The sequence below is a fragment of the Oncorhynchus masou genome, chromosome 11, assembly GCF_036934945.1.
Source record: "Oncorhynchus masou masou isolate Uvic2021 chromosome 11, UVic_Omas_1.1, whole genome shotgun sequence".
In the NCBI taxonomy this organism is placed as follows: Eukaryota; Metazoa; Chordata; class Actinopteri; order Salmoniformes; family Salmonidae; genus Oncorhynchus; species Oncorhynchus masou.
Genome location: NC_088222.1, coordinates 29,720,521 through 29,781,468, shown reverse-complemented (window position 1 = coordinate 29,781,468; position 60,948 = coordinate 29,720,521). Strand labels below are relative to the sequence as shown.

The window sequence follows — 60,948 nt, the reverse complement described above, 5'->3', positions numbered from 1 at the left end:
ATTCATCACTTTTATAACACATAATATGATCCTTTCCACAACTTGGACATCCTAGCTTCTCACTTCTGCAAACACTTGCTACATTACCAAAAGCTTTACAATGATCACACTGTATTGGTCTTAGGATAAATGTTCTGAATATATAGTTAATATACAGGTACCTTAACTGTACTTGAGTAGGGTGAGACTCCGTATCAAGAAACAAAAGAACAGATAGACTCTTCTCTTGTTCACCATTCACCACAGGATTCATCCGACCTGCTTCAATCACTCCAGGAATATCTTTTAATCTCTTCAAAATCGACTTCCCACCAGGTGCCAGATATAACCCCTTTGATGAGTGCCCTGTTCCGAAGAGCCACACACGACACTTCAAACTTATCAAATCCGTTAAGACATAATGCACGTTCCTTCTGATCTGCAGAAGCACAAGAAATCAAAACAAGCCTGCCTCTCGTGATCCTCACAGCCTTCACTTTACCCAGCACTCTCTCCACCAGTTTGGATAACTCATATGGTTTCTTCAAGATTGGTACTCTGCTCAGCTGCTCCTCATTAACAAACCGTACTCCTACTAGATACAAAAGGTCATTCTCATCACTGTACACTACTTTGCTCCGGACAATACTCCAATTCTCCTTGATTCTACCGCCATTGTATTCAGAATCCACTTCATCATCCGCTTCCGCCATCTTTCGTTCTCCTCAAGACCGCACTCAACAAGCTGTGTAGCGCCATAAGCAAAGAATTATGCTCATCCAGAAGCAGCGCTCCTAGTGGCTGCTTATTTTTAATGCAATCTGTTTTACCTTATTTATACCAGCGTGTCACCCCAGTTTTGAAAGTGCAGTAAATGCAGTTGACTGTGGTATTTTGGACACAGTAATTGCAGAATAACTGCAGTGTACTGTAGTTGAACTGCAGTTATACTGCATGGTAACTGCAGTCACACTGCAAAATTACTGCAGAAAAAAACACATTTTGGATGCAGTATTTGCAGCATACTGCAGTTATACTGCACTCCAACTACATTTATAATACAGTGTACTGCAGTTATACTGCACTCTGACTACATTTATAATACAGTGTACTGCAGTTATACTGCACTCTGACTACATTTATAATACAGTGTTATTTACTGCACTCCAACTACATTTATAATACAGTGTACTGCAGTTATACTGCACTCTGACTACATTTATAATACAGTGTACTGCAGTTATACTGCACTCCAACTACATTTATAATACAGTGTACTGCAGTTATACTGCACTCTGACTACATTTATAATACAGTGTACTGCAGTTATACTGCACTCCAACTACATTTATAATACAGTGTACTGCAGTTATACTGCACTCCAACTACATTTATAATACAGTGTACTGCAGTTATACTGGACTCTGACTACATTTATAATACAGTGTACTGCAGTTATACTGCACTCCAACTACATTTATAATACAGTGTACTGTGTACAGTTATACTGCACTCTGACTACATTTATAATACAGTGTATACTGCAGTTATTTATAATACTGCACTCCAACTACATTTATAATACAGTGTACTGCAGTTATACTGCACTCTGACTACATTTATAATACAGTGTACTGCAGTTATACTGCACTCCAACTACATTTATAATACAGTGTACTGCAGTTATACTGCACTCTGACTACATTTATAATACAGTGTACTGCAGTTATACTGCACTCCAACTACATTTATAATACAGTGTACTGCAGTTATACTGCACTCCAACTACTTTTATAGTACAGTGTACTGCAGTTATACTGCACTCTGACTGCAATCTTTTTTCGCAAGGGACCAGTGCAACAAGAGGTGAAAAAAGCTCTAGATCACGTTTACTCCACACACAGAGACGCATACAAAGCTCTCCCCCTACTAAATAAAATGTGGTGGCACACTGACACACCTATTGATGAAGATGAGGCCTTAAACTACTCATGGTTATGGCCGATGAGCTGGTCGTGGCAATAGCCTATTTCAAGATGATCTGCTTTGAAAAATAGTGCTGCTGTTAGCTACAAATTGGGAGTTGTTGATTTAAAAAAAGAAAATAATTGATTCTTCTATTTCCAGCAGTAGGCATTTGCTTTCCAATCTCTAAGTTTTCCCCGCAATTGTATTTTGAAATCTGCAATAGGCAAACCGACAGCCGCAACCAACCATATAAATATAATCCATTGATGGTAGCTCCCATCCGAATCGGGACTGGCATCCATTGGTAGCGTACCCTATGAGTTTAACAGTCAAATTGCCAGAGTAAAAGGTTACAAACCTTTCTATAGATTATATATCTATGGACACAATGTGAGGCTGTTTACATTTTAGAAGCAAGCCATTGGCTGCCTTCATCCCTAGGGATATGTAAGGGAGCTCTGAGTGGTTCCAAGTTCAGCAAGTTCATAAATTTGCCTCAGCAGACAGTGTTGAAATATTATTATTTTTTTCTGACAAAATGCACAAGAATTGAAGGTGTCAACTCATTTTACAGTACTCATAATAATATTTAATTGTCATATACAACAAAGTCAGCTCCTCCCTTGACGTAAATTGATCAACTTCACTTTTTTCGGCGTCAGCCCACCACCTATCACTCATACACCTTTGAATCACGTGCGAATACAAATTTAAAAAGGAAGAAGATGATTATGAATCACGCCGCCCTAATGAAAGTTTTGTTTCATACATGACAAGGCAGGAAACGAAACCATTTTGTTATTCCTATGCTGGCAGGGCAGACCAAGATAAAATAGGCGTTTCATTTCCCCGGAGGGGGAAATGTTGGCCAACTGAAGAGTCAGTAGAGGACATAAAACCATTAGTCTACTCAGAATATTTATTCTGATGACATAGGTGGCTTCAGATCACGAAGAAATGATTGAGGTAAATTGATCAATTTATGTATCTTAAATACAACAAAATCTTCTTATCATGATTATTATTATACGTTATTATTAAGACTAGGCTAGGCCTACTTGATCCTTGAGTAGTACATTTCTAAACTAGGGACATTTTTGTTTGCAGTCTGATTAGTACAGTTAAATTTACTATCAAGCCATATAACAATAATTATAACTAATTCATTGGTTCTTGTAGAATCCTACCAATGTGGAAGGATGAGTGAGAGGAAAACACGGTGAGGAGATCATTTTAATCAGTTGGACATTCTAACCAGTAGAACATTTTAACCAGTTGATTGGAACTGTATGTGTGTTCTCCTATAGCTGCACGATGTTTTACCTTGCTAACACTATACATACTGTAGCTTTACCTTGTTAACACTATACATCGTGGGATTAACTGGAGATAATGTCCCTTTTTCTATATAAAGCTATAAAATCTATAAAAATTGAACCAAATGTCAGTTTTATGTTTAGCAAATGTATAGAATGTAAACATTATTTCTTCCTGCGTTTAGTAGATAGAAGGTATAGATTGAGAAGAATGTGGTTTAATTTCCAACCATACTGTGAAAACTAAACCACAGTTTTTAAACCCAAAGGCGCAACATTGCAAGACTTCCCGGAATGCTTGCGAAACAGACCAAACAGACCAGGCCAGCGTTTGAGAAGTGAACAATTCTTCCTTAGTTGTTAATTTTCTTGAAATCTAAAGGCACAGCCTAGATTTGAGCCAATGTCTTAAAAGTTGAAGATGTTATTACTCCAACCTCGTGAAAGTGTCAAACTGACCCATTTTTATTTTAGTCAAAAAACAACTTTATATTGTAATGGAGCAGGTCTCGGACCATCGAGCCCGAGGTCCGGCGCGCTATCAACTGTGCCGCAAAAGCATGCTCGATTTCCGCGCTTATAAACCCAGGGTCGTTACACTACTCTCTCCTTTCAAAGAGCGCGTCCTCGCGCTAGCCTGCGACTCTACGTCTTACAAGAACGCGCTCACCGGCCAAGCACACACACTGTCGTGGATGAAAGGTCCGATCAATGTAATGAAACAGCAGAGAGCAGGTCTCGAACCTTCGAGCCCGAAGTCCTGCGCGCTATCGCCTGTGCCGCAAAAGCATGCTCGTGCGGCAGGGTCGATTACCGCGTTAATAACCCAGGGTCGTTACACTATTGAAGGAATGCCTTTGATTGCCTGCACATGCGCAGTTCTGCGTGAGACGACAAATGTTAGACCCAAGACGTGTTTCTACGCATGAGTTTAGCGAGCCAACGTCGCCATGACATCGCCTACAGGTGTGATCAGGGATTTCTATTGGAGAAACAGTTTTAGCCTATCTTCATACTGTAATGTCTTTGACTAAACTATCCAACTTCTTCACTTCTTATGGTTTAGAAATTCATTTGCTGCAACAGTTCCCCCTTTCATTGATTACCTGAAGGACATCCTGCGGAGGTACCCTGATGGAGGACAGATATTAAAGGTGACTTTGATAATCAATCAATCAATCATGTAGTCATCTGTTCATTCTGTACACTTACGGTAAATGCCATTAAAGCCACTAGATTAAAAAAAAGTAGTGTGAACATCTTGTATTGTATAAGTTTGCTATAGCCCAATGTACTATCCAAGTTAAAGGAACCTATGTAAACGTCCCGACCCCTATCTGTGCTGTGACCAGGAGCTTATCCAGAATGCTGATGATGCCGGGGCGTCGAAGGTGGTGTTCCTCCATGATGAGAGATGCTACGGCAGCCAGAGCCTCAAGACTGAAGGTCTGGGAAAGTACCAAGGTAAGATTGAAGAGGGTCATTACATATCTGCACCCATTTTGATTTGAACAAAACCTTTCATACATGTTTGCGCATGGTGGAAGTGGTCAGAAAGTGACATTTTGGATCTGAATGCCAAAACAAAGTTGACCTGTTTTGCCTACCAAGAGACCTCCATGTCTTCATCACTGAAAAAGATGAAGGTTTGAGTTTGATGTCATTTGAAAGTTTACAAACAGAGTTGTCAAACTATTCTACGATTTCTTGCAAAAGAGTTTTATATTTAAAAAAATGTCATTTAAAAAAAATCCTTAATGTCAATAATCTACAAACACGTAAACTAAGATTTTTTACATCTTCACAAATGTTGTAGCTTGGACTCTATTTAACATAATTTGAAAATGTTTGTATTGTGCCTGTCTTCGGTTGAGACAGAGCATACTAATGAATACAGGGTGGGTGTTATTTCAATCATAGAATTAATAGAAATACCTATCCATTCAGATTCCTGTAATTCAGCTAGTACACCATTTGACATTTAAATTGAATTAAAACTTTAACTTCCAATTACTATCAGAAAGATGGCAACCGGTCCACCCACTGTCGAATGTCAACTTGAATGGGAATGTCTATTATTTTACATTTTAGTAATTTAGCAGACACCCTTATCCAGAGCGCATTCATCTTAAGATAGCTAGGTGGGAGAACCACATAACACAGTCATAGTAAGTACATTTTTCCTCAAAGTAGCTATCAGCAAAGCCAGAGCTAGTAAGGAGAAAAGAGTCAAGAGCCAGTGTTAGTTCTTTTCAAATTATAACTTTTTTTGGGGGGGGGGGGGGGGAACTGACAAATTATTTAAGATACTCTTTGAAGAGGTAGGGTTTCCGATGTATTCGGAAGATGGGCAGGGACTCTGCTGTCCTAGGTTCAGGGGGAAGCTGGTTCCAACATTGGGGTGCCAGGACAGAGAACAGCTTTTGTATTTATTTATTTATTTTATTTTACCTTTATTTAACAAGGTGGGCAAGTTGAGAACAAATTCTCATTTACAATTGCGACCTAGCCAAGATAAAGCAAAGCAGTTCGACACATACAACAACACAGAGTTACACATGGAGTAAAACAAACATACAGTCAATAATACAGTAGAAAAATAAGTCTATATACAATGTGAGCAAATGAGGTGAGATAAGGGAGATAAAGGCAACAAAAAAAAGGCCATGGTGGCGAAGTAAATACAATATAGCAAGTAAAACACTGGAATGGTAGATTTGCAGTGGAAGAATGTGCAAAGTAGAGATATAAATAATGGGGTGCAAAGGAGCTAAATAAATAAATACAATAGGGGGAGAGGTAGTTGTTTGGGCTAAATTATAGATGGGCTATGTACAGGTGCAGTAATCTATGAGCTGCTCTGACAGCTGGTGCTTAAAGCTAGTGAGGGAGATAAGTGTTTCCAGTTTCAGAGATTTTTGTAGTTTGTTCGAGTCATTGGCAGCAGAGAACTGGAAGGAGAGGAGGCCAAAGGAAAAATTGGTTTTGGGGGTGACCAGATAGATATATACAGTGCCTTGCGAAAGTATTCGGCCCCCTTGAACTTTGCGACCTTTTGCCACATTTCAGGCTTCAAACATAAAGATATAAAACTGTATTTTTTTTGTGAAGAATCAACAACAAGTGGGACACAATCATGAAGTGGAACGACATTTATTGGATATTTCAAACTTTTTTAACAAATCAAAAACTGAAAAATTGGGCGTGCAAAATTATTCAGCCCCCTTAAGTTAATACTTTGTAGCGCCACCTTTTCCTGCGATTACAGCTGTAAATCGCTTGGGGTATGTCTATCAGTTTTGCACATCGAGAGACTGAATTTTTTTTCCCATTCCTCCTTGCAAAACAGCTCGAGCTCAGTGAGGTTGGATGGAGAGCATTTGTGAACAGCAGTTTTCAGTTCTTTCCACAGATTCTCGATTGGATTCAGGTCTGGACTTTGACTTGGCCATTCTAACACCTGGATATGTTTATTTTTGAACCATTCCATTGTAGATTTTGCTTTATGTTTTGGATCATTGTCTTGTTGGAAGACAAATCTCCGTCCCAGTCTCAGGTCTTTTGCAGACTCCATCAGGTTTTCTTCCAGAATGGTCCTGTATTTGGCTCCATCCATCTTCCCATCAATTTTAACCATCTTCCCTGTCCCTGCTGAAGAAAAGCAGGCCCAAACCATGATGCTGCCACCACCATGTTTGACAGTGGGTATGTTGTGTTCAGGGTGATGAGCTGTGTTGATTTTACGCCAAACATAACGTTTTGCATTGTTGCCAAAAAGTTCAATTTTGGTTTCATCTGACCAGAAACCAACATTCTTCCACATGTTTGGTGTGTCTCCCAGGTGGCTTGTGGCAAACTTTAAACAACACTTTTTTTGGATATCTTTAAGAAATGGCTTTCTTCTTGCCACTCTTCCATAAAGGCCAGATTTGTGCAATATACGACTGATTGTTGTCCTATGGACAGAGTCTCCCACCTCAGCTGTAGATCTCTGCAGTTCATCCAGAGTGATCATGAGCCTCTTGGCTGCATCTCTGATCAGTCTTCTCCTTGTATGAGCTGAAAGTTTAGAGGGACGGCCAGGTCTTGGTAGATTTGCAGTGGTCTGATACTCCTTCCATTTCAATATTATCGCTTGCACAGTGCTCCTTGGGATGTTTAAAGCTTGGGAAATCTTTTTGTATCCAAATGCGGCTTTAAACTTCTTCACAACAGTATCTCGGACCTGCCTGGTGTGTTCCTTGTTCTTCATGATGCTCTCCGCGCTTTTAACGGACCTCTGAGACTATCACAGTGCAGGTGCATTTATACGGAGACTTGATTACACACAGGTGGATTGTATTTATCCTCATTAGTCATTTAGGTCAACATTGGATCATTCAGAGATCCTCACTGAACTTCTGGAGAGAGTTTGCTGCACTGAAAGTAAAGGGACTGAATAATTTTGCACGCCCAATGTTTCAGTTTTTGATTTGTTAAAAAAGTTTGAAATATCCAATAAATGTCGTTCCACTTCATGATTGTGTCCCACTTGTTGTTGATTCTTCACAAAAAAATACAGTTTTATATCTTTATGTTTGAAGCCTGAAATGTGGCAAAAGGTCGCAAAGTTTAAGGGGCCCGAATACTTTCGCAAGGCACTGTAACTTCTGGAGTGCGTGCTACAGGTGGGTGCTGCTATGGTGACCAGTGAGCTGAGATAAGGGGGACTTTACCTAGCAGGGTCTTGTAGATGACCTGGAGCCAGTGGGTTTGCTGACGAGTATGAAGCGAGGGCCAGCCAACGAGAGCGTACAGGTCGCAGTGATGGGTAGTATATGGGGCTTTGGTGACAAAACGGATGGCACTGTGATAGACTGCATCCAATTTGTTGAGTAGGGTATTGGAGGCTATTTTGTAAATGACATTGCCGAAGTCGAGGATCGGTAGGATGGTCAGTTTTACAAGGGTATGTTTGGCAGCATGAGTGAAGGATGCTTTGTTGCGAAATAGGAAGCCAAATCTAGATTTAACTTTGGATTGGAGATTTTCGACGTGAGTCTGGAAGGAGAGTTTACAGTCTAACCAGACACATAGTTATTTGTAGTTGTCCACATATTCTAAGTCAGAACCGTCCAGGGTAGTGATGTTGGACGGGCGGGCAGGTGTTAGGCAGCGATTGGTTGAAGAGCATGCATTTAGTTTAACTTGTATTAAAGAGCAATTGAAGGCCACGGAAGGAGAGTTGTACGGCATTGAAGCTCGTCTGGAGGATTGTTAACACAGTGTCCAAAGAAGGGCCAGAAGTATACAGAATGGTGTCGTCTGCATAGAGGGAGATCAGAGACTCACCAGCAGCAAGAGCAACATCATTGATGTATACAGAGAAGAGAGTCGGTCCAAGAATTGAACCCTGTGGCACCCCCATAGAGACTTCCAGAGGCCCGGACAACAGGCCCTCCGATTTGACACACTGAACTCTATCAAACAAGTAGTTGGTGAACCAGGCGAGGCAATCATTTGAGAAACCAAGGCTATCGAGTCTACCGATGAGGATGTGGTGATTGACAGAGTCGAAAGCCTTGGCCAGGTCAATGAATACGGTTGCAGGCCTCCCGGGTGGTGCAGTGGTTAAGGGTGCTGTACTGCAGCGCCAGCTGTGCCACCAGAGACTCTGGGTTCGTGCCCAGGCTCTGTCGTAACCGGCCGCGACCGGGAGGTCCATGCGGCAACGCACAATTGGCCCAGCGTCGTCCGGGTTAGGGAGGGTTTGGCCGGTAGGGAAATCCTTGTCTCATCGCGCACCAGCGATTCCCGTGGCAGGCCGGGTGCAGTGCGCGCTAACCAAGGTTGCCAGGTGCACAGTGTTTCCTCCGACACATTGGTGCAGCTGGCTTCCGGGTTGGATGGCGCTGTGTTAAGAAGCAGGGTGGCTTGGTTGGGTTGTGTATCGGAGGACTTTCAACCTTCGTCTCTCCCGAGCCCGTACGGGAGTTGTAGCGATGAGACAAGATACTAAACAATTGGATACCACGAAATTGGGGAGAAAAAGGGGCAAAAAAATAAAAAAATATAAAAAAATAAATAAAAATTAATACGGCTGCACAGTATTGTTTCTTATCGATGGCGGTTAAGATATCATGCTTGAACTGGGATGAACGGGACCTGCCCTTCCATAGGGGGGAGGGCCAAGAGACCAGCGGTGGCATAACGAATTACTCTTTTTGGGGTGTGGGGTTTGGAGAGGAGGATCTGATGGTTCACGGTGTCGGAGAAAGTGGATAGATCTAGGAGAATGAGAACAGAGGAGAGAGAGTCAGAGAGCCTCCGTTACACAGAGAAGAGCTATCTCAGTTGCGTGACCCATCTTGAAGCTTGACTGGTTAGGGAGAGTTAAGAAGGGATCAGGTCTGTAGTTTTTGACGTCAGGGGGGTTGAGTTTCGGTTTCTTGAGGAGGGGATAGGGCTGTGGTGGTCATGAAATTTTGTCAGAAGGTAATTGTCATGCAAATGAGTGCTGGTCTCACGGTAATTCACTGTTAATTAACCAACATGTTTAGCATGCCTTTGGAACATCTACATTTTAAAAAGTCATTCATTTTATATAGCCATCACAATAAAATCCATTATTTATTTAGTTGTGATAGGCCTATAAATCTGGGAATGTCTTTGAAATCAAAACATGAGGGCTGCATGATGCAACTCTATATTGATGATTTGGAAAAAGATGCACAAAAAAAAGCATGCGCTCTGATCCAAGTGCTTCCAGTGAGAGAGCGAGAGAGATGATTGCATTGCTGCTATGCTTGTGTAGCAAGAAAGTTAGGGTATATCTAATCAATATAAGATGGAATTAAAATGACAGAATGAAAAGAAAGGCTACAACAACCAAAAGCCAACAGGTAGGCTGCTATTTAGGCTATAATCCAGAGTTATTTGTAGGCTAACTGTAGGATGGTGAGAAGCGCAGTAACATTATGGCTAGCCTCAATTAGCCTAGTTAGCTAGCTTCTCAGTTTAATGCTGTCAAGACAGGTACTATGTAATCGGATGGGATGATAAATAATAGGCAAGAAGTTAGTCTAGCGCGAGATAACAGTGGTTGTGGTAGCTCTCTCTGGGAGACTCACGGTGCTCTGAGCATCTGGCTTCCGGCCAGCCGAACTGATTGAGTGTGCTCACATGCTCCCTAAAAAGACATTAGCTTGACTAATGAAGAAAAAAAACTGGAAAGTGGCGGTATTACCCCGGGACAGAAGAGGGCAATGAGTTAGTTATAGCCATCTATGACCAAACAAGGAAGTGACGACACACCCAGACAAGGAACAGACGGGCGGGAGAATACAATTGTGTACACAGAGAGAAACTTGACTGGGAGGGGAAGATGGCGGAAGTGGATGCTGAGTTCGAATTTATCAGCGCGTTGTGTAAATTAAGTGAAGACGAATGTTTGAATGGACAACAGTAATATTGAAAACTGTAACAAAAAGGAAATTGTCAAATTGGAGTAAACGAAACGTGTGTAAATGATAAAGAATTGCTTCTTGTTGAGATGCGTTTGAGTAAGGATGCATATGAGAAACCTGTTTGAGGTGTGGAAAATGGTGAAGTGTGTGCTTGGAAAAGTGGAGTCTGTCAGAGTGACCAGGAGTGGTCTTATTTTGATTAATTGTATTTCTGAAGAGTAGAGGAAGATTGCTCCAAAGAACTAGAGGGGAGCGGAAACCCCGCCCAGAGGAAATAACTTCGATTTGGAAACAATGGTGGAGTAAAGCCGAGGGGATATGGTTATTAGCATAATGTGGAGGGAGTATGAAACTTGTATACGCATGAAACTGTATAAAAGGAGTGGACTGAGAATGAGTCAGGCAGTTTGTCCATGGGCCAGCTCGGCTTGTTACTTTGTAATGAAGCCTATTTCAATTCACAAGTTCCGGTATCTGAGAAATAGGATTGAGCGAATATTTCCAAGACAATACCTACGGATGTGAAGCTTGGTTATGTAAGATACGCCATAAGAACTTTCGTCCCCAAACCCCTGCACTGTAAGAATTGTAAAGGATTTGGCCATGTTTCAAGTGTGTGCAGACGAAAAGAGTATACTGAAGAAAGGTGTGTAGAATGACGACTGTGTTGCAATTGTGGTGGGGATAATGAGTTCCTAGAGTGCCCTGAAAGGATGAAGGAAATTGAGGTGGCAAGTTAGAGTAGTCAATCGAATCTCCTATGTGGAGGCGATTAAAATAATTGAGAAAACATGTGATGCTAGTGAAGAGATGGTAGTGTATACACCACAGCCTGTAGTAAATGTTTGCTGTCAGAAAAAAGATACCCAGTGTATTAAAAATATGGATTTTGTTGCATTCATTGCCACAGTTATAAACTGTACAGCACAAGTCTCAAAGAAGTCAAAGAAACTAGACGTTATTGTGGCTGCAACAGAAAAGTTTTTGGCACTCATGGATTTTACATCGGCTCCAGAAGACCAGCCCTCCCAGGTCCCCCTTGAGCCTGTGTAGGGATCAGATCTGTTTTATTTATTTATTTATTCATTTATTCATTTATCACAGGTGTCCATCTCAATGAACCTGGGCATACCTACAACTACTGCCACTCTTGTTGTCGCAGAGTCATAGAGAATGCATTCAGTATCATGGCTGCGAGGATGAGGAGTCTTGGTCGTCCAATTGAGTGTACACCTGAAAAGACTAAGGACATTGTGAAGGCATGTGTGGCTCACAACTTCTTGTCCTCCACAGATGAAGCTCATGAGCTAAACACAAGATACTTGCCTCCCGCTTTTGCTGACACGCCCCTCCCTTATGGCAACTACCAACCTGGAGAGTTGAGAAGTGTTGTCGCCTGCCACAACCATCACCAAGAGGCAAGGAGACTCTCTCGTTCCAGGGCAACACGGCTTGCAAGTGAAACAAGCTTAGGGACTACTTCCTCTCCCCCCTGGACGTGTGCCATGGCAGGAAGACATAGTTAGGCGAGGACAACTCAACCCAACGCCAGCAAATCATGTAGAATAGGCCTTTATTTGGAATGCTCATGCACGCCTTGATGGATGCATATAGACTCAGTTATTTGTGTGCACTGTCAACCAAAGTACTAAAATGTACCGTTTTCATCTTAATAAAATTAAACCTGATTCTATGATGTCTTTGTACATTAATTTAGATTGAACTATACCGCACAGGTAGAAGAAAGCCACAAAGCTACATTGCCAGCACATGAAACACCTTGTATTGAGATGAAGAAATGACAACAGCTTTTTCAGCACACAAACATTTGTCTTGCTTCTGAAAGTAAATCACAATGCAATGTGTCTATGAACAGACATGTAAATAACAAGTGTCAGGAATAAAATGAGTCAGTGTAGATACAAATATTTATTAATAGAAAAAATATTACAAGTGTCTGCAACTTTGCTCCTTTCGTCTTTTCCTCAATCCTGACTATTCTCCCAGTCCCTGCTGCTGAGTCCTTTAGATGCTTTTTGGCAAACTCCAAGCGGGCTGTCATGTGCCATTTACTGAGGATTGGCTTTTGTCTGTCCACTCTACCATAAAGGCCTGATTGGTTGAGTGCTGTAAAGATGGGAGAACCTTCCAGAATGACAACCATCTCCACAGAGGTGGAGCTGTGTCAGAGTGAACATCGGGTTCTTGGTCGACTCCCTGACCAAGGCCGTTCTGCCCCGATTGCTCAGTTTGGGCGGGAGTCCAGCTCTAGGAAGAGTCTTGGTAGTTCAAAACTTCTTCTATCTAAGAATGATGGAGGCCACTGTATTCTTGGGGACCTTCAAAGCTGCAAAAATGTTTTAGTTCCCTTACCCAGGTCTGTGCCTCGACACAATCCTGTCTTGGAGCTCTATGGACAATTCCTTCGACCTCATTGCTTGGTTTTTGCTCTGACAAGGACTGTCAACTTATATAGACAGGTGTGTGCCTTTCCAAATCATGTCCAATCAATTGAATTTACCACAAGTGGAATCAAGTTGTAGAAACATGGATGATCAATGGAAACTGGATGCACCTGAGCTCAATTTCGAGTGTCATAGCAAAGGGTCTGAATACTTATGTAAATAAGGTATTTCTGTTTTTTATTTTTTATACATTTGCAAAAATGTCTAAACCTGTTTTGTCTTTGTCGGGTATTGTGTGTAGATTGAGGAATATTTATTTTGTTCATCCATTTTAGAATAAAGGTTGTAATGTAACAATACTTTCCAAATGCATTGTACGTATGAAAGGTTTCTTTAAAATCACAAGGGATGCAGTCAAAGTGATTGAAATCATATGGAACGACCCAAAATAAAAAACTTGAAATTGAACCTTACATTACAAGGGCTCACTGTTGATTAGACGGCCAACATGCTGAATTTTCTCTTTAACAGTGTTTTATGAAATGTCCATTTTACTTCAACATTACACTACAACACTAATGAATACATCAGAAATTAATAAAATACAGGTCAATCTATATGTCTGAGGCTGACTTGGTCTCATTGCATGCTGACTGCTAGGCAGCAAATGTCGTAAGGGTTTTCCACATCATCAGATCAACAGCAGGGCAACATGCCCAGATTCATGTGTATACTACTATGCAAGCTAGATCTACTCAGGTATTTTAAAGCTAGCCAGCTTCTGTTTGCTTCACATTCCAGCTCAGGCTTCATCCATGTTATGAAGGTGGATATTGATTGTGTACCTGCCGCTTACTCAAGCCTGGGCAGTAACTGCTCGTTCATGTCGCACGTGGCTAGTCGAATGCCAAACTCTAAATTGAAACGTCAATTCATGGGTAAGTCAGTGCCACTTTTTAATTTGTACTGAAATCAAAATGAAAAAAAAGTCATCTTGAAGATTCAGCAGGCTATGGTGTGAAATAGATTTTATTTATATATTTAACTTTGAAGAGCTTCGGATTAGTTTTTCAAAAAATATTATTTGTGTAGGACAAATTTTTATTTATAACATGTTTTTATTCATTCATACAAAAGTAATACTGTGCTGAAGTTTCAAATGCATTTTGTCATTAATAATGTGTAATGTGATAGGTATTTTAACATGACTATTTTTTTAACTTATTACGTATTGTTAATGCTGTCTTTTTTGTTAGCTTTGGTGCATTGATAAGTACACGAGCACCTTTTTTCACACTCCTATCGATAAAATAATTGTATTCATTCATACAAAAGTAATACTGTGCTGAAGTTTCAAATGCATTTTGTCATTACTAAATGTGTAATGTGATAGGTATTTTAACATGACTATTTTTTTAACACAAAAAAAACATTACAATATTTTGTCAGTCGTCTTCCTCAAATGAAGGGGATGATGAAATATCTTGTTTAAAACAATTTTTCATCCAAAAATTTGCGCCCCTAGAGGGAGGTCAGTCGTCTTCCTCAAATGGAATTTCAATGGTCCTTCATTCAGGATAAATGGAGTTAGCCCTTAGCCTACCCTGGAGCAGGTTAGTTCTGAAGGATTTGTTGCCATAGAAATGTACCTGGCTAAAAGTTGAGCCACTGGTCTAGAGTTGAACACCGAGTGGACCAAAGTTATCTCGCTAACTCGTCAAATCTCATTTATAGTATACCGCTCTGATTTAGAATTTTAATCATCATGCTGGAATGCAGAAATATTAGTGGTCACTTGCCCTGAGCATCAGGAAACATTCTCTCTCTGGCTCACACAGGGCCGCCAGCAAATGTGTGGCAAGCTGGCATTAGGGGGAAAAAGTACCACACTTTATATGCTCCCAACAATGTAATGCGTAAACCTGGCACTTGCCCCAGTACTTTTCAATCTGGTGTAGCGGTGCCCCATCACTTGATTTGGTTGAATAAAAAATATTGGTATATTGGACTGTTGTCATGTCTGTCAGCAGGTCCTAATGTATATGTAATGAATACTTAGGGAGAAAAAGGTGTAGATTCACGTGCAGAGTGCGGCAGGTGTTTATTTCACCTACGCAGAAGGTAGGAATTGTGGTCATAGGCAGGCAATGGTCATACACAGGTAGGCAAACAGGCAGGTGAATCAAAGCAAGGACTGAAGGCTAACTGGTTCTCACAAATGAGCTAGGAAAAGGAGTCAAAATGAGTCAAAACGAACAATACCTCACAAAGGCACGAACGGAATGAATTGAACTAAGTAAGGAGTTGATGAGACCAGGTGAGTAACTAACACAGGTGAAATCAATGAACAAAAATGAGAGACAGGGCTACGTTCAAGAACACAAAGAAACAGAACACAAGGTTGACTAAGAAAATAAATACAGAACATTACAGTATATGAATATCTGACTGTTGTCTTTTCTGTCAGCAGATCCTAATGTGTATGAATAACTGACTGTAGTTCTGTCTGTGACCAGGTCCTGCACTGTATGCCTTCAACAATGCAGAGTTCACAGCAGAGGACTGGGAGGGAATCACGACCACAGGCCGGAGCATCAAACGCAAAGACCCAAACAAAGTTGGCAGGTTTGGGATCGGATTCAACTCTGTCTACCACATGACAGGTGACCCCCAAAGTATTTTTATCACAATAAAGAATCAAACAATGAGCATGCAATAGCTACTGTATTTCACAAGGTGTGGTTGATATGCTAAAATCCATAACACAGCGCATGGATCTACAGTGACAAGAACAAGTATGTGAACCCTTTGGAATTACCTGGAATTCTGCATACATTTTACATACAATTTGACCTGATCATCATCTAAGTCACAACAATAGACCAACACAGTGTGCTTAAACTAATAACACACAAATTATTGTATTTTTCTTGTCTATATTGAATACATTCTTTTTCCAACCTACACTGTGAATGTTTAAGTTATGTTAACCACTAGGCTAATGACTTCTCCAAAAGCTAATTGGAGTCATGAGTCAACTAACCTGGAGTCGAATCAATGAGACGAGATTGGAGATTTTGGTTTGAGCTGCCCTGCCCCATTAAAAAAAACTCACTACATTTGAGTTTGTTATTCACCAGAAGCATTGCCTGACGTGAACCGTGCCTCGAACAAAAGAGATGTCAGAAGAACCTAAGATTAAGAATTGCTGCCATGAATAAAGCTGGAAAGGGTTACAAAAGTATTTCCAAGAGTCAGTCCACAGTAAGACAAATTGTCTACAAATGGAGAAATTTCAACACTGTTGCTACTCTCCCTAAGAGTGGCCTTCCTGCAAAGATGACTGCAAGAGCACAGCGCAGAATGCTCAATGAGCTTAAGAAAAATCCTAGAGTGTCAGCTAAAGACTTACAGAAATCTTTGGAACATTTTAAAATCTCTGCTGACGAGTCTGCAATACGTAAAACATCAAACAAGAATGGTGTTCATGGGAGGACACCATGGAAGAAGCCACTGCTGTCCAAAAAGAACATTGCTCAACATCTGAAGTTCGCAAAAGAGCACCTGGATGTTCCAAAATATTCAGATTAAACTAAAGTTGGGTTGTTTGGAAAGAACTCACAACACTGTGTGTGCAGAAAAAAGGCACAGCACACCAACATCAAAACCTCATCCCAACTGTAAACTATGGTGAAGGGAGCATCATGGTTTGGGGCTGTTTTGCTGCCTCAGGAAATTATTTCAGCTTGCTATCATTGACGGGAAAATGTATTCCCAAGTTTATCAAGACATTTTGCAGGAGAATGTACGGCTATCTGTCCGCCAATTGAAGCTCAACAAAAATTAGGTGATGCAACAGGACAACAAAAGTAAACAGAACAGTAAACAGAAAAGTAGACAGAAGTAAATCAACAACAGAATGGCTTGAACAGAAGAAAATACGCCTTCTGGAGTGGCCCAGTCATTCCTGGCCTCAACCTGATTTGAGATGCTGTGGCATGACCTTGAGCAGTTCACACAAGACATCCCAAGAATATTGTGGAACTGAAACAGTTTTGGAAAGAGGAAAAATTCCTCCTGACCTTTTTGCAGGTCTGATCTGCAACTACAGAAAACGTTTGGTTGAGGTTATTGCTGCCAAAGGAGGGTCAACCTGTTCAAATCAAATTGTATTAGTAATGTACACATGGTAAGCAGATGTTAATGCGATTGTAGCGAAATGCTTGTGCTTCTAGTTCCAACAGTGCAGTAATATCTAACAAGTAAGTTTTACGGGCAGTTTTACGACCTTACAACCACGTCATAAATACCACAGAGAGACTCCCTGACCATGCAATTGAGAGAGTGTTTCACAGTAAGACAAAGGGATTCTCCCGCCCAATTTTACTACGTCCCAGAATTTGAGAATTGAACAACTACTCCTATTTTGGAGAATGTGTAAACGGTCGGTGGAGAAGCCAGCTACGACCCAGTCCATTTTGTTTCATGTTTGTGACCTCATGATAGGCAATACAGCTACATTACCCAAACTCTGTTCATACAGGTCCCTCAGTTATGAGGTTTGCATCTAATTATTGTATAAAATAAATGAGTAAAGATGAAACTATTTGCGAAATGATAACTTTTAAAATTAGAAAATCGTCTTCCCTGTAAAGTTTAACTAAGTCAGTAGCCACACCCAAGTGAATTGGCATTGGTTGGAAATTATTTCTACATTTCTATAAGAGCCCCAGTGACCCAATTCATGTTGAACTAAACAAACCCCAGCGTGAGCTGTGGTGGAGAACAGTTTAATATCCCCTCTACATAACAAAAAGTCACTCAAGTTCCGAATACCGCAAGGATTTGTCCTCACGTTTAAAAGGGCTAATTCTAATGTCAACAATACAGGCCAGGAAACGTGGGAGCTTACTATACACGTGAAATGGTATGAACTCTGAACTAATGATCGCTCAAGAAGTGAGTCCTAGATGACAGCCTAACAGACTGTAGCTGGAAAGGTAGCAAATCTAATACGAGAACACTGACTGACGTAGACGAATCTCCAGAGTGAGATGAACCTCTCAGACAACGTGAACCTCTCACACGATGACCCGGAAGATTCCACAAAGAACATGGCGACATAGACTGGGCAAACTAGAGCCTCACATCACCAACTCAACAATCGAAACCAGCTTCACATAAATACAATGCATTGCTTTTCCGAATGAGCTATTGTTAGTGGCATATGTAAGAATAGCTTCCCAGGTCCAATAGAGACCCATGTTCCTTAGCCTTCCTTCCAAAACCCCTTCTCTTCACTGAATCTAGTGTCTTATAACCAAACTGTTTTTGTTTAGTCCACTAGGGATGGTATAATGTTATTATGTATTGTATATTCTGTAATTATTTAATTAGTTAGTAATTAAATAAATGAGCCAATTGGTGTAAGGACGATTTATAGTAAAGGCTGGGTTTCGTGCAGATAACCAACAATTTATGATGTTCAGATGAGACTGACAAAGGTAATAATAATAATTAATTAATAGAAGACTAATTAAAATATATTAAAATATCTGAAGAGTTATATTCTGAAAATTATAACTTTAATCTGAACATTTTCCGTGGTGCCCTGACTTCCTAGTTACTTAAATTTACATGATTAGTGTAATTAGGTAATGATAATTAGAGAATTGATTTGATAAAATAAGTCTTCACCTTTAATGATACTAAAGACACATGGGTGAATGAGAATAAGTACATATAAATATATGGATGAGCAATGGCCGAGCAGCATAGGCAAGGTGCAATAGATGGTATAAAATACAGTATATACATATGATATGAGTAATGTAAGATATGTCAAATCAAATTTTAGTCACATGTGCCAAATACAACAGTAGTAACTTACAAGCCCCTAACCAACAATGCAGTAAAAAATAAAAGAATAAGAAATAAAAGTAACAAGAAATTAAAGAGTAGCAGTAAAATAACAATAGTGAGACTATATACAGGAGGGTACCGGTATCGAGTCAATGTGCAAGGGCACCAGTTAATTGATGTATTACAGTGGGGCAAAAAAGTATTTAGTCAGCCACCAATTGTGCAAGTTCTCCCACTTAAAAAGATGAGAGGCCTGCAATTTTCATCATAGGTACACTTCAACTATGACAGACAAAATGAGAAAAACAAAAATCCAGAAAATCACATTGTAGGATTTTTTAATGAATCTATTTCCAAATTATGGTGGAAAATTAGTATTTGGTCAATAACAAAAGTGTATCTCAATACTTTGTTATATACCCTTTGTTGGCATTGACAGAGGTCAAATGTTTTCTGTAAGTCTTCACAAGGTTTTCACACACTGTTGCTGGTATTTTGGCCCATTCCTGCTTGAAGATCTCCTCTAGAGCAGTGATGTTTTGGGGCTGTTGCTGGGCAACAGGGACTTTCAACTCCCTCTAAAGATTTTCTATGGGGTTGAGATCTGGAGACTGGCCACTCCAGGACCTTGAAATGCTTCTTACGAAGCCACTCCTTCGCTGCCCAGGCGGTGTGTTTGGGATCATTGTCATGCTGAAAGACCCAGCCACGTTTCATCTTCAATGCCCTTGCTGATGGAAGGAGGTTTTCACTCAAAATCTCACGATACAAGGCCCCATTCATTCTTTCCTTTACACGGATCAGTTGTCCTGGTCCCTTTGCAGAAAAACAGCCCCAAAGCATGATGTTTCCACCCCCATGCTTCACAGTAGGTATGGTGTTCTTTGGATGCAACTCAGCATTCTTTGTCCTCCAAACACGACGAGTTGAGTTTTTACCAAAAAGTTATATTTTGGTTTCATCTGACCATATGACATTCTCCCAATCTTCTTCTGGATCATCTAAATGCTCTCTAGCAAACTTCAGACGGGCCTGGACATGTACTGGCTTAAGCAGGGGGACACATCTGGCACTGCAGGATTTGAGTCCCTGGCGGCGTAGTGTGTTACGGATGGTAGGCTTTGTTACTTTGGTCCCAGCTCTCTGCAGGTCATTCACTAGGTCCCCCCGTGTGGTTCTGGGATTTTTGCTCACCGTTCTTGTGATCATTTTGACCTCATGGGGTGAGATCTTGCGTGGAGCCACAGATCGAGGGAGATTATCAGTGGTCTTGTATGTCTTCCATTTCCTAATAATTGCTCCAACAGTTGATTTCTTCAAACAAAGCTGCTTACCTATTGGAGATTCAGTCTTCCCAGCCTGGTGCAGGTCTACAATTTTGTTTCTGGTGTCCTTTGACAGCTCTTTGGTCTTGACCATAGTGGTGTTTGGAGTGTGACTGTTTGAGGTTGTGGACAGGTGTCTTTTATACTGATAACAAGTTCAAACAGGTGCCATTAATACAGGTAACGAGGACAGAGGAGCCTCTTAAAGAAAAAGTTACAGGTCTGTGAGAGCCAGAAATCTTGCTTGTTTGTAGGTGACCAAGTACTTATTTTCCACCATAAATAAATAAATTAAAAATCATTCATGAAATAAATTCAAATAAATTCATTAAAAATCCTACAATGTGATTTTCTGGATTTTTTTTCTCATTTTGTCTGTCATAGTTGAAGTGTACCTAAGATGAAAATTACAGGCCTCTCTCATATTTTTAAGTGGGAGAACTTGCACAATTGGTGGCTGACTAAATACTTTTTTGCCCCACTGTAGTCTCGCTATTGTTGTTTTACTGCTGCTCTTTAATTTCTTGTTACTTTTATTTCTTATTTTAATTTTAAACTGCATTGTTAGAGAGTATCAGCGGTCTAAAAGGGGGGGGGGTGTGCAATGCTAATAGTCTGGGTGGCCATTTGATTAGATGTTCAGGAGTCTTGTGGCTTGGGGGTAGAAGCTGTTTAGAAGCTTCTTGGACCTAGACATGGCGCTCCGGTACTGCTTGTCATGCGGTAGCAGAGAGAACAGTCTATGACTAGGGTGGCTAGAGTCTTTGACAATTTTTAGGGCCCTCTGACACCGCCTGGTAATAAAGGTCCTGGATGGCAGGAAGCTTGGCCCCAGTGATGTACTGGGCCTTACACACTACCCTCTAGTGCCTTGCGGTCGGAGGCCAGGCAGTTGCCATACTAGGCAGTGATGCACCCAGTCAGGATGCTCTTGATGGTGCAGCTGTAGAACCTCTTGAGGATCTGAGGACCCATGCCAAATCTTTTCAGTCTCCTGATGGGGAATAGGTTTTGTTGTGCCCTCTTCACGACTGTCTTGGTGTGCTTGGACCATGTTAGTTTGTTGGTGATGTGTACACCAAGGAACTTGAAGCCCTCAACCTGCTCCACTACAGCTCTGTCGATGAGAATGGGGGCATGCTCAGTCCTCCTTTTCCTGTAGTCCACAATCAACTCCTTTATCTTGATCACATTGAGGGAGAAGTTGTTGTCCTTGCACCACACGACCAGGTCTCTGACCTCCTCCCTTTTGGCTGTCTCGTCGTTTTCAGTGATCAGGCCTACCACTGTTATGTCATCGGGAAACTTAGTGATGGAGTTTTGACGGGCCGTGCAGTCATGCGTGAACAGGGAGTACAGGAGGGGACTGAGCACGCACCACTGAGGGGCCCCTGTGTTGAGGATCAGCGTGACGGATGTGTTGTTACCTACCCTTACCACCTGGGGGTGGCCCGTCAGGAAGTCCAGAACCCAGTTGCACAGGGTGGAGTTGAGACCAGGGCCTCAAGCTTAATGATGAGCTTGGAGGGGACAATGGTGTTGAACACTGAGCTCCAGTCAATTAACCGCATTCTTACATAGGTATTACTGTTGTCCAGATGGAATAGGGCAGAGTTATGGCGATTGAATCGTCGTTGGACCTATTGGGGCAGTAAGCAAATTGAAGTGTCTAGGGTGATAGGTAAGGTGGAGGTGATATGATCCTGAACTAGCCTCTCTAATCACTTCATGATGACAGAAGTGAGTTCTACGGGACGGTAGTCATTTAGTTCAGTTACTTTTGCCTTCTTGGGTACAGGAACAGTGGCGGCCATATTGAAGCATGTGGGGACGGCATACTGGGATAGGGAGAGATTGAATATGTCCGTAAACATTCCAGGCAGCTGGTCAGTGCATGCTATGAGGACGTGGCTAGGGATGCCGCCTGAGCCCGCAGCCTTGCAAGCGTTAACACGTTTAAATGTTTTACTCACGTCGGCCACAGAGAAGGGGGGGGAGTGCAGTCCTTGTTAGTGGGGCGTGATGGTGGCACTGTATTATCCTCAAAGTGGGCAAAGAAGTTGTTTAGTTTGTCTGGAAGCCTGAAGTCGGTGACTATGACGTGGCTGGTTTTATTTTTTTAGTCCTTGATTTCCTGTAGACCCTGCCACATACGTCTCATGTCTGAGCCATTGAATTGTGACTCCACTTTGTCCCCGAACCGGCATTTCACCTGTTTGATTGCCATGCGGAGGGAATAACTACACTGTTTATATTCAGCCATATACCCAGACCTCTTTCCATGGTTAAATGCGGTGGTTCACGCTTTCAGTTTTCCGCAAATGTTGCCATCCATCCACAGTTCCTGGTTAGGGTAGGTTTTAATAGTCACAGTGGGTACAACATCTCCGATGCACTTCTTTATAAACTCACTCACCGAGTCAGCGTATAGATCAATGTTATCTGAGGCTGACCGGAACATATCCCAGTCCGCATGATCAAAGCAATCTTGAAGCGTGGATTCCGATTGGTCAGAGCAGCGTTGAATTGTTCTAGTCACTGGTACATCCTGTTTGAGTATCTGCCTATAAGCATGTAGGAGCAAGATGGCGTCGTGGTTTGATTTGCCGACGGTAGGGCGGGGGAGGAAGTTAGAGTAGCAGTGATCGAGTGTATTACTCCCGCATGTTTTTATTTTTTTATTTCACCTTTATACCTTTATTCAACTAGTTGAGAACAAGTTCTCATTTACAACTGCGACCTGGCCAAGATGAAGCAAAGCAGTTCGACACATGCAAGAACACAGAGTTACACATGGAATAAACAAACATACAGTCAATAATACAGTAGGAAGAAAAAGTATATGTGTATATATGCAGTGTGTGCAAATGAGGTAAGATAAGGCAATAAAATAGGCCATAGTGGCGAGGTAATTACGATATAGCGATTAAACACTGGAGTGATAGATGTGCAGAAGATGAATGTGCAAGTAGAGATACTGTGGTGCAAAGGAGCAAAATAAATAAATACAGTATGGGGATGAGGATGAGGTAGTTGGATGCGCTATTTACAGATGCAGTGATCTGTGAGCTGCTCTTACAGCTGGTGCTTGAAGTTAGTGAGGGAGATATGAGTCTCCAACTTCAGTGATTTTTGCAATTCGTTCCAGTCATTGGCAGCAGAGAACTGGAAGGAAAGGCGGCCAAAGGAGGAATTGGCTTTGTGGGTGACCAGTGAAATATACCTTCTGGAGCGCGTGCTGCGGGTGGGTGCTGCTATGGTGACCAGTGAACTGAGATAAGGCGGGGTTTTACCTAGCAAAGACTTGTAGATGACCTGGAGTCAGTGGGTTTGGTGACGAGTATGAAGCGAGGGCCAGCCAACGGTGACAAAATGGATGGCACTGTGATAGACTGCATCCAATTTGTTGAGTAGAGTGTTGGATGCTATTTTGTAAATGACTTTGCCGAAGTCGAGGATCGGTAGGATAGTCAGTTTTACGAGGGTATGTTTGGAAACATGAGTGAAGGATGCTTTGTTGCGAAATAGGAAGCCGATTCTAGATTTAATTTTGGATTGGAGATGCTTAATGTGGGTCTGGAAGGAGAGTTGACAGTCTAACCAGACTCCTAGGTATTTGTAGTTGTCCACATATTCTAGGTCAGAACCGTCCAGAGTAGTGATGATGGACGGGTGGGCAGGTGTGGGCAGCGATCTGTTGAAGAGCAGAAGTATACAGATTGGTGTCGTCTGCGTAGAGGTGGATCAGAGAATCACCATCAGCAAGAGCGACATCATTGATGTATACAGAGAAGAGAGTCGCCCCGAGAATTTAACCCTGTGGCAACCCCATAGAGACTGCCAGAGGTCCGGACAACAGGCCCTCCAATTTGACACTCTGAACTCTGAGAAGTAGTTGGTGAACCAGGCGAGGCAGTCGAGTCTGCCGATAAGAATGTAGTGATTGACAGAGTCGAAAGCCTTGGCCAGGTCGATGAATACGGCTGCACAGTATTGTCTCGTTTAGGACCTTGAGCGTGGCTGAGGTGCACCCATGACCGGCTCGGAAGCCAGATTGCATAGCGGAGAAGGTACGGTGGGATTCAGAATGGTCGGTGATCTGTTTGTTAACTTGGCTTTCAAAGACCTTAGAATGGATGGATATAGGTCTGTATCAGTTTGGGTCTAGAGTGTCTCTCCCTTTGAAGAGTGGGATGACCGCGGCAGCTTTCCAATCTTTGGGGATCTTAGACGATACGAAAGAGAGGTTGAACAGGCTAGTAATAGGAGTTGCATCAATTTCGGCAGATAATTTTAGAAAGAGAGAGTCCAGAATGTCTAGCCCTGCCAATTTATAGGGGTCCAGATTTTGCAGCTCTTTCAGAACATCAGCTATCTGGATTTGGGTGAAGGAGAAATGGGGGAGACTTGAGCGAGTTGCTGTGGGGGGTGCAGGGCAGTTGACTGGGGTAGGGGTAGCCAGATGTAGAAAAATGCTTATTGAAATTCTCAATTATCGTGGATTCATCATGGTGATAGTGTTTCCTAGCCTCAGTGCAGTGAGCAGCTGGGAGGAGGTGCTCTTATTAACCACGATAGTGTCCCAGAACTTTTTTGAGTTTGTGCTACTGTTTGAAAAAGCTAGCCTTTGCTTTCCTAACTGCTTGTTTACATTGGTTCCTAACTTCCCTGATAAATTGCATGTCACGGGGGCTGTTTGATGCTAATGCAGTATGCCACAGGATGTTTTTGTGCTGGTCAAGGGCAGTCAGGTCTGGAGTGAACCAAGGGCTATATCTGTTCCTGGTTCAAATTTTTTTGAACGGGGCATGCTTATTTAAGATGGTGATGAAAGCACTTTTAAAGAATAACCAGGCATCCTCTACTGACGGGATGAGGTCAATATCCTTCCAGGATACCCGGGCCAGGTCGATTCGAAAGTCCTGCTCTCTGAAGTGTTTTAGGGAGCGTTCGACAGTGATGAGTGGTGGTCGTTTGACCGCAGACCCATTACGGATGCAGGCAGTGATCGCTGAGATCTTGGTTGAAGACAGCATAGGTGTATTTTGAGGGCAAGCTGGTTATGATGATACCTATGAGGGGTTGTACCTGGTAGGTTCATTGATAATTTGTGTGAGATTGAGGCATCAAGCTTAAATTGTAGGAGGGTGTTAAGCATGTCCCAGTTTAGGTCACCTAGCAGCACAAGCTCTAAAGATAGATGGTGTGCAATCAATTCACATTTGGTGTCCAGGGCACAGCTGGGGGCAGAGGGTGGTCTATAGCAAGAGGCAACGGTGAGACTTGTTTCTGGAAAGGTGGATTTTTAGAAGTAGAAGCTCGAATTGTTTGGGGACAGACCTGGATAGTATGACAGAACTCTGCAGGCTATCTCTGCAGTAGATTGCCACTCCGTCCTCTTTGGCAGTTCTATCTTGTCGGAAAATGTTATAGTTAGTGATGGAAATTTCAGGGTTTTTGGTGGTCCTCCTAAGCCAGGATTCAGACACGGCTAGGACATCTGGGTTGGCAGAGTGTGCTAAGGCAGTGAATAAAGCAAACTTGGGGAGGAGGCTTCTAATGTTAACATGCATGAAACCAAGGCTTTTAAGGTAACAGAAGTCAACAAATGAGAGCACCTGGGGATTGGGAGTGGAGCTAGGCACTTTTGGGCCTGGATTAATCTCTACATCACCGGAGTAGTATAAGGCTACGGCTAAAAGCTATAAGATCTGGTTGTCTAGTACGTTCAGAACAGAGAGTAAAAGGAACACGTTTCTGGGCGCGATAGAATAGATTCAAGGCATAATGTACAGACAAAGGTATGGTAGGATGTGGATACAGTGGAGGTAAACCTAGGCATAGAGTGATGATGAGAGAGGTATTGTCTCTAGAAACATCATTTAAGCCAGCCAGGTGATGTCACAGCATGTGTGGAAGGTGGAACTGAAGGTTTAGCTAAGGCATATTGAGCAGGGCTAGAGACTCTACAGTGAAATAAGACAATCACTAACCAGAACAGCAATGGACAAGGCATATTGATATTAGGGAGAGGCATTTGTAGCCGAGTGATCATAGGGGTCCAGTGAGTAGTTAACCTGGCTGGAAACACTGCGATTCAGACAGCTAGCGGGCCGGGGCTAGCAAGCTAGCAGAAGGGCCTTAGAGAAACGTTGTGACGGAAGAAGTCTGTTGTAGCCTCCTTGTGCAGAGCCTGCTCGTGCAGAGCCGCCTCGTGCGGTTCCGTTGGCAAACCAGCCGTGATGGATTAGTAGGGTTCCGTGTAGTAAAGGTGCCCATTCCAATTGGCAAAATAGGTATAGTGGCCCAAGAAATTGGCCTATGGACCTATTCAGCTAACAGTCCGATATGCTAGCGACTAGCAGATATGGGCATTCAGGGGACGTCGTGATGGAGGGGTGTTTTGCAAAAAAGTACCCTCGGGCAGGTTACGTCGGTAGTCCAGTTGTGATGGATTAGCAGGGCTTCGTGTAGTAAAAGGGGCCCAAAATAGGTATTGTAGCCCAAGGAGTAGCTGATGGACCTCTTCAGCTAGCCGGGAGATGGACCTAGCATGGGCTATCTCCAGGCGAATTGGTGCTTGCTTCGGGACAGACACGTTAGCCAGGAGTAGCAACTCTGATTGCAGCTAGCTAGCTGCGATGATCCAGGTGAAAAGGTTCAGAGCTTGCGGTAGGAATCCTGGGATATGGAGAGAAAATAAGTCCGGTATGCTATGGTTTGAATCGCGTTGTGAAAACTGGCGAGAGATTTCCAAGGTAGAGGTTAGCTGATGACCGCTAGCAGTGGTTAGCCGACTAGTAGCTAGTTAGCTGACCGCTAGCAGTGGTTAGCTGACTACTAGCTAGTAGCTAGTTAGCTGGCTAGCTTCTGTTGGTGGATCCCGGTTCGAAAGTAATGAAAAATACTTTAGGAAATAGCAGATCCATACCACATTGGGTGAGGCGGGTTGCAGGAGAGTATATTGAAGTTTAGGAAAAATATATACACGGGACAAGACGAGGACATCTGACAAAAAAGTAGTTTTTATTTATCCATTATTTTACCAGGTAAGTTGACTGAGTACACATTCTCATTTGCAGCAACGACCTGGGGAATAGTTACAGGGAAGAGAAGTGGGATGAATGAGCCAATTGTAAACTGGGGGTTATTAGGTGACTCTGATGGTTTGATGGCCAGATTTGGAATTTAGCCAGGACACCAGGGTTAACACCCCTACTCTTACGATAAGTGCCATGGGATCTTTAATGACCGCAGAGAGTCAGGACACCCGTTTAACGTACCATCCGAAAGACAGTACCCTTCACAGGCCAATCACTAGCCTGGGGCATTGGGATATTTTTTAGACCAGAGGAAAGAGTGCCTCCTACTGTCCCTCCAACACCACTTCCAGCAGCATCTGGTCTCTCATCCAGGGACTGACCAGGACCAAACCTGCTTAGCTTCAGAAGCAAGCCAGCAGTGGTATGCAGGGTGGTATGCTGCTGGATGCTTTGTAGTGCAATCAATATGCTGATTAGAATTTAGGTAGCCTTGTTCTCAAATTTGCTTTGTTAAAATCCCCAGCTACATTACATGCAGACTCAGGATATATGGTTTTCAGTTTACATATAGTCCAGTGAAGTTCCTTGAGGGCCATCGTGGTTTCTGCTTGAGGGGGAATGTACACAGCTGTGAGGATAACTGACGAGAATTCTCTTGGGAGATAATATGGCCGGCATTTGATTGTAAGGAATTCTAAGTCGGTGAGCAGAAGGACTTGAGTTCCTGTATGTTATCACAATTAAACCATGAGTCGTTAATCATGTAGCATACATCACCGCCCTTCCTCTTCCCAGAGAGAAGTTCATCTCTGTCAGCACGATGCATGGAGAAGCTCCGTGGCTGAACTGATTCCGACAAGATATCCCGAGAGAGCCATGTTTCCGTGAAACAGAGAATGTTACAATCTCTGATGTCTCTCTGGAAGGCAACCCTTGTTCTTCCCTTGTTCTAATCTACCTTGTTGTCAAGAGACAAGACATTGGCGAGTAGTATACTCTGGAGCGGTGGGCAATGTGCACGTCTACGGAGGCCGCTCCGTCTTCCCCTTCTGTGGCGCTGTTGTTTTGGGTTTGCTTCTGGGATTAGGTCCATTGTCCTGGGTTGTGGTCCAAACAGAGGATCCGCTTCGGGAAAGTAGTATTCCTGGTCGTAATGTTGGTAAGTTGACGTCACTCTTATATCCAATAGTTCTTCCCGGCTGTATGTAATAAGACTTAAGATTTCCTGGGTTAACAATGTGTTAGGTTCTAATTTTTCAGAGTAAATATCTCACGGACAACAGAGAAGCTTAAACAAGTTTAATTCTTCTGTAATTCAGACAAAAACATGTTCTCACCATCACAAGTATATATACCCCACTTTGGACACTTCTCCTTCTCTCCGATCCTTACACCTTATGGTTCGACAGGAAGAGGGTAACAGGATCCTAAACCCTTATTACTCCCTTCAGGTGATCTGATCTGACCTGATCTCAACCCCTCCTTTACCTAATCCACATATGTCCATCTGCTTCCCCTACAGCAATCCTGTGATCTCTCTCCTGTTCATCCAGCACATTCCACAGCCACTCTGTCTTTCTACAGATCTCTCCTTTATATACTATGCGTCTGATCTATCATGTCTTTAATATCTCAATGTTCAAAGTTTAGCCCGAATCCAACAAATGTAAGAAATAATACGTAAAAGACGCGAATGGAAGCGAGGCATCCATCTGTTGGCGCCATTTCATGTTAAATCCAAAGGTTCACATACTTTTTCCAACCTGCACTGTGAATGTTTATACAGTGTGTTCAATAAAGACATGACATGAAATGATCATTGTTTGTGTGTTATTAGTTCAATCAGACTGTGTTTGTCTATTGTTGTGACTTAGATGAAGATCAGATACCAATTTATGCAGAAATCTAGGTAATTCTAAAGGGTTCACATACTTTTTCTTCCCACTGTATCCCGGTATAACGGAAATATAGCCATACCGCCCATTGCTAAATTAAAATGTTCCTTTATAGCCAGCTTTTTATTAAATGTCAAATGCAGATGTTTTCATCTCAATATAATTTCTGGGTAACAATTAAATACCTCACTGTGACTGTTTTCAATTAAAATTGTCAAAAATGAACTAAACCAGCTTCTTAGCAAAGAGCAATTTCTCAAGCAAGAATTTGTGGAGGGGAAAACGTAAAACTAGTTGTTATTGGCAGAGTTTTGGAACTCTTTCTTGTTGGTCTATTAACTAATTTAACACTGGTGATGTCACCAGGCAGGCCAAAACTCCATACCAGAAAAATAGGCTGACAATTCAGGTGGTCTTTTCAAATAGCTCTTACACTTAAAGGGAATTATCCTTTTCACAATTTCATAGTATTATTCCAACCTCATACAGTGGGGCAAAAAAGTACTTAGTCAGCCACCAATTGTGCAAGTTCTCCCACTTAAAAAGATGAGAGGCCTGTAATTTTCATCACAGGTACACTTCAACTATGACAGACAAAATGAGAAAAAAAATCCACAAAATCACATTGTAGGATTTTTTTAGGAATTTATTGGCAAATTATGGTGGAAAATAAGTATTTGGTCAATAACAAAAGTGTATCTCAATACTTTGTTATATACCCTTTGTTGGCAATGACAGAGGTCAAACGTTTTCAGTAAGTCTTCACAAGTTTTTCACACACTGTTGCTGGTATTTTGGCCCTTTCCTCCATGCAGATCTCCTCTAGAGCAGTGATGTTTTGGGGCTGTTGCTGGGCAACATGGACTTTCAACTCCCTCCAAATATTTTCTATGTGGTTGAGATCTGGAGACTGGCTAGGCCACTTCAGGACCTCGAAATGCTTCTTATGATGCCCCTCCTTCGTTGCCCGGGCGGTGTGTTTGGGATCATTGTCATGCTGAAAGACCCAGCCACGTTTCATCTTCAATGCCCTTGCTGATGGAAGGAGGTTTTCACTCAAAATCTCACAATACATGGCCCCATTCATTCTTTCCTCTACACGGATCAGTCGTCCTGGTCCCTTTGCAGAAAAACATCCCCAAAGCATGATGTTTCCACCCCCATGCTTCACAGTAGGTATGGTTTTCTTTGGATGCAACTCAGCATTCTTTGTCCTTACCAAAAAGTTATATTTTGGTTTCATCTGACCATATGATATTCTCCCAATCTTCTTCTGGATCATCCAAATGCTCTCTAGCAAACTTCAGATGGGCCTGGACATGTACTGGCTTAAGCAGGGGGACATGTCTGGCACTGCAGGATTTGAGTCCCTGGCGGCGTAGTGTGTTACTGATGGTAGGCTTTGTTACTTTGGTCCCAGCTCTCTGCAGGTCATTCACTAGGTCCCCCCGCGTGGTTCTGGTATTTTTGCTCACCGTTCATTTTGACCCCACGGGGTGAGATCTTGCGTGGAGCCCCAGGTTGAGGGAGATTATCAGTGGTCTTGTATGTCTTCCATTTCCTAATAATTGCTCCCTCAGTTGATTTCTTCAAACCAAGCTGCTTACCTATTGCAGATTCAGTCTTCCCAGCCCGGTGCAGGTCTACGATTTTGTTTCTGGTGTCCTTTGACAGCTCTTTGGTCTTGGCCATAGTGGTGTTTGGATTGTGACTGTTTGAGGTTGTGGACAGGTGTCTTTTATACTGATAACAAGTTCAAACAGGTGCCATTAATACAGGTAACGAGTGGAGGACAGAGGAGCCTCTTAAAGAAGAAGTTACAGGTCTGTGAGAGCCAGAAATCTTGCTTGTTTGTAGGTGACCAAATACTTATTTTCCACCATAATTTCTAAATAAATTCATTAAAAATCCTACAATGTGATTTTCTGGATTTTTTTCTTCTCATTTTGTCTGTCATAGTTGAAGTGTACCTATGATGAAAATTGTGGTAATACCACTTTTTTGCCCCACTGTAGTGTGGAAACCTATATTATACACAGGACGATGTACAGCATTTCATTCATACTGGTCATCTGATCATTTCTAGATGTGCCATCCATATTCAGTTCCAAGTACCTGGGCTTCCTGGATGCTCAGGACAAGCTGTTTGAGGAGGATGGAGGCTTCCGGTGGTGTCTGGAGAACGAGGAAGACCAGATAACTCTCCTGAATCTGCAGGATCAGTTCCAACCATTCAGAGATGTTGTCGAACTAGTCAGTGGCCAGAGATGGAAGGACATCATCCAGGAGGAGCAGCACTTTAAAGGGACACTCTTTAGGTTTCCTCTGCGCAGTGAGGCCTCAGAGATCTCAGATAACCTGTATGACTACCACAAAGTAGTTCAGCTTTTCGAGAGCTTCATTGCAGATGCAGACATAATCCCTCTGTTCCTGAGGAACGTGTCATCAGTCTCTTTGCAGCACATTAACACGAACGGATCCGTCAACACCCGGCTCTCAGTGACCTCAGCCAGTCCCACAGCTGATCCAACTCTGAAGCCCAGGAGTGATTCAAACATCAAGGGCTCAACCTGCTTCAAAACCATCGCCTCTACCTCCAACAAGGAGCAGACAAAGACCAGGTGGCTTGTGACAACATGTTGCATGAAAGACGGAAATGTACCAAAGCTAGATTCACTTGCCAAGAAGCTAAGTTTCCGCCCTCATGTTGACTTGGCGTTTCCGTGTGGCCAGGAGACTGTCCTGACTGAGGGCAGACTGAGCTGCTTCCTGCCCCTTCCTAACAACGACTCCAACAAGACTGGACTCCCGGTCCATGTGAACGCCTGCTTCGGCCTCACTGACAACAGAAGACACATCAAGTGGCAGGAGGAAGACCAGAAGTATGATGAAGCTGCAATGTGGAACGAGCTGCTAGTGAAGGAGGTTCTCCCTCACACATACCTCCTGATGCTGCAGGATGCCACCAACCTAGCCAAGACCACCACACTCCCCGTCTCAGCTGTGTACAAGATCTGGCCAGACCTCAGTCAGACCAGAGACAAATGGCATGGGATTGCAGAGGACATTCTACAACGTCTGTTTAGACAGAACACTGCTGTCTTCTCTCTAGCTGAAGACGAAAGACAGTTTGTTTCTCCTGCCGAGTCTGTGTGTCCATCCAATGACCCCAAGGCATCTGAAATGATGGCTGCCGTGACCAGGACCTTGATTGCAGGAGGAGAAAAGCTTGTCACCTTCCCAGATCATGTCTCCAGAGCTGTCCAGCAGGCTTTCCCAAACCGTGACACTCTGAAATGGGTGACTCCAGCTCTTGTAAGGGGTGTTCTCCGCAGAGATGCCATGTCCAACCTCTCCATCGATGACAAACGGTCTCTGCTGCAGTTCATCTTGAGCGATGAGAAATACCACAACCTCAGGGATCTGAAGATGCTGCCTCTCAGCGACGGTACTTTCAAGACATTCACAAATGAAGAGAAGGACATTGCTCTTATTGACAATGATTCATTTCCAAGGTAAATTCTTAATAATCTAAATATACAGTGCAGTATTTTTCACAGGGATAATCCATGCCTTTTTTTCAATAAACAATTTAGTCTTCTCATCATTCAGAGTGCTGCTGCCAGGTTACAAAGCCCTGTTTCTGCCGGATGATCTCAGCGACACTAGCATCCACCATTTGAGGCAACTAGCTAAAACAAGTAAGATAATATATTGTTCAATATTGTACAAATTTTGAAAGGTTTTGGATATCATGTGGAATTGCAAATACCTGCATGTTTTTTTACATGGTAATTATTGCCATATCTCTGTAATTTTAGAGAAATTCAACTTATTCAATGTGGATGCTGACATCGTGGCTACATTTGCCAAGAAGAGTCTCCCAAAGGACTGGGAACAGACAGATGGTCATGTCACCTGGAAGGTAGGGAGTGGCCAGCACCCACCCTTGAGGTGGCTCAGAGAGTTCTGGAAATATCTCAACACTCACTGGCAATATCTGAGCTGTTTTGAAGGCATGCCACTGATACCCATCGAGCCTCTTCACGATACTAGCCAGTCTGTCAAACTTGCAAGACTACAACAGAATCCAACCATAATTTTTCGGGAAAGCAAACAAACCATCTTATCAGACAAAATCGAAAAAGTGATAAATAGTGTTGGAGGAACAGTGGTGAACAGAGATAAATGCCTGAAGCACCGAGATCTTGACTCGTACGTACTACCACCATCTCCTCAGAACATTCTACAGGTGTTCATGAACTTAGCTGCCAGTCAGGTCATCAGTGGAATCAGTTCTGCTCCTCACCATGAGAAAGAAGAACTCAAAGCCTACCTATCTACTCTTAATCCTCTCACAGTCCAGGGGCGAGATCTGCTCTCAAAGATGCCTCTCTTCCAATCAATGGCCGGAGAATACGTTGCCGTCCTATCCAAGCAGGCAGTGGATCTGAGTTCCACCCCAGCTTTCCCCACAGAGCTCCCCATGCTGCATTCCATTGTCCGGTGTGCAACTGAGGCTGATCGCAAGCTCCTATTGTTGCTCAAGGTTGATCTCCTGGAGACCGCCCAGGCGGCCATTTATTTGGTTGATGGAGTTGAGAGGAAGTCTTTCAAGAAACAAGAGACTGAGATAATCATGACCTGGATTTTACAGCATGGCAGTATCCTCTTCTTACAGAATGGGACCTTGTACAGAAAATGTAAGGATTTGAGCTTCATCGAAGTAGATGGAAAATTGAAGAAGACTTCCAGCATTTTTGATCCAAACAATAAAACCTTCCAAGTCCTTTTTGAAAGAGATTTTTTCCCTCCAGCTGTGTTCACCCAGACTCCAGAGATGCTTGACGGCTTAACACGTATTGGATTGCAGACAAAGGAAATGGAAGTCTCAGCAGACAACGTGTTGCATATTGCCACCCATATTGAGAAATCACGTGTTCACTCACAAAGGGCTTTCAAAAAGGCAGAAGCACTTCAAAGACTATTGAATGACAATGACTTGCTTTCCCAGTTCTCTCATCAGCAGCTGCAGCACCTCTCACAGCTGCAGTGGGTCCCTTGTGAGAATCCTTGCATCACGAAAGAAAAGAACAAGCGGAAAAGTTTCTACAAGCCAGAGGAGATACGACATTCGGAGTACAAGAGCATTGTAGGGCATGTCATGCCTCTTACTGGAGATTTCAGTCAGAGAGTAAGCAGCAAACTGGGTCTGTTACGCCTCCCTCCTGCTGAGAAGGTTATGGAGAATGTATCATCACTGGCAGCTGTGGCCCAGGCAATGACAGATCCAGATAAAGATGTGGAGTTTAAAACCAAGCTGCACAGCATTTACAAATATATGAATGATCACATTCCTGAGGTCAGGGAAGTGTTGGACAAGAGATGCATACCTTGGCTGTGGATCCACAACCATTTTGTTTTTCCTCATGATGTAGTCTTGGCCTACCCACTTGATTTGGATCTGAGCTCGTACATTGAGAGGGTGACTGATGAATTTCTTCCATACAACACCTTGCTGACAGAGTTTAGAGTGAAGACATCACTGTCAAAAACAGAAATAGAGGACATCCTTCATGACATCAAACAGACCATTGAAGAAAGGTCCAAACCATTTGGCGAACCCTCAGAGCTGAAAGTGTCAATAGCCATTCTGAACTGGATGTGGAGAGAGAAGAAGACCGTCAAGGTCAATATCCCTGTGCCGGTCATGGCAGGGAGTCAGAGATTTACTCTGCAACCGTTGTCCAAGACGGTGTTTTGTGACATAAGCAGAATCAGTCTGGAGGATATACAGCACGACCAGGAGGAGATGCATGTCATCCATGAGGAGATTTCACCGGCGACGGCAAAGTGGCTAAACATCCCGTTCCTCAGCACCCTGATCCTACGTCCAGAGTTAATTGGAATAGAGCAGTGTGGGCAGTCAGAACCCATAACTCTGAGGATCAAGAACATCCTGAAGGAGTATGATGAAGAGAATGACATATTCAAAGAGCTCATACAGAATGCAGAAGATGCTGGAGCAAACACCTGTAAGTTCATGGTGGATTTCAGAGACCACAAAGACCCAGCGGACAGCCTCATAGACCAAGGCATGTCCCTCTGTCAGGGACCATGCCTCTGGGCCTTCAACGACGAGCTCTTCACTGAGGATGACTGGAAAAACATTGTCAAACTCGGATCTGCCTCAAAAGAAAACAAGGTTGAAAAAATAGGGAAGTTTGGACTTGGATTTAATGCTGTGTACCATGTGACTGATATTCCTTCAATCCTCAGTGGCAAGGGGCTTCTGATACTTGACCCAAATGTTACACACCTGCAAAAGCACATACAAAACAAAGCAAATACTGGAATCAAACTGGACTTATCCCGGGAGCAGCTTCTGCACAGATTTCCGGGACAATTCAGACCATATGAGCGCATTTTTGATTGCAATCTTTCAAAAAAGAGCACTCAGAAATTCTACCAGGGCACGCTCATTAAATTACCTTTCCGGACACGAGAGGAGGCTGTCAAGTCAGAAATCAGCGGAAATGTGTATGACAGTGATGGCATAGTGAAATTTCAACAGAAACTGATCAACTCACAAACTCATCTCCTCTTTCTGAAGAACATCAAGATGGTATCTCTTCAAAACCTCCCGAGCGACGCTTCCACTCCTCCTCAAGACGACCAAATTGAGACGCTTTTCACTGTCACAAGAAAAGTTGTGAGCACATTCAAGATTCCAGAGGACACTCCTACAGGAACGATGCAGAATGATGCTCTGAAATATCTGATGAAGCAATATGCGAAATGCCAAGAAGTCATTGACTGCCATAGCGCCAACATAGCAGAACTAACTCACCAACATTGTGATGGATCTGATGTCCAGTTTTGGCTTCTGTACAATTGCTTTGGAACACAAAATTCTTTACAAATGGTCCAGACAGACAACAAGCATACAATGTTCTCCTTGCCAATAGGAGGTGTTGCTGTACCATTAAACAAAGAACCACAGACTGGGAAATGGGTCCCAGGAGACACCAAACAAGTTGGCCAGGCTTTCAGCTTCCTTCCCCTCTCTGTTGCCACAGGGCTCCCGGTGAACCTGAATGGATCCTTTGCTGTGACCTCTAATCGGAGAGGTCTGTGGGAGAGTGGAGTGAAATATGACTGGAATAGAGCTCTCCTGCAGGATGCTGTTACAACTGCATATGTCACTACACTACTAGTGTTGAAGAATATGTCAAAAAATGGAGACCTTCAACATTACCAGTACTACACCTTTTGGCCCAATGAAAAGAATGTGAGCAAGACCTTCAAACCCCTGGTTGAAGAATTTTACTTCGCCATCACTCAGCACTTCTCTGGCAAAGCTCTGGAGCTCTTCAGTGACGGGGACAACTGGTGCTCAATGTGCAATGCCAGATTTCTGCACCCAACAATTCAAGAGGACAAAGCTGTAGGAGAGCTTGCAATGAAGGTTTGTCAAAGGTATCCAAACGCATCTTATCATGTTGTCCCACTGCCATCGTGGGTGAGACAGAGCTTCATACAGACCGGCTTTGATACGATTCTAAATCAGAGAACATTTGATTGGGCAGCATTTTACCAAAACGTGGTATTCAACAACCTGAGCACTATGGACAAGAAGAGTAGGAACGCTCTTGTGCTGCATGCTATTGACCTGAATGACGATGCCATTGACAATCTACTGAGGAGCTACCCATGCATTCCTACAAAGAAAAGTGGACAACTTCAGTTCATCAAAAATCTTGTGAATCCCCCTGGAAAAGTAGCATGCTTGTTTGAGCAAGAGGAAGGACGGTTCCTTGGGGGGACCAAAAATGACTTCTGTTCCTCTCAAAGGATTCAACGTCTGTCAGAACTGGGGATGCTGAGTAACCATCTCCCTTTGGAGGACATCACAGATAGAGCAGAGACCATTGCCAGCATTTGGCAAAAAGAAAAAGGGAAAGCATACAAGCATCTTCAGTGCATCCTGGAGCTGATGAGGGACTCCTTACAGGATAAAGCCTCACCTCACTGGGAGACTCTGAGAAACACAGAGTTCATTCCAGCATGTGCTCCAGTGAATACATGGGAAGGTAAAGATGGAGCAGTCAGGCTTCAAAAGCCTACTGACATTTACAGTGACCGGTGTCGCCTTCTAGTTGACATGACACAGTCTGTGGTAGACTCTTCAAATTTGAAAATACACAGTGATGATGCAGTGCTACGCATACTGGGACTTTGTGAAAGCCCTTCACTTGAGACAGTTCTTCAGCAGCTGCAGGAAGCATCCAAGCACACACAAACATTTGACAAACAGATGCTTTTCAACATTGCCCTTGAATGCTACAGATTTCTGAATGAATGGCTGCAAGATGAGAAGGAATCCACAGCCATTTTTGAGAGGGCACACTCATTCCCCTTCATCCTGGTTGAAGACAGATTTGTGGATGTGAAATCTGTGGCAAAAATTGAGAATTTTGAGGCTAAACCGTATCTTCATGTCCTTCCACCTTCCTTGTCCAGTTTCAAAGAGCTCTGGAAATGTCTAGGCATCCAAAAGCAATTCACACCAGAACAGTTCCATGGTGTACTGCAGAAACTTAGCCAAGCCTATGGTATCAGCCCACTTTCCAATAATGATCTAGAAATTTGCCTGACAATAATCCTAAGGGGATTATATAAGGCCAAAGATGAAAACCAAAATGATGGTCTCATACCTGATGAAAACAAAGATGACTGTCTCATACCTGATGGAAGTGGTGTTTTGAAGCCATCTAACCAGCTCTATTTTAATGACAGCCCCTGGATGGAAGTGTCAGAAGATGTCACTTTATGCCATAAAAAGATATCTCGTGCCATTGCACTTTATTTTGGGGTGAACACAACAAGACACCACACACTGCAAAATCATTCAGTAGAGAACTTCTCACCATTTGCCGAAGAGTTCGGACAACATGAGGAACTGACCGTCCGCATTAAAAACATAATTGCAGCTTATCCCTCAAAGAAGGACATCCTGAAGGAGCTCATCCAAAATGCTGATGATGCAGAGGCAACAGAAATTCACTTTGTTTTGGACAAAAGAAATCACAGCACGGAAAGAACATTTGGAGAGAGATGGCATCCACTGCAGGGCCCTGCACTGTGTGTGTACAACAACCAGGTATTTTCTGAAGCTGATCTGAGAGGCATTCAACAGCTGGGAGAAGGTGGAAAGCACAACATTCCAGGGAAAACTGGAAAATATGGACTTGGATTTAACTCAGTCTACCACCTGACTGACTGTCCTTCGATCCTAACCGGTGACAAATGGCTCTGCATATCTGATCCCAATCTGAAGTATGTTGAAGGTGGATCACGAGAATCACCTGGTCGCAAGTACATTCTGAAGAACGAATTGAAGAACACCTTCATGGATGTTTACAATACATTTCTCCCAAACGAATTCTCTCTTGAAAAAGGCACCATGTTTAGGTTGCCTATCAGGTCGTGTGCCATGGCAAAAACCTCAAAGATATCAAACAATGTTGTCAATGACAGAGATATCAATGAACTGTCTTCAGCTCTCCGTGAAGACCCTGAGGGATTGATTCTCTTCTTGAAGAACATCAGGAAAATACAGTTCCATGAAATCAACACAAACACAGGAACGCTTAGAATTACTTTCTCGATTGAAAAAAGTATTTCTGAGAAGAGTCATGCAGAAAAGGTTTATTTCCAAAATCACGTACAACAGTCCCTGTTGTCTGATGGACCAACAACACCACATGAAGCCATTTACAATGTCAAGATTTCATCATCTGATGAAAGGCAAAGCCAGTGGATCATTGCAGAGCAGTTTGGCTCCTTTAAAGGAAACACTGATATGAAAGGAGAGACTGGCAGAGTTCCCCAGGCATCTTTGGCAGCATGTGTAAGTTCTCATTCTAAACAGGATGACTTCAGTGGGCAAGTGTTCTGCTCCCTGCCCTTGCCTGGTAGAACTGGACTTCCAGTCCATGTAAACGGACACTTTCAGGTAGATTCTTCCAGACGGGCACTCTGGAAAGACGATGGGAAAAGTTTGAAGACTGATTGGAATGAGTCTCTGAAACGGAACATCATTGCCCCACTGTATGCTGGCCTTCTGAATTACATCTGCAACCTAAAGAAAGTGAAACCCAATTCCATACATCTTATTAATTCAGTCCTGGACAGGTCCTACTTGTCCTTCTTCCCCACAATTACCAAAGACATTGGCCAAGATTGGCATGAAATGATTCATGAAGTGTACAGGTCAGTCAATGAAAAAGAACTCTGTGTTGTTCCAGTACTACGCAGATCAACTTGTCAAGTCCAACCCCAGTCAATGACACACCTGACAAATGTAAAGGAGTACACTGTTGACTGGTCAAGTGTGAGAAAGACCGTACCAACTGACACTCCTCATTTAACAAGCATGGAGAACAGCATCTTATTTTCTATTTTAGAAGATATTGGAATGCAGTTGGTTCCTTCATCCACAAAGATGACAGCAATATGGACCTGCTTCGAAACAGCTGGAATTGATGTGGAAAGAGTCAGTCCTTTGACGGTGGGAAACTACCTGAGGAAGAAGCCACTGAATGATCCAACTCAAACTGAAATGGGTTTACCTCTACCCATTGGGCAGACTTTGATCAAAGACAAAGAGAGATGCTCCAAGCTCTTGGAGTACTGTATCGAAGATGTTGTAGTTAGCAAGAACACTTCCAGTTCAGAGAGCGGACTTCAAATAGCTGCTAACAAAAAGCATTCCAGATCAGTCAGTGGACTTCCACTCCTTCTCACTCAAGATCAGATTCTCAGAGTGTTTGATCCTGAGTCTCCCAAGCTTCTGTCAAAATTTTACGGATTGTTCCATGGACATCAAGAGGATTTTGCTGATTACACAACCAACATCAATCATGTTGAGGTTCTAGAAGATGGGAACTTTCTTGAGAAATTGACAATTCCAGTCACAGTTAAGTATTTGAAACCTATACTTCTGCAACTCCTTCAAAACTGTGAAACCGATCCACACAGTAGGTTACATGTACCAGACGAGACAATGCTCTCATGGCTGAAAGCGCTTTGGAAATTCTTTGATGGTCAAGTCAAATTAGCAGCTAAGAAGGGTGAAGGTGATAATCAGGCTTGGAGGGCCATCAAGAAATTGTTCTCTGACTGCCCTATTTTGCCAGTTGTGTGCCCAAGACTTAACAAACATGTTCTCCAAACAATGAGGGAAATGTCCAGTGTGATTGACGTTGAATCAAAAGAAGACATGTCATCTATCCTCCTGAAACTTGGTCTCATGAAAATAAACATTCAATTCTTCAGACATGTGGACCAACTGCTGTATCAACATCTACTCCCTGAGCTCTTGAAGACAAGTGACTGCAGTGCTGTGTTAGACCAAGTCCACCAGCTGAAACATTCAGAGTTTCGGCATCTGTCTAGTAATGAGTTGATTAACCTACTACAGTTTCTGCAGTCTGGGATGCGCTCATCTAAAAACAGACAGGGCTACCAGAGAAAGCTCAAGTCATTGCCATTATTTGAAACCATACAGGGTAAACGGCAGCGAATTGATGGACAACAAAATGTATTCATCCTCAAAACAGAGTTCAAGGAAAGCTTTCCAGATTTGTACATGGCAGATGACAACAACATCTTCCTCAAATATAACTGTGAAAATGAGAGCTTGTCAGATAACCTGAGCATTAAAATCTTAAGTGATTTGGAGTACTATGTACAGTTTATTCTGCCTTTCCTACACAAGCTAAACGAAAACCAAATTATTCTCTCTGTCCAACTGTTGTTGTTGCTACAATTAAAACCCAACTACAAGTACCATGAAAAAATCATCTCTACAATGAAAAATGTGAAATTCATTCGGAACATCAATGGGAATCTGCAGACGGCCTCTTACTACTTTGATAAGAATGAGAAGTTGTACGAAGTCATGCTGCCGCAAGAGAGATTTGTGCCAGAAAGCTTCTGGAAAATATTCCCAGATGGAGGGATCATATCTCATAAGGTTCAAGCAAGGAAACTGCTCGAAGAACTTGAAATGAAGTGCACTGTGTCAGATGAGGAGATAATTGAGTTTGCTCATAAAATTGAATTGGATGCCAAAGTCACTGCCAGCCTCCAAGAGCTGAAACTAAAGTCGTCTACATTGTTTGAAACTATTTTGAAAAGGGATGACGTAAAGCTAGCACCAAACTTTCTCAAAATTATTTCTGACATTAAGTTTGTTTTTCCTGTGGAAATTCAAAAGAGATTGTGCAGCTACCACCCGTCATTTGCTGGAGAGAGGACTGTAGTTTCAATCAGAGGTTGTTTGCTTGGAAAAGATCTCCACGAGTCCCTGATTTGGACAACCATGCCAATACTGCACTTAAGAAGGTTTATTGAAAAGCATATAAAAATGATGATAGAAGCAGGCGCTGTTGAACAGCCCCCTCTGGAACGTGTGATAGAGAACCTCAGAAACATCTGTCAGTCACCATGCCAAACTCCTGGCTTGGTTGGAACCCGAGCTGAAGTGTTCCGGACATCTTACACCTATCTACAAACAATAGAGTTTGACCACAAGCTGTTGTCTGACCTCCCTGTGGTGCTGGTGGAAGATGATTCTACTCTTGTAAAGACCAAGCAAACAGCTCTGGTATTGCCTCACGACGTGAAGTTTAGGCCATATTTGTATTGCATTCCTCCAAAGGATGTTAGGTATGCAGAATTCTTCAAGAAAATTGGCGTCAAAGACGAGCCTACTGCAGAGCAGTACTGCAACGTGCTACAAGAAATCCATGCAGATTCCACCGACAAGCAAACTCTTCAACCAAATCAGGAGGTAACTGTCAAGTGTGCTGTAGAGCAGCTTTTTTGTCTGATTAGGAAATTGGAAGAAAATCATTTGACCTCAGAACTTCCCAAGGCTTTGTATCTACCATCAACAGATGGCAGACTGTACCCTTCAGACTCTCTGTATTTCAACGACACAGTCTTCCAGGGTAGCAGATTGGAGGGTGCTCTTAAAGACTTGAAACTCCTGGAGAAACTGAGCAACTGCCATTTAGGGTTCGACAGGTATGGGCATCATAAAATGCTGCAATTGTTGCCCCTGGAGATACGACCCAAAATGCTCTCCCAAACTATAGTAGAGAACATGGTGGAATCCAACATGCAACTGTGTGAGTACGGGGAGTGCTGCGAGTTCAGCGGATGGTTTCAGGCACATCTGTCCTCTACTCCTTTCAGGCATGGTCTGGTTTGTCTCATTAGACAGCAGAAAGAGGGCCAGGTATCACAAGGTGACGCTGCCACCATGTGTGAGACAGCCTTTGGCAGCATTGAGATCACCTGCTGCAAGAGCCTTGAAACGGTGCTTTGGCTTGGCCAGGAGTTACTGAGTGGCACCACTGCTGCCACACAGCTGTATGTCAAAAAGGGCCAGCAAGGTTGCACCTTCTACCTGAAACACAACAACGACACAGCCCACAAAGTGAAGAGTGAGGTCATTATGAGACTGACTTATGAGATTAATGTCCTTCTCAATAACATTCTCGGCTCAAACCTCCTGCTAGTTCTGGGACACCTTCTCTCGTGTGATAGCATGGAGGATGTCAAGATGGCTCTGGAGCAGAACGGTATCCATAACAGTGCCGATACTGGTAGCACCAATACCGAAGAATCCCAGAAAGGACCGCCAGAACCAGGAAGTCCTATTCCTGAAGAGTGGCACGACACCCTGGACATGAGCTACCTCAACAACTATGAAGCTGGGGAATATGTTGGCTATAAGAAGACGGCAGAGGAGGATTATTGGTGTTATGCAGTTATAGTGGAACAGCTGTGTGTACCAACAGGCCTATCAGGACAGAGTGCACACAGATACAAAATACAAATTGGGAAAGATAAAGTCATCTTAGTCAGTGCCCTTGATCTGTACCAATTTAAACAGGAAAAGAAGCCTTCTTCCACTGGAGCAACTTGCATGGAGCTGGTACAACTGACAGAATCTGTTCCACGGTCATCAACAACAATGGTCTTGCCACAGTCTTTGGAAGAAGCCAAAAAGGACATTGAGGATTGTCTGGCAGAGATCTGGACTCTGTCTGCGGAGGAGAAACACAAGGCCATCAATCGCCTCTGGTTGAGGTGGCATCCAGACAAAAATCCAGACTGTCTGCAACTTGCCACAGAGGCATTCAAGTATCTGCAAAACAGAATAGAGGATCTTGACAACAGCAGAACGGGGAACCAATCATCCCCGCAATGGAGCACAAATTTCCGAAACTTCTATGAACAGTGGAACCAGGAAGCTCATCGCCACCGGTGTGGGAGAGAGAGGTTCTCCAGAGCAAGGGGCCACAATACCAGATACAACTTCTATACATATCATGGAAATGTACCACAACCCAATCGAGCAGAGGCTCAGCGCTGGCTCAGTCAGGCCCAGTGTGATCTAGCTGCTGCTCACAACGACACAGGAGGCAGGGCCACAGAGTGGACTCTGTTCAAGGTACATCAGGCCGTGGAGAAGGCTCTCATAGCAGCCGAGTACAGAAGACATGGACAATATTCCAGCAATATTTCCATCTCCATTCTGGCTGAGCGGGTATCTGACTACAGCCCCAAGTTACACACTCTACCCAGCATTGTGAGCAAACTGGAACAGCTGGGAGTCGACGCCAAGACCACTCAATACCCAAACTACCACCCCTTACCAAACATTCCCAACAAAATGTTCAAGTGTGAGAATGAAACCGAGGTACTGGACATGGCATCAAAGCTTCTGTGCAAAATAGAAATGTATATTAATTGATTCAAGACATAGCCTGCATATGTTTCCATATGGCATTGATAGAAAACAAACGGTTGAGTATTGCATCCAGTTCTTTTAGAAATGCACACGAAAAATGCTAAAAGCAATTTGATTCAAATTGCTAAATGTATATTTCATGTTGTGAGCTTGTGCTTAGCTGCAAGTATATTATGATCATTCAAGTGGTTCAGTAATTATTTTTAAGAAAACATTGATTTAAAGGAGAAATTGTTTTTGTTATACATCACAAATACAGTAAAATGTTAATTTTCCACTTTTTATGTTGAAGATGTATTCTGTTCTAATAAATGTCAAATATAAATGTGATTTAATAAAGTAACGATTGATCAGTCTCTCTGCATCCTCAGACATATTACAGTATTTAGTCTCCAAGTAAAACAATGATCAGTCATCCAATAAAAACATTTTATTTATTAAGAAACCATGAAAATGAACCATAACAGACAAATGCATGTCAACTAACAGAATGTGCTCTGAAAATATCTCCTGTATGAACGATGTCACCACTCATCAGAAAATAACAGTCTGGTAGTGTGTGCTTGGTTGTCTCAGCAGTAGCCAGCCCCCAGTGTTTATGTCCTGTTGTCTTCATAGAGAAACATGTTAGTCTGGGGTTTCATTTGAATCATCTTCAGTCTCTTAAGACACATCTTCATCATGAACCTATGGCTGGAGCCTTTATCTGGGATCCAATAATAATAACTTGTATATACAACAGGCTGCTGCCTGGGCCCATGTGGTGCACTAAGGATACAGAGGAGTCTTTACATAGCAGATACAGTATGGTGGATGATAGGGGAACAAAATGCAATACAGGCAGCGATCCAGACTAATGTTTTTCACTTTTTCAGTTGGTGGCACCAGCCCAACTGTCACGCTGGTATGTTTTTTTTATTTTTCCCAAATTACAGCGTCCCGTGTAAAGGCACGGGGACGAAGACCAAACAAACACGTAATAAAAACACAGGGTTGAAACCCGAACAAACTAGCGAGGAGTACCTTGAATAAATATCACACGCGCACAATGATTAACACACGGGACGAGACCTGTAATCATCTGCGCAATCCACAAGGGCAAGAAAGCACAAAACACACAGCATAGGTACTCACACTCACCAACGGACATTGTAACAATAATCGACACCCTAATGGAAACCAAAGGGCACATGTATACAAATACTAATCAGTGAGAATAGGGGACAGGTGTGCGTGATGAAAGTTCCCGAGGGATCCGTGACACCAACAACAATAAACATAGCGGCGTCACGCAATAGATAAATGAGTAATCACCTTATCAAGTAATACACAATGCTTAATAAGAAGTGTAAAAGACTATTGAGATGGTATTCAATAAACAAGTTGTTACATCTAACATGTCCAAACAGGAATGCATGATTCAAGATATTTTGATATACAACCTAATCCAGCGATTGTCAATAATTTTGGGTTGACAATTAGGCTATTGTTATATTTTACCGTCAAAATAAGGCTCCATCATTTTCAGATGTTTTTGTTCAGCAGAGATGAATTTTCCTTCATCTTTATGTTGACTAATATGAAAAATAGCCAATTCACCACGGGGGAATTCAGATCCGAGGTAAGTGTGCGGAAATGTAACGTAATTCCCTTTTTATGCACAATTGGATACCACGAAATTGGGGAGAAAAAGGGGTAAAATAAAAAAGTATTGTTCATTTGAAAAGCAAGCCGATGTCCCAAGTTTTTACGCAAATTAGGCCTATTTGCTATGAAGACTGCGAGGAACTAAGCTTTACTGTAGTTAATTAACAACAAGCATGTTCCTTACCTGAAAGTGCATTCAATGATGCCTGTTACTCATGGTCTAGACTTGCACGGATGGGCTAGCGGCAAAGGGGTGATCAAGAGTTGACCCACCTCAACGCTCACAGCCTATTATTATTTTACTGTCAATGGAAAAGCAGTGCCAGACTTGCCTAGGTACACGGCCATATATGCAATCAAGTCCACGCACTGAGTGATACAGAAAAAAAAATAATGTTCTCTCCTCCAGGAATAAATGAGGTAGGCCTGATTCATAGCGTTGCTATGACAGTTTCATTTCATACATGGACTAGTCCCCCACTGCTGCAACTGCTGCCATGCAGTGGGCCCCATGTGGTGGTGCTGAAATGGGCCAGGAGGCCTATACATTTCAGCATGTTTGGAGGAGGGTCCCAGTCAGTCACACTGTCCCAGCTCTGGCAGCTGCAGCACCAAGGATAGCAGTTGGCCTCATGCTCAGCAACTCACCCCAGCTCGGGTTCACGCTCTGTCTCCCTGCTTGTTTTGGGTTTAATGACTTCATTGCCTTTCAGGTATCACATCCCTCTCTGTTAACCAGAAATAGTTTAAAAGTGATTTCAAACCCCATTTACAAAAGGCCACAAGTGACCACGTCTGTGAAATACATTTTATGCAAACCTAACCCCAGAAATACTGACAGACAAAGAAAGTGAGACTATTGTTCTGGATCAATGGCATGACTAATTAATGAGGCTAGAGTTTAGCCAATGTGGGCTACAGGGGCTAGACGCTATGGTGCTGCAATTTGTTTCAGATAGAGATTAAGAGATATTCTTATGTATGTTTGATGAAGATGTTGGAGATGACTTGGGTAATAATAAAAAAAATACATTTGGAGACTGGAAAAGATTTGGAGTTTTTATTCTTATTTGCCTATGCAGACCTCTTACGCATTTGCAACTTAAAGTGACAGATTAATAGTGTAAGGTACAAACATTATATGCCCATCTATCCTGTTCAAACGTATAGATTACATTAACATGACAACTTGAAATTAACTTTCCTTTTTACATCTGATTTTTATGCAATGTCTTCAAAGGGGAATCAACAAAGAAAGTAAATTATAATACAGATCTTATCTAACAGAAGAGGAAAGATGGTACTAATAAAACACTCAAATGTCATTAGAGTGAGAGAAACATCTAGGTGGATTAGCTTGCCAGGCTCTTGGTTGGTTGGGGCTGGAGGTCCTGGTGCCACTGTATCAGACAGTGTTGAAAATATTGAAGAAGTCATTCTTCTGGCCCTTTGGAGTCTCCTCCAGCTCCACAGCCTCACAGAAAGATGGCAGAGTGAACATTTCAGGGGCCTTCACCTCAGTGACCACTTCAGAATTGCTGTAAGAAAAAGAGAAAAGATTTCGGGCATGCAAGAATCTACAATGTAAGCGCAATCAGATATACAGTACAGAACAAAATCTACAATCGTCAAATAAATCTAGTACTGTAATAGGGCAATATGGTAGCAGCATACTTTACATGCATGTCAGTGACCTTACCACTGCTTTATGCAAGTTAAATGTATGTCACACACCTGAAGAGGAGTGTGATGGAGTCAGTTGAGTAGAAAGTACTGAGTGGTAGACATTCTCCCACAGTAGTTAACGCAGAATACTGGCCTGGAGATCAGATACATAGACCGACAGACATTAGGACTGACATACACTGTATGTGAATGTTTTGATACACCTCAATAGCCTTGCTATGTAAACAAATATACAGTATATATACCATCATGTATTACTTAATTAATGAAAATCACATTGACAGTCTGACTCCTAATGCGTATCATAATTACCCTTAGTCTCTGCCACAGATCCCATCCATATATTCACTTTGATGTTCTCCTCCTGAACAGTGTCACTCCCCAAAAACAGCTCAACCTGATGGGCTGCACCAGCGGGGAGTTCCAGAGCGTGAGCATGAGAGTGCAGAGACATCTTCTTACAGGACTGGTTCTTCATGTCAATGTCATAGAAGACCCCCTGAGAGAGACGGTAGAGATGGAGGAAGACTCGGTTATGACGATGCTGTGCCATAACCATAGAAACAAGTGTGTTATACATGTATACTTTGATGTTATAAAGCAGCTATTCTGCATTACAATTGGGTTGGACTCAACTGAAATGTTGTCTTATAAGTGTGTATTTCTGTTAGTTGTCAGTGTTACCTCTTCAAACAGCATCAGGTAGTCCTCCAGATGCTCAGTCTTGTTGAGGTGCATTTCACTTTCAGTGAAACGCAGCTTCTTGTTCGTAGAGTCGTAGCTGTAATGTCCAGTTGCTTTGATTTCACCTCCTGTAAGGGCCATCTGTTTTATCAAGAGATGAAGAGCGAGAGGAAGATATAAAGAGAGAGAGCGAGATGAGTATGACCCAATTCTGTACCTGCAAAAACATCAGTGGACTAAAACAGGATTGCCTGAGCTGAGAGTGGTTTGGTTTTGAAATAATGGAAATCTAACCACACGGTGTCCTTACATGAAACTGGACATTGATAATGGTTATTGGATTAATGGGCAACTCACCACAGTCAGGACCCCAGTCATATTAGGTGATGCTAAAAGACAAAAACGGCATTTAGGCAGATTTTAAAACTCAGAGATGTGTAGACATATAGGTATAATTTAAGTTAGAGACTGTCAAATCTATGAACCTTGACAATATTACAGAAACAGTCATACAAGTAACAACAGTTTTCCACATAGTGCACAGCAAACATGAACTACTACAAGTAGATATAAAGCAGATAATCCTTACTGCAGTGTTGTGGGCCATGGGACTCTGCCAGGGCGGTGGCACCCAGACACAGCCAGATGGAGAGGGCAGCGAAGGCGAAGTCCTGCATCTTCTTTTGGAGGGAGACTGAGGTTAACACTCAAACTTACACAACTCAGAGAGGATGATCACAACTCCAAGCGGTTCCAGGAACTGTGACAGGATGGATGGACACTGGTCCTTTTATAGGGTCCAACCATGGGGTTAAACGGAACACCTCTATGGGTCCAACCCCCACAGTGTCTGCAACAAAGGAAGAATGTTTTGGAAAGAGACGAGGGGTGGTTTAAACTTGGTGACCTTTCCTTCCACGTGGACCCTGACAAACAACATCTGCATAAACAGGGACTTAAGGACAAGCCACATGGAGTCACTATGAAGTAATGGTCTGCCTTGCCATTGTGTGTCCTGTTCTGTCCTTGTGTGTCCCTTGTCTTGTCAGCATCTTGTGCTACAGTTGAAGTCGGAAGTTTACGTACACTTAGGTTGGAGTCATTAAAACTGTTTTTTTCAACCACTCCACAAATGTATTGTTAACAAACTATAGTTTTGGAAAGTCAGTTAGGACATCTACTTTGTGCATGACACAAGTAATTTTTCCAACAATTGTTTACAGACAGATTAATTCACTTATAATTCACTGTATCACAATTCCAGTGGGTCAGAAGTTTACATACACTGACTGCCTGTAAATAGCTTGGAAAATTCCAGAAAATGATGTCATGGCTTTATAACCTTTGATAGGCTAATTGACTTCATTTGAGTCAATTGGAGGTGTACCTGTGGATGTATTTCAAGGCCAACCTTCCAACTCAGTGTCTCTTTGCTTGACATCATAGGAAAATCAAAAGAAATCAGCCAAGACCTCAGAAAAAAATTGTAGACCACAAATCTGGTTTATCCTTGGGAGCAATTTCCTATGCCTGAAAGCTCCACGTTCATCTGTACAAACAATGGTAAGCAAGTATAAACACCATGGGACCACGCAGCCGTCATACCGCTCAGGAAGGAGATGCATTCTGTCTCCTGGAGATGAACGTGCTTTGGTGCAAAAAGTGCAAATCCATCCTGATACAACAGCAAAGGACCTTGTGAAGATGATGGAAGAAACAGGTACAAAAGTATCCATATCCACAATAAAATAAGTCCTATATCGACATAACCTGAAAGGCCGCCTAGCAAGGAAGAAGCCACTGCTCCAAAACTGCCATAAAAAAAGTCAGACTACGGTTTGCAACTGCACATGGGGACAAAGATCGTACTGGAGAAATGTCAAATGGTCTGATGAAACTAAAATAGAATTGTTGGGCCATAATGACCATCGTTATGTTTGGAGGAAAAAGGGGGAGGCTTGCAAGCCGAAGAACACCATCCCAACCGTGAAGCACGGGGGTGGCAGCATCATGTTGTGGGCGTGCTTTGCTGCAGGAGGGACTGGTGCACTTCACAAAATAGATGGCATCATGAGGCAGGATAATTACAGGGATATATTGAGGCAGCATCTCAAGTCATCAGTCAGAAAGTTAAAACTTGGTCGCAAATGGGTCTTCCAAATGGACAATGACCCCAAGCATACTTCCAAAGTTGTGGGCAAAATGGCTTAAGGACAACAAAGTCAAGGTATTGGAGTGGCCATCACAAAGCCCTGACCTTAATCCTAGAGAAGATTTGTGGGCAGAACTGACAAAGTGTGTGCGAGCAAGGAGGCCTACAAACTTGACTCAGTTACACCAGCTCTGTCAGGAGGAATGGGCCAAATTTCACCCAACTTATTGTGGGAAGCTTGTGGATGGCTACCTGAAATATTTGACCCAAGTTAAACAATTTAAAGGCAATGCTACCAAATACTAATTGAGTGTATGTAAACTTCTGACCCACTGGGAATGTGACGAAATAAATAAAAGCTGAAATAAATCACTCTCTCTACTATTATTCTGACATTTCACATTCTTAAAATAAGGTGGTGATCCTAACTGACCTAAGACAGGGGATTTATACTAGGATTAAATGTATTTGGCTAAGGTGTATGTAAACTTCCAACTTCAACTGTATATTCTATGATTCCTTGGGTATGGTCCACCCAATTAGTTTGTAAGCCATGAGACAATATTCAGATAATAATTATGCCTACTGCTTGGTCATAAATGTACTTGTAGTGGACAGTAATATTTGACATGTGTATATACAGTACATATGATATTATAAATGCCTTACATGCGACTGGTAATAAATGTTTATCTGACTCCATAAAGATAATTAAAATATACAAGCAAGCATCATGCTTGACGTTGACTAGCAAGAATTCATCTGAGAATTGTCTACACCAAAGGTAGATATTTAATTAACATTGTACAATGAATGGATTCACATACAAGGAATAAAGCTTAAGTTACAAAGCATTAACTTAAAGGACAAAGCATGAACAAAGTGATGCTTACTAGGCGGGAGGCCTACAAGTCTAGGAAATTGGAACTGATCATACAACCTTCCCCATTGGACAGGATAGGAGAGAGAACAAAGGCATTTAATTCCATTTCTAACATCTGAAGGTGTAACCTTTCAACCCAAAACCAACCACCATTGACCAATCAAACGATACAAAGTTTACAGTATCCTAAACACTCCTGGCCCCAATCTCCACAGGGTGTCAAAGACTTGTGTGAGGGATGATACCAGTGTAAATAAGACAGCCTAAATACTTTATTTGATGGCTTCTCAACAATAAACTGTAATAGCGTAGAATATGGTGCACTTCTCAAACTAAAATATCTACTGTGTAAGATCTTCTAAAACTCTACCGAAAGTTTTATTCATGCCCTTACAGTATATTAATAGTGCTTCCTGTGCCGTTTATGTCTCTATGGCTGTGAAAGATCCAGCGACCCTCTGAAGAAATAAGGGGGAGTCCAATCCAAACACTGAAAGCCCTGGTCAAATGAGGTCGGCTCACTGTCGTCCTGCTGTCTGTCCTCTGTTGCTCTACAGCAAACTCTATAAGACAACAGATTTGTCTTTCCTTTGAGAGGATGAATATGATCACATTGCTGAAGAGGTTACATTCCACTATATCTTCAACTTAAAGGCACGTTTTGAAAAAGTTGTCACGCCTACTCCTGCTCCCTCCCTCCGGCACTCAAACCCATATTGCGCACACCTGACAACCATCATTGCGCACACCTGCTCCCTATTCGCACACCTGCTCCCTTAAGCACACCTGGACTTTATCACCACCCTGATTACTCACTTCATATAGCCCTGACCAATCTTAGTCATCAGGCAGTATTGGTTCTGTTTTCATGTCCAGATGTGTTTCTTGTTTTGTAACACGCTTGTTATTATTAAACTCACCATCTGCATCCTGACTCTTTGTTACAAAATACTGCCTCAAATTATGGAAGCAGCAGATTACACCATGGTCAAGGAACAGGGTCATCTTCTCCACCAACACCACGACCAGCTGGCTCTACTGGGTACGACCATGAAGGAGGTCCTCCACGTTCTCAACCGACTCGACACCAGCAGCGAGGTTCTCCATACCTCTGATGGATGGCCTCATACCACGGGTTGTCAGTGAGCCAGTCCCCCAGCCTACCCAGCCGTCCTCCCAGGTCCGTGATGCCCAACTGTCCCTTCCGAAGAAGTATGATGGTACTCTATCAAAATGTCATAGCTTCCGACTCCAGTGTTCCCTCTATTTCATCTCTCAGACAGGAGCCCCCACCACCGAGAGGTCCAAGGTTGCCACGGTCGTTTCCATGCTGACCGGACAGGCGTTGGGGTGGGCGAGAGAGGAGGAGTTGGGTTCCTACCAGAGGTTCATGGCTCTGTAGAAGGTGGTTTTCGACCATCCTCCAGAGGTCAGAGAGGGAGGTGAGCGACTTTTCCAATTCCACCAAGGTGCCCAGACCGCTGCAGAGTACGCCCTCGCCATTCGGACTGTGGCAGCCTCCAGCGGATGGCATGAACCGGCACTCCACACGCTATTCTGCAGTGGACTGTAAGAAGAGGACTAGATGGAGTTGGCATGTCAGGATGACAACATATCCTTGGACGCTCTCATCGCGATGGCCATCTGTCTGGATAACCTTCTTCGGGCGCGTCGGTGTCCACCTCACCACTCACCTCCCTCCTTTGGCTGTCCTGAGGCAGAGCCTGAACCCAAGGAGGTAGGGGATACACACCTCCCATCCTACACAATTACTCACGTCACAGCACCACTTACCCTCACCATGGGACCCAAGCACCAGGAAAGCCTTCCCTTCTTTATCACCGCACCCGTACACAAAGTCATGCTCGGCCTACCGTGGCTCCAACTCCATAACCCCACCATCTCCTGAACAAAGATGAGAATCACCGGCTGGGAACCAGGATGCCAACGGACCTGCTTTCCTACACCCTGTTTTTCTACCCCTATCAAGTGGTCCTCCCGTATGATTTGCCCCATGTTTTGGGAGGTAGCTGTGGACATCTGCCAGGCTCTGGAGGGAACCCGCTTCTGTCCTCGAGTGCGTCTACATCCCCACTGGGTGAGAGATTGGCTGTTGACCTGGGCACACACATCCCTCGCCGCTGGACACCCAGGTATCACCAGCACCATCTAATCCCTCTCCGATAAATACTGGTGGCCCACCTTGGCGCAGGACTTTGCCCACTATGTCAACTCATGTTTTGCATGTATTCAATCCAAATATCTCCGGCACTCTCCAGCAGGTAAATTACTTCCCCTTCCCGTGCCTCAGAGGTCTTGGTCACATCTGTCCATAGACTTTGTAACAGCTCTCCCCCTTTCTGATGGTTTTACCACTATTCTGTTTGTTGTTGACATTCTCCAAATCTTGCCATTTTATCCCGCTCTCTGGTCTACCTACCACTCTCCAGGTTGCTGAGGCACTATTCCAGCAGGTCCTCTGGCACTATGGCCTTCTGGAGAATATTATTTCCGACCGTGGTCTCTAAATCACTTTGCAGGTCTGGAAAACTTTTATGGAGAAGCTGGGGGCCACGGTCAGCCTCACATCTGAGTCACTGCCAGGTCCGGCAGGTGGAGTGAGCCTTCCCTGGGCGGTATGTGCCCAGAACTCAGTCACTCCACCACTGGGCTGACTCCCTTCCAGTGCGTCCTGGGATATCAGCCAGCACTGGCTCTGTGGACTCTGAGCCAGACCAAGGGCCCTAGCAGTTGACGAGGTGTGGAACGCCGCCTACATGAGGCTCCATTTAGCGCTCGACTGTCAGAAGGATCAGGTGGACCGCCACTGCTGTGAGGCTCCCGTGTTCCATCCTGGTGATCGCATCTGGCTCTCCACAAGGAACCTCCTGCTCTACTTGCCCTGCCGGAATCTGAGCCCCCGGTTTGTGGGGCCCTTCATGGTCCTCCGGAGGGTCAATGAGGTAGCCCATCGTTTAGAACTCCCCACTAACTACTGGATCTCATCATCTTTTCCTTTTTCCCCTCTGTCCGGTGGTTCCTGGTCCCCTGGCTGATTCCGTTCTCCATGACACCCCTCCACCTCCCCTGGACATTGAGGGACACCCCGCCTATGCTATTAGGTCCCTCCTGAACTCCTGCCGTTTTGGGAGTCGGATCCAGTAACTGGTGGACTGGGAGGGGTACGGTCCTGAGGAGCACTCTTGGGTCCCGTTGGTGGACATCCTGGACCCCAACATCCAGGATCTACAACCCCGCCGACCAACCCGCTCCTCGCGGCCGTCCTCCTTGCCGGCGTCTTTCTGCGGATGTAACCGCATGTCAGGGTAGGGATTGTGCTCCCTCTCTCTGGTGCTTGACTAACCACCAGTCCTGGCAACCCATATTGCGCACGCCTGGTGACCATCATTGAATACACCTGCTCCCCATCATTAAGTGCACCTGGAGTTCATCACCACCATGATTACTCTCCCTTCATATAGCCCTCACCAACCTCAGGCAGTATTGGCTTTGTTTTCATGTCCAGACTATAGGGAATAGGATGTCATTTGGGACAGAGCCCTACTGCTTGGCTAGGCTTAATGAGCCCAGGCAGGCAGGAGTAACATTCGCCTTGTATTTTCTTGTTTTGTAACTCTGTTTGTTATTAAACTCACCATCTGCACCTGCTTACTAACTCCCTGCGCCCTTACACACATGAAAACAAAAAATTCCCCTGGGGGTCGACAGAACATGAGTTGCAAGATTATGATATATCATTAACCCCTTTAACTTTGCCTGATCTTTTTTCCCTCTCAGATTTCTCTACATTGTTGCTGGCCGACAAAAGACAAAGACAAGATCTGCTGTGGTGGGAAAGAAGTACCCCAGAGTGGTCTAAAGCATGCGTCTGTGTGTGAACAAGGGTCTTCAAGTTCATGATTAGTTGTTGCTGATCAATTGCTTGTTTTTTTTTCTCTAAACAAAAGTGCTGTTGTTATGTTACTGTATCTACCTTGGTTCTGTTTTCATGTCCAGAAGCTTCTCTTGTTTTGTAACTCTGTGTAATGAATACTCAGGGAGAAAAAGGTGTAGATTCGAGCGTGGCAGGTGTTTTATTTTGCCTTCGCAGAAGGCAGGAATCGTGGTCGCAGGCAAGGGTCATACACAGGTAGGCAAACAGGCAGGAATCAAAACTAGGACTGAAGGCTATAACTGGTTCTTACAAACGAGCTAGCAAAAAAGGATTAGAGTCAAAACAAACAATACCTCACAAAGGCACAAACAGAATGAACTGAACTAAATAAGGAGCTGATGAGACCAGGTGAGTAACTAACACAGGTGAAATCAATGAACAAAAATGAAAGAAAAAGAACACAAGGTTGACTAAGAAAATAAATACAGAACCTTACACTCTGTTTGTTATTATTAAAGGCACCATCTGCACCTGCTTCCTGACTCACTGGGTCGTCGTTACAAAAGTGGTAAAATGGTGATATATTACCTTGATAAATACCACATTTCACTGCTCCATAGCTCAGGTAACACAGCATGTTGACTGGTCTATAATCAGTGATCTGACATGCATGGACATCCACATTCTTCAGGATTCAAATCTGGATACACTGTAATAGACACAATCTAAACACTGTCATAGTTGAGTTGTTCCACGAAATTAGTGCCTTTTCATTTTTAAGTAATTGTGCACTAATATTGAATTTTAAGTCAGTTTATATTAAATGAAGTGCCCTTTAATATAGACCACATGGAGAATTTTCTTTATACGAATAAAGACTTGCTAAAGTGACAAAATTAATAATTTGTACATGTCCCTCGGTTTTCATCATGATTGTAAAGTCTTATTTTGTTGCTTGGACAAGGTCATTTCTGAAGATTATTTATTCAATGTGATTAGTGATTCATTTTTGATTATTTTTGGCCATGTTTGTCAGGATTTGGCCAGGGTTGTTCCGGGTTTTGGTCACTAGATGCCCCCATTGTGCTTTTTGACCTTATGTTTTTTCCCTTGATCCCCATTATTATTTGCACCTGTGCCTCGTTTTCCCTGATTGTATTTAAACCCTTTGTTTCCCTCAGTTCTGTGCTCTGTGTTTGTATGTTAGCACCCAGCCCTAGTGTTCTGTGTACTCTTGTCGATTCCGGTGGACGCTCTTGTGGAATTCTGTTTTTGTTTTTGAGTATCTCTTGAGGCTTTTTTGTGCTATACCTACCACCTTTTGGATTTGCCATTTTGTATCGAAGGACTTCTCCTTTTTTACTTTATTAAATACACCGTCTTAAGTACTGCTGTCTGCCTCATCTTCTGGGTTCTGCTGACTATTCGTGGCTCAGTTGGTTAAGTGACTGTTTCTCACTCCGGAGACCCAGGTTCGTAACCGGGTCCTGACAATGTTAGAGTTTTTTTGTAGTGGAAAACTGAGTTGGTTGAGCGTAACACTCCAACCCGTTTACCCATAAACAGGCTAGAAATGATTTAACAATTGCATTTGTTGGGGTGACGCTTGCAAGCTTCCATTTCCCATGTCACAAGGAGACTTATGGCTGATTTAACATGCAATCTACAACCCTGTTACATTATTTGGCACTTAATAGGCAGCATTTCATTTATTTCACCTCTCTAGATGGGAAAACATGTTCAACTTCCTAAAAAAAGTGCTTTTCATGACAATGTTAAAATTAGGTGCAATCTGTCACATCCTGACCTTAGTTCCTTTTTTATGTCTCTATTTTTGGTTTGGTCACGGTGTGAGTTGGTGGGCATTTTATGTTTTTGTTCTATGTTTTGTATTTCTATGTTTGACCTGGTATGGTTCCCAAACAGAGGCAGCTGTCAATCGTTGTCTCTGATTGAGAACCATACTTAGGTAGCCTGTTCTCACCTGTGTTTGTGGGTAGTTGTTTTCTGTTTTGTGTCTTCACCTTACAGAACCGTTTCGTTCACTCTCCCTCTTTGTTGTTTTTTGGTTATTGCAGTGTTCAGTTTATTTATTAAAATGAACATGGACACTTACCACGCTGCATTTTGGTCTGATCCTTACTATTCCTCATCCGAGGAGGACAACGATCGTTACACAATCAAACGTTTTCTTTCACCAAGTTACACATCAAAAGGCACCAAATTGGCGGACTGGCCCAGTTAGTAATTATTATTTTATTTTGGACTGGTTAGTAATTAATAAAGGTAATTACACCTTTATTTAACCAGGTAGGCAAGTTGAGAACACGTTCTCATTTACAACTGCGACCTGGCCAAGATAAAAAGCAGTTTGACACATACAACAACACAGAGTTACACATGGAATAAACAAACATACAGTCAATAATACAGTAGAAAAAAAGTATATATACAGTGTGTGCAAATGAGGTAAGATAAGGGAGGTAAGGCAATAAAATAGGTCATAGTGGCGAGGTAATTACAATATAGCAATTAAACACTGGAGTGATAGATGTGCAGAAGATGCATGTGCAAGTAGAGATACTGGGGTGCAAAGGAGAAAAATAAATAGATAAATACAGTATGGAGCTGAGGCAGTTGGATGGGCTATTTACAGATGGGCTATGCACAGGTGCAATGATCTGTGAGCTGCTCTGACAGCTGGTGCTTGAAGTTAGCGAGGGAGATAAGAGGCTTCAGCAATTATTGCAGTTGGTTCCAGTCATTGGCAGCAGAGAACTGAAAGGAAAGGCGGCCAAAGTAGGAATTGGCTTTGTGGGTGACCAGTGAGATATACCTGCTGGAGCGCGAGCTGCGGGTGCGTGCTGCTATGGTTACCAGTGAACTCAGATAAGGCGGGGCTTTACCTAGCAAAGACTTGGGTTTGGCGACGAGTATGAAGCGAGGGCCAGCCAACAAGAGGGTACAGGTTGCAGTGATGGGTAGTATATGGGGCTTTGGTGACAAAACGGATGGCACTGTGATAGACTGCATCCAATTTGTTGAGTAGAGTGTTGGAGGCTATTTTGTAAATGACATCGCCGAAGTCGAGGATCGGTAGGATAGTCCGTTTTACGAGGATACGTTTGGCAGCATGAGTGAAGGATGCTTTGTTGCAAAATAGGAAGCCGATTCTAGATTTCATTTTGGATTGGAGATGCTTAATGTGAGTAATATATGTACATGTCCAAAGTTTACACAATATAAAAATCCAGACAGTACTGTCCATGAAAAATTCTGACCCTGGCCTACAGAGAGAGACAGGATCACATCCAAAAACAACGTTTTCTTATACAAGGAGAGCTCATCTTAGTGCATATAGGTTAAGTAATATTTGTGTTGTGGAGAAAATTACCAGGCAGGAGACAGGAGTACAATTGAGTGCTGTTTAGTAAAAACATCTCGTGCCCTACAGCTCCCGGCCCAATAATAGCATGTGCACTTGCTATTAGTTGTCATAACATAACACTGCCATAATACATTGCTGCTTCGTAACAGCATAGTAACTAATATATACAGATATAGATCACCAATACTACACTCTTCCCCATAGCTATCAACTCCCAAAGAACAAGGTAAATACATTTGTGAAATACTAATGCAATATCTGAACAATACATTCTTAAACAGTTCTCAATTACTTGGTTGAAGCAAACTTTTCAGATCCCAGCACAAATCCAGGGGATATTTTGCCCAGAAGATGTAACTTGTGTCCTAATAACTAACACAGGTAATGTTGTTTTTCTTTCCTTTTATCTAGGACATATTAAAGTGTTTGTTTGTTTTTACAATTTGTTTCCTCCTGAAATAGCTCAACTCACAGGTCAAGCTTTTGAGGTTGCTGTCGAACAGGATATCTCCACTCCTCCTGAAATTCTGGTGGTGGGCCAGGTTTGGGTGGAAGGTCAGGTTCAGGTGGAAGGTCAGGTTCAGGTGGAAGGTCAGGTTCAGGTGGAAGGCCAGGTTCAGGTGGAAGGTCAGGTTCAGGTGGAAGGTCAGGTTCAGGTGGTGGGCCAGGTTTGGGTGGAAGGCCAGGTTCAGGTGGAAGGTCAGGTTCAGGTGGAAGGCCAGGCTCTCTCTCCCATACGTCCACCGTCAGGAGAATAGTCCTGGGGGTCATTATTGTTCTTGTTCTTTCGGCACGTCTCTGCTGGGGCGTTGGACCGTAGCAGATGATCCCCATGAACATTGACATGGCGATGACCAACTTGGACTTTGTAAGTCCAAGGTCCTCTGCGTTGCAAGATCACACCTGAGTTCCACAGGTGCTTGGGGTATCTGAAATCCCGTATCACCTTCTCTCCCTCTATGATTTATCTGGCAGTCTTTGAGTGTCTGTCATGAGCTTTCTTCTGCTGTAGCTGGTGCTTTGCCATAGTGTTTGACAATTCTGCTTTCAACAATGTCAGGAGGGCACGTGGTTGGAGTTTCAGAAACAGTTCAGCTGGTGTACGTTCCGTTACTGTGCGTGGTGTTTTATGGCAAGTAAACAGGAAAAGGGGAAGCCTTCGGTGGGTTGGCACAGACTGAACCTAGAGTCTAGTCCAGACCTTCTTAAAGGTTTGCATGGTTCTCTCTGCTGCTCTGTTTGATGCCGGATGGTGAGGTGGTGACAGGATGTGCCTTTACTCCATTGTTATTGAGAAACATTTCTAAATTGTTCGATGTGAAAGGAGGGCCATTGTCCGAGACGAGCTCTTTGACTAGTCCAAAGGATGCGAACAGGTGTCTGAGAAGATTGATGGTCTTCTCAGCTGTGGTCAGTTGAGTAGGGAACACTTCAATCCACTTGGAATGGACATCGACATCAACAAGGAAATGTTTCTTGTCAATCTTGGCGTAATCCACATGGATGCATCCCCATGGTGTAGCAGCCCAGGACCATGGATGAAGAGGTGTAGTAGCAGGCTTATTGGGAACAGCTTCACAGTGTGAAAAGTGATCTACATGCTGCTGAATGTCCTGATCCAGTCCAGGCCACCACAGATAAGTCTCAGCTTCACCTCTGTGTCGTAGTGGTAAAGCCACTTGCTATTTGGCAGATGCTGTTGCTGAGTCTTGAATGCTTCTTGGCATTGTGGAGACCAATTCCACTTTGTATTGGCCTGCAAGTCTGTGAATGCCATTACATAAATGCAGACAAGTTTGCCACTAACTTTCTGTAGTAGTTCAGGAGCTCTTCAATGGTTGGTGCCGACAAGGATGTTGTCCATTGTGACGTAGAAGTCCGTCACTGGCCTCGGGCAGCATTTGGTTCTTTAACGCACGCATACATTCATCACTCCTCCCTGCTCCATTATCAGATAAGTTAACAATGTGAGTCGACACACAAGTTAACTTTTCTGTCTTGGTACATACATTTCACACTTATGTCAATGTTCATATTTAATACAAGCAATATGTATTTTACTTAACGCTGTTATGGATGAGTGCGTTGTTTGTTTGTTCTGTTCCTCTCTCTCTCCATCGCTGTAGCTTCCGGATATGCTGGATAAGGACCCGAGCAAAGGGAATTGGGGTGACTTTGTAGTGCCTGTCCCAAACGGCACATTATTGTAAATGGGCATATTAAAAGACACCGTCAGTAGTGATGTAATTTTGTAAATGTTATGTGGTGATATTGTTTAAAAAACATGTTGCAATGTATATACTTTAGTATGTTTAGTTAATGGAAAATGTAGGTTTGAGGTAATTGCTTAAATAATTGGTGTTAATTGTTCTGAGGGGAGGGGATAGCCCTACAAAAGGAGCCTCTCTTTCAGTTCATGGGGAGGCCATTTTGGATTGAGCTGTGAATGGGGCAGCATTGTTTTTAGCTGTCCCATAAGGTATATGTTTGATGGCAGTACTGTTGTTTTTGTTCCGGAATCACTATGTAAATAAACACCCTTGCA

At 43.0% G+C, this 60,948-nt stretch overlaps 2 protein-coding genes across 2 annotated transcripts; one reads left to right on the top strand and one right to left on the bottom strand.

Moving 5' to 3' along the window:
• Nucleotides 1–2,733: 2,733 nt before the first annotated feature.
• On the top strand, nucleotides 2,734–44,424 carry LOC135548472 (sacsin-like). The gene is made up of 8 exons (XM_064978105.1): nucleotides 2,734–2,913; nucleotides 3,127–3,166; nucleotides 4,330–4,417; nucleotides 4,616–4,727; nucleotides 15,630–15,776; nucleotides 31,325–32,753; nucleotides 32,851–32,939; nucleotides 33,060–44,424. The coding sequence occupies exons 2-8, from the start codon at nucleotides 3,147–3,149 to the stop codon at nucleotides 44,069–44,071; spliced, it is 12,897 nt and encodes a 4,298-aa protein (XP_064834177.1). The 5' UTR covers nucleotides 2,734–2,913; nucleotides 3,127–3,146; the 3' UTR covers nucleotides 44,072–44,424.
• A 2,336-nt stretch (nucleotides 44,425–46,760) lies between these two features.
• On the bottom strand, nucleotides 46,761–48,856 carry LOC135548473 (ependymin-2). The gene is made up of 6 exons (XM_064978106.1): nucleotides 48,675–48,856; nucleotides 48,443–48,474; nucleotides 48,086–48,226; nucleotides 47,714–47,900; nucleotides 47,450–47,534; nucleotides 46,761–47,253 (listed from the first exon to the last, which is right to left on the bottom strand). The coding sequence occupies exons 1-6, from the start codon at nucleotides 48,760–48,762 to the stop codon at nucleotides 47,121–47,123; spliced, it is 666 nt and encodes a 221-aa protein (XP_064834178.1). The 5' UTR covers nucleotides 48,763–48,856; the 3' UTR covers nucleotides 46,761–47,120.
• Between the last annotated feature and the right edge of the window lie 12,092 nt (nucleotides 48,857–60,948).

Coding starts and splice junctions, on each gene's coding strand:
- LOC135548472 (XM_064978105.1), top strand. CDS start 3,147: ATGAGTGAGAGGAAAACACG. Junction 3,167..4,329: donor ATGAGTGAGAGGAAAACACG/GTGAGGAGATCA, acceptor CTTATGGTTTAG/AAATTCATTTGCTGCAACAG. Junction 4,728..15,629: donor AGGTCTGGGAAAGTACCAAG/GTAAGATTGAAG, acceptor GTCTGTGACCAG/GTCCTGCACTGTATGCCTTC.
- LOC135548473 (XM_064978106.1), bottom strand. CDS start 48,762: ATGCAGGACTTCGCCTTCGCTGCCCTCTCCATCTGGCTGTGTCTGGGT. Junction 47,535..47,713: donor ATCTGTGGCAGAGACTAAGG/GTAATTATGATA, acceptor TCTGATCTCCAG/GCCAGTATTCTGCGTTAACT. Junction 47,254..47,449: donor TCCATCACACTCCTCTTCAG/GTGTGTGACATA, acceptor TTTTTCTTACAG/CAATTCTGAAGTGGTCACTG.